General features: G+C 39.4%; 2 pseudogenes across 2 annotated transcripts; both read left to right on the plus strand.

The window, feature by feature from the left end:
- Positions 1–3,862: 3,862 nt before the first annotated feature.
- Positions 3,863–29,823, plus strand: LOC110213597 (glutathione S-transferase A4-like; annotated as a pseudogene). Its single transcript, XR_013487008.1, has 6 exons — positions 3,863–4,049; positions 6,760–6,811; positions 21,255–21,387; positions 24,606–24,747; positions 27,049–27,180; positions 29,337–29,823. The product of XR_013487008.1 is annotated as a glutathione S-transferase A4-like (transcript).
- Positions 29,824–36,920: 7,097 nt separating this feature from the next.
- On the plus strand, positions 36,921–56,609 carry LOC110213598 (glutathione S-transferase-like; annotated as a pseudogene). The gene is made up of 6 exons (XR_013487009.1): positions 36,921–38,670; positions 40,082–40,137; positions 42,791–42,922; positions 49,374–49,515; positions 52,412–52,543; positions 53,869–56,609. The product of XR_013487009.1 is annotated as a glutathione S-transferase-like (transcript).
- The last annotated feature ends 15,480 nt before the right edge of the window (positions 56,610–72,089 follow it).

Raw genomic sequence — 72,089 nt, forward strand, 5'->3', positions numbered from 1 at the left:
TCCCTACTTACAGTCTCTAGTCTAGACAATCTCTAAAATTTCATCCACTTCTAAAGCCTCTGTGGGCTTCCTTGTTCCCTAACTGGGGCCTAAGGAATACTGTTCAATGAAATGAAATAGAGGTCAAGGAAAGGAGAATGGATACTAGAAAGGTTTGAAGTTAGCTGGAGACTTGAAGGGGTTAGTTTCAAATTATTGCTTAAGAAGTATTTACTATGTAAGCAGGACTGGGAAAATAAGATACACAATGACTAGAACAATGTACATAAAAAGAACAATGACCACAAAATAATTCAAAGTAAATGTTGATGGCTAATATGGAAGTGTTTTGTATGACTGCACATGTATAATCTATACCAAATTGTTTGCCTTCAATGAGAGGGGAGGGAAAGAAGGGAAGGAAAGAAGAGAATATGGAACTCAAAATTTAAAGTGTTCAAAATTTTTGTTTACATGTAATTGAGAAAAAAAGAAAAGAAAAAGAAAGTGAATGTTGAGAAATTATAAAGAAAAATTTGGCCCCAAAGAAGAGGTATAAGAAGACATTTTCTCTTGCTCCTTTGCAGAAGTCAAAGAGTAAAGCGTTGCATATGTCAGATTTTTTTGGATGCATTCAACAGTTTTCCTGAAAATTTTTTCCTTCTTTAAAAAAAAAATCCTTTGTTATAAGTTAACTCTCTGGGAGGGGGAGGAGTTGAGGAGAAGATATAGGGGAAATCTAGGTGATAGGGGAAAGAAAAGATAATAAAAATTTGTTTTTTTAAAAAAGCATCTACCCAACTGTGTCCACAATTGGGCTAGGAGGTAAGGGAAATGCAAAACAGGTATAAGAGGTGATCTCTGTCTTCAAGAAACTTAGCATCCTGGAAAAGGTGGTGTGCTGAGGTAGGAGATAGCTTCCATAGTAAAGATCTGAGCACCAAAATTCTTAGGGTGGAATCATTTAGAAATTAATGAGGCATTGTAATAAGAGGACTTTATTAGGTTTTGGATGAGATTATCTCTATGGTACAGTGTAACTCTAAATCTGTAGTCCTAGGAATTTATCATCTTTTTGTAGGGGATGAGAGGAGAAATCAGGGAGGGACAATCCCTATCTGAAAATTGGTAGAGTGCTATGTTTTTGCTTACTTTTTCCTTTACCATCCATCCCAAGTTAAAAAATACATTTTAGGTTATCCCAAGGAAAAGGGCTCTCTCTCAAAGTTAGAAAGGACCTTTCACAGTTTAGGTACAATAAGGGGAAATGAGAAAGAAGGAAAGTTGGCATTTCCCTTAAAAACAGGTTTGACCCAAGATTTAAAAAGTATCTCTTGGATTCTACTTCTGGGAGCCAAGTTGACGGAATAAGCAGTAAATCACTGTAACTCTCCCATGTTCACCTCCAAATAATCATAAAAATAAACATAAGAACAAATCCTGGAACATCGGAGCCAGCAGAAAGCCGGGGTGGAGCTGTCTTTTTGCCCGGGAGACTTGGAAGGTTGGCAAGAAAAGTTCTCATTCAGGTAAAAGAGGAGCCTGGTCCATTGCAGGAAGCGTCCCAACAAGCCAGCAGCGAGCCCCAGCTCAGCAAACCGGCGGGGAGATCCTGAGCCCCAGTGTGGTAGAGCAGGCAAAGCCAACACCAGGACCCGCCACATGCCGTGGCATAGCCAGGGGAAACATTGCGTGCTTCAGTGTAGCCCCGGGCCACACGGCAGACCTCCAGCTTTGTAGAGAAAGTAGCCCAGACTTCCAGGGCAAACAGGCAGGTCTGCACGTGCTTTTCAGTGTAGCCCTGGGCAAACAGGCCGACCTGCAAGTGCTTTTCCCACACTCTCTGTTGTGCACAACTAATTCAGCTCACCACAAGAGGCAGGATCCTATACTAACTTTGAAGGGATAAGACCAGCTTAACCTTCTATGTGGAATGTGCATTATGAGGCGGGAGACAAGATGGAAGCAACTTCGTTTATTTTTAGCAAAGCACTTACTTATATAGTAAAATAACAGGAACTCTTTCTCAAGTTACAATGACGTATAGCCCATGCTGTGCTCAAGGACAGTGCATGCACGTCCTGTGCACTTATCTGACTCCAATCCCAGAATAGACTGCTAATGACCATATAATAACTAGGGGAGTTAAAGATTGTTAAAGATCCATATAATGGAGCACCGAACCAGGTGACCTTTGCTCAGAGATCAGCACCGGAGAGGGGCCTCTGCCAGTCAGTGAGACCTCTTGAACAGCCTGTGGCCCTCTACATCCTTACAGATTCCCAATAGCTCTCCAGCAAACAGACACTCTCCAGCTTTGTAGAGAAAGTAACCCAGACCTCCAAGTGCTTCAGCACAGCCCAGGGCAAACAAGCAGACCAGATCTTGAATAGGCAGACCTCCAGCTTTGTAGAGAAAATACCCCAGACTTCCACGCGCTTTGGCACAGTCAAGGGCAAACAGGCTGACCTGCACGTGCTTTTTCAGACACTCTCCAGCAAACAGACCCTCTCCAGCTTTATAGAGAAAGTAACCCAGACCTCCACGTGTTTCAGTGTAGCCCAGGGCAAACTCGCTCTCCAGCTTGATTGAGAAAGTAGCCTAGATCTCCTTGGGCTTTTCAGCACAGTCCAGAGCAAACAGGCAGACCTCCAAATTCGTCTGCACAGCCCAGAGAAAGCAGGCACACTCCACTTTGTAGAGAAAGTAACCCAGACCTCCACATAGCCTCGGGAAAACGCAGAAAAACCCCACAGGGCCTCAGCACACTCCAGACGTCCCCACTAGGACTTCAGCTCAGCACCGGGTAAATTGCCAGGCTGCTACAGCCTCCAGGAGCGTTAGTCACTCCCTCAACACAACACTAGAGAAGAGGGTCCCCCGTGAGCCTGGGGGGTAACATCAGCGCAACACCAGGTAAACAGCCAGGGCCTGTAGCCAATGGAACAAGAAACCTGAGACACAGCCCCTTCTGCCCTGGAAGCAGAAATCAAATTTAAAAGAAAGGAAGAAGGCAAAAAAAAAAGTATCTCATTAAAGACCTGAGACCTTCTCTTTTTCAGGTAAGGAATGGTAAGGTTAGGTTCTAGAGTAGAGAAATATGACTATAGAAGGCATTGCTTTTCTTTCTTCCTCTCTCACTCTTTCCTTACTCCTTTCAAGCATTCAGTGAAAGGATTTTGGGTGAAGTTTGCTATTCATGGATTTTTGTGCATAAACTCATTCAATTTTCCTATAACGCTATAAAACTTGATTTTTGTGGTTAGAGCATGTGGAGCAGTTAGTTAAAAAAAAATGAATAACTATCGTAACCATCAGGCAGAGTGTGTGAGCAAAGCCAGAAACTCTTCAGCTTTAAATGCAGACAGCTTGCTGGTCATGGCCTCAATAAAGCTGTTGCCTATGCAAAGTTCTCTAATTCTGTCTGTTGGTGAATGGGTGATGTTATCACCCTTCCCTTTGGCAAGCTGCCACTCAAAGGGAAGGGAGGAGGGAGGGGGGAAGCTACTTACTCTTAGAGTATTCTAAAGCTAAAAGTGGATGTTATTTCTAATGTGTGAACTTTCTGTCTTCCAAGAGTGATTTTCTCTCTTTGTCCAGTGTATTGCTTGTACTGATATATACTCTAAAAGGTTATGAAAATGATAGACCCTCCTTTTTCTTGATCTCTCCCAGCTCCTCCATCTTGCACTGAGGGGAAAATGGTCATCTTTCCCTCTAAGAAATGGGATCCTCCTTCTCTCTATCTCTTTGCAAGCTTAGTAACAATTGCAAACAGTTTGGGTTGATGGACATAGCATTGGGTTTATGTAACAACCATTTAAATAGCATAGTCAACAAAATGAACAGGCAGGGAATAGTTCCTAGCAACTCGGTGGTAAATATGAGTGTCTGGGTGAAAAATATCCTCCAACCAATTCCTAATTTGTCTTGAAAATATCTTTCTCTTTATTTTGTTCCCCAGGCAACTGATACCTGAAGTCATGGCAGAGAAATCCAGACTCTACTACTTTAATGGAAGAGGTCGGATGGAGTCCATTCGATGGTTCCTAGCTGCAGCTGGAGTTGAGGTTTGTTCTTTCTAGGGCCAAGTACTGTGCAGGACTTGGACTTTATTTTATTTTGGTGAGGCAATCAGGGTGAAGTGACTTGCCCAGAGTTATACAGCTAGTGTCAAGTGTCTGAGGTAGGATTTGAACTCAGGTCCTCCTGACTCCAAGGCTGGAGCTCTATGCACTGTGCCACCTACCTGCCCCTGTGGACTTTATTTTAAATAACCAGCATTCCATGACAAAGAAGCCCTGCAGGTTCTATGGGTACACCTGCAAGCTGTCTGCTTCTGATGGCGCCTCTTTTGCAAGTGAAGGAATAAAATTCTTATGTAGAGGAAGAGAGAAAGTTAGGATAGGGCTCTTTGGGATATCCATCTGCTCCAGTCAGGCATTTCTATGTCCATCACATGTCCTGAACATTTATGTCCCTAGACATAAGCTCGGGTCTTGCCCTCTGTCTTGTTATCAATTCATCATGGAAAGAGAAGCTGCCAAGTACATAGAGAAATCCTGGAGAAAGGAAGAGATGAGGGCAAAATGGCAGCAGACACAGAATGACAATTTTTAGAGATTTGTTGCTTCGTGTTCCCTGCCATGTGCCTATGTTTTCATCTATGAATGTGTCCGTTTATCCATATGTGTTATCCTTCATTAGTGAGCATACATTGTAGGGAGGTGAAGAGGAAGGCCTGGACAGTATTGTATAGAAGGGGTAACAAAGTGTGATTGTATATGTCAAAACAACTTGGCATGTGGCCTCAAGCAAATAAGCAATTTTATCAAGTCTTCTTATTTGTCACTCATTCCTTAAAGTTGTGGTTTCGATGGAAACCACTAATGAAAGAGCTTATTTTCCTATGTCTTGATTTGAAGTCAAATGGAGCTTTTTTTGGCCAAGCTTCTGTGGATGAAAGTTCATTGTTTCTCAGTGTCTTTTTTTTTTTTAAATCCATATAATGAAATTGTGCCTGAGTACCAAGTCTGGGTGTTAGCTATGCTCCCAGTGAGGTCTCCACCTTCCTGGGATTTTCTGGGTGGTTGACTGTGGCCCTCCTTTTCTTTATCTCCCTTTATTTGTCCTGAAACAGCTTCATAACTTCCTGCCAACATTCATATAGACTGAGGACCATAAACTTACCCATGTGAGTTCACAAAGACGATTCATTCAAATTCCATATCCTGGTTCAATTCAATAACCAATTCTGCTTTTTTTTTTTTTAGGCAATTGGGGTTAAGTGACTTGCCCAGGGTCACACAGGTAGTAAGTGTCAAGCGTTTGATCTGAGGCTGAATTTGAACTCGGGTCCTCCTGACTTCAAGACCAGTGCTCTGTGCCCTGAGCCACCTAGCTGCCCCAATTCTGCATTTAAAAAAAAAACAACAACTTGGTATTCTAATAACAGATGGATATCTAGTAACATAAAATTAGTTTTAGTTTGCTATTACAATTGTTAACAATCTATAGCTGTCTGAGGACAGGAATTCTTTAAACTTTGTCTTTATATACCTGGGACCTAGCACAGTAGCTGGATTATAAGTTTTAAGAAATGCCTAGTGAATGAATAATTATGGAAATGAAATACCAGCTCCATTCAAGGCCCAACTCAACTGTGAGGTACTCTGAGGCCTTTTCTGATCCTTTCCTATCTCCTACCCTCCCCCTTAGAATTTCATCACTTCCCTGAAATTATTTTGAATTTACTTTTTACATATTTTATATTTGCCTATCTTGTGTTTGTGTCATTCCTCTTACTTTGGATGTAATTTAATTTCATTTTGATTCATTTCACATTTATTAAGTGCTTAGGAATAGCCAGGCACTTATGCTACGTATTGGGCATACCAAGTCAAAACCAAAATTTTGATCTCAAAGGTGTTTATATCCTACTGGGGGTGGGGGATGGGGAACAATATGCATGTAGATAAGTCAAATTAAAAATGTATACAAAATATTTTGGAGGGGAGGAAAATGCTAACAACCAGAAGAATTGGGAAAGGGTTTTTGCAGGAGGCGGCCCTTGAGCTGAGCCATGAAGGAAGGCAGGGATTCTAAGAGGTGGATGTAGTATGAGGTAGAAGATAGAATATTGTATATAGAAAATAGCACTAGGCCAGTTTAGCTGCAATGTAGCTTGGTGAGTGTCAGGTGTAAGGTGCCTTTCTTAATGCAATCTGAGATCAAATTGGCTTTCTTTTTTTTGTGGGGGTGAGAGGGGAGGCTGCCATATCACATTGTTGGCTCACATTGACATTTCAGTCCAGCAAACTTTTTTCAGATGAACTATCTAGCCATAACCTCCCAAGGGAGGATAGGTGACTCAGGATTATAGATTTAGAGCAAGAAGAAACCTCCTGAGTCATCTAGCCCAACTCGTATTTTACAAATGAGGAAACTGAGATTCAGGGAAATTTAATGATTTATCCAAGGTCACGTAGGTGGCATAAATTTAACCCAGATCTTTCTGGGGAGTAGAGGCCTCCTCACCACTGGAGGTCATCAACCAGAGGCAATGACCATTTGTAGTGTATGTCATAAAGGTGCCAGTATCATCAGGTATAGGTTGGACTAGTTAACATCTGAAGTCCCTTCCAGCTTAGAGAGTCTGTGTTTCCAAAACTACTTTTAAAATATTGTAATCTACTTTCTCTTCCTTACATTGTAGGAGTGTGTTTTTTTCTAGGACTTTGGAAACAAAATAATTTCTTTTTTTAATCTTTTTTTTTTTAGTTTGAAGAAGTGATTTTGGAAACAAGAGAACAATATTTGAAGTTACAGGAGGGTAAGCCTCAGTTACTTTACTGATATCTTTTGCTTGAAATATAAATTAATTCTTTAGAGAATATTATTATATTTCACTTCACAAACATAAATAATTAAACACAGTAAGCTATGGTGCTGGTTGTAATAGCTAACATTTATGTAGCATTTACTATGGGCCAGGAACTTTATAATTATCTCCTTTGATCCTCACTACAATCCTGGGAGGTAGATGCTTTTTATTATCCCCATTTAACAGTTGAGGAAACCGGCGCAGACTTGGGGTTAAGTGACTTGCCCAGGGTCACACAGCTAATAAGAATCTGAGGTCATATTTGAACTCAGGTCTTTCTGACTCCAGGCCCTGGGAGAAAGCATTGACTCTAAGGTTAGGATGTTCAAGAGTCAGGGATGGGGAAGGATGTAATCACTAACCAGCAACACAGTCCTCTCAGGTTTTGTACTCCTTCAATAAATCTCCTGCCTAGCATCAATGGTTATCTTCTATGAGGCATTCCCATACTCATTCTGAGGTGGGAAGGCACAATGATCCTGAGGGTAAGTCAGCATGGGAATTGGCTGATCCCCCCACTATTTTCTTCAGTATGAGGAAGGAGAGTGTTCCAGGCCTGGAGGTGGAAGATGGAATATTATGAGGGGCAGATAAAATTTTCTTGGAGTATATCCTTTGAATAAACCCTAGGGCGATGAGGCAAAATGATTACTTGGAGGGTTAACTCATGCAGATTTTTTTTTCTATGTTTGGTTGCTGTCTGAGTGCACTGAGAGATACCTGATATACTTGACCTAAATATTATGGAATGGATGATGAGGGCTCTAGGTTTGAGTCACGTGGCACTTACTCACTGTCTTAACTTGCAACTTCACTCGAAACTGGAGAGATTTAACTCTTCTCCCTTTCTCCCTCAGTATTCTGAGATTGACTTACAACTTGCAGGTATGAACTACACTATTACAGTAGACCTTTTCCTTTTTTTTTTTTTTTAGGCAGTTGGGGTTAAGTGACTTGTCCAGGGTCACACAGCTAGTACGTGTCAAGTGTTTGGCCTGAGGCTGGATTTGAACTCAGGTCCTCCTGACTTCAGGGCCAGTGCTCTATTCACTGCCACCTTGCTGCCCCCAGCCTTTTCCTTTTCAAAAGGAAGAAAAAACCCAGAAAATCTTAAATAAACAACAATTCCAATTATGTATGTAAATCTTCAGTCACAGATCCAAGTATGTGCTCTACCTGGGGAGCTCTTTTGCTCCTATTTCTTTCGTTTCCAAATGAAAATTTATCAGAGAGTCTCCTTTCTGTGTCTATCTGTTTCTTTCTCTGCCTTTCCAGCCTTCTGTCTTCCTCTCTCTTTCCCTTTCACTCTACCTCTCCTTTTTTTCCTCCTTTCTGCTGCTCTTCATGTCTCTGTCATATGAATTTTTTTTTAAAGTTTCTAGGCCTGGGTTGAGGTAAATGAGTGGAAAAACATGCATAAACCACGTACTACGCGTCAAATACTCTGCCAAGGGCTGAAAATACAGATAGCTGAGCAAGACAGTCCCTCCTCCCAAGGACTCACATTCCAATTGGGAGAGAGATCACACAGCAGAGTTCATTTGCAAAAGATATGGAAATGCCCAGTGGCCCTGAGGGTGCAGTGGCAATAACAAGGCGAACCTGTTGTTTGGAGAACATTGCCATCAAGATACCAGACTTTGCAGATGACCAAAACTTCTCCCAGAATTCTCTAGTGTGATGGCATATTTTGAACTTTATTTGCTAGGGTTTAAGAGAGGGAGAAACCAAAGGAGCTTGTCTTCATCTTGTTTGCACCTTGTAGGAAACCAGGGTTCTTTCCACTGTACCATACTATCTCCTCGAAGTAGTCTTGGTAGCATTCTGTAGTTCCATGTGTATATTTATCACTATATACACACATTTACATACATATAATATATGTGTGAATATGTATACACATACAAGCAACGTGTTTCATCATCAGATTCTTCCTCAGATCTTCATCAGGTCTATGCTACTTCTGTTTCAGGTCTCCTCAGGGGGGTAGCTGTCTGTCTCTAACGTAGGAAAGGGACCATTGTAGGACCTAATTCCTGGATGCTTTTGTGTACTTAGGCTTCTAATTATTTGTGCATCTGAAAAGCAGTTCCCCAAAAGGCAATGGTATAGCAGGTAGAGCACTGGACTCGGAGTGGGGCAAACCGAGTTCCAATCTTGCCTCTTCAGCTCTCTATGATTGTAGGTATCAATTGCTTGTCCTCTGAGTCTCAATTTCCTCACAATAACAGCACCAACCGTACAGGATTATTGTCAGGATCAAGTGAGATAACATATTAAGATACTTTGAAAACCTTAAAGCTAAATATATTTTTCCTTTCTTTTCCACAAGATGCTCTCTCCCAAATCAGTGGTCCTTTGGCTACACTCAAGAGTTCAGTGTCTAAAACAAGGGATCTTGTGCAAGATGCAAGGCCAGTGGTCACCACCTCCCTTCTCTTTGGCTTTTCCTTGTATTGGTCTCCTTTCCCAGCTTTTCCCTTGGTTATCTAATTGGAGGTGGGGATAAGCAATCAAAGAAAATCTGAAGACAGGACTGCATGGTTATTGAAACTACTCCTTTCTTTCTTCTTGAATGCCTTAATTATTAACTTTTGAAACAATCTCTAGTCTTTGGCCCTTTGATCCTGAGCTCTTTGATAGGGATCTAAGACTATTTTCATCAGTCTTTCCCTTGTTTGATTATCCAGGCTTTGGAGGGAGTTACCTTTGTTTTGGCAATATGCATTCTTCCTGTATTTTATTTACTGCTCCAATATTCTAAGGACTTTGATGCAGAAAGGCAGGAACCACTGCCTCTTCTCCCTATGGTCCTAGTTTTATTTGTAATTCTCTCAACTTGCACTTTGTTCAGCATGGTGGGGGGTGGGGGAGAGACCCAGCCCTAGGAAGTGCCTGTGTCATGTTCTTCCTCCTTGGAGCATCTTATGTTATTGATTACACCTGTGGTTCTCTTTAATTTTTTATTAATTTCTTTTGATTTATCAACAATCACTTCCATAAGCTTTTGAGTTTTAAATTTTTCTCCACCTCCCTCCCCACCAAAGAAAAAATTCTTAACTAAATAATGTATAGAGATAATTAGAGAACATTAAAGCTGAAAAGCTTTTGCATGGAAAAAAAAAATCAATGTAGTAGAATTAAAAGAAAGGAGTTAATTGTAAAAATCTTTGTAGCAAATGCCTCTGATAAAAATTTGATGCCCAAGATACTTAGGGACTACATACACATGAGCCTTGTCAAAGAACATGAGCAGTTTTGAAAAAAGAAGCACAAGCTATTAACAACCACATGAAAGGATGCTCCAGATTACTAATAATAAATGCAAATTGAAGCAACTCTGAGATTTTACTTCATGTCAATCAGATTGCCAAAAGACAAAAATGATAGCTGTTGAGTTGTGAGAAGGCAGGCCCATTAATGCACTGTTGGAGCTATGAAACAGTCCATCTATTCTAGAAAGCAATTTGAAGTCAGACTAAGAAAGTCAAATGTACACAGGCCATTTGATCTAGCAATACCATTAGTCTAAGAAGGTCGAAGAGAGTAAAAAGGTTCCATATATACAAATGTACTTTTAATAGCATGGAACTAGAAGGAAAGTGGCTACTGGACTCCTGGAGAACTGAGTGAACATACTGTGTTGTATGAACATAATGGAACATTTTTGTGTCTTAAGAATGAAGATTCAGTGAAACTGGGTTAGAGCTCTATGAACTAATATTGAAGTAAGCAGAATCAGAAAAGTTTTCAATGACTACGGTAATGTAAAGAAAAATAATGCTAGAAGACTGAAGAAGTCTGAGAAATATGGTGACCAATCCTTACTTCAGGGTTCTGTTCATTGTTAAGGCTGTTTTTGTATTCAATTATGAGTGCAGTTTGGAGAAGAGATCGACATAGAACTCGTGTCCTATTGTAGCAAGCTGATGAAAAGCAAAAGCAGATAGGCAAAGATGGAGATTTTTAAATTCCTAACTCCAAAAGTCAGAGTACATAAAGGCTGTACTTTCTTTTTAAAATATCATTTATTTTATTTTTAATTTATCCAATAAAACAAGCATTTCCATAACACAGTACAATTTAAAAAAAAGCTGATTACATGCCTTTCTGTCAGTAGTAGTTGTCAACTGTAAGGAAATGATGTAAGGAAACTGAGGCAAGCAGAATTAAGCAACTTGCCCAGGGCCATACAACGTAAGTGTCTGAGCCAGATTTGAACTTGGGAAGACGAATCTTTCTGATTCTTATTACAGGATAATAAAAGTTTACTTTTATAAAGCACTTTACCTACATTATCTCATTTAATCTTTGCAACTTTGTGAGGTAGGAAAAAACAATACCTAGCATTTATATAGCACTTTAAGGTTGATGAAGTGTTTTATGTATGTTATTTGTTTCTCACAATAGTCCTATAAGGGAGGTGATATCATCCCCATTTTATAGATCGGAAAACTTCGGCTCAGCAGGATTAGGTGAATTTCCTCAGGGTCACGCAGCTCACAAGTATCTGAGACAGAAATTGCAACCCAGGTTTTCTTGAATCACAGTCAAGCACTCTCATCACTATGTCATGCTGCCTCTCTATTTTCCCCATTTTATAGATAAAGAAATGAGGCTCCAAAGAGGCTAAATAACCTGTACGAGGACACAGAGTTAATAAATGATAGATTCAAACTTTGCTCTTCAGAATCTGTTTAATGTCCTTTGTTTTTAAAAAAAAGTTTTATTATCTTTTGTTTTTTATACCACAAAAATTCTTGATCTCTCCCACCCCCACACTTGTAGAACCCAAAGAAAAAAGTCAAGTGAAACCAGCTAATAGTTACTTCATCTTACTCTGTAGGCAATATTCTGTTCCTATAGTTCCTTACCTTAATTTAGGTCACAGGTATAGGGAACCTGTGGCCTTCTAGGTCTTTGGGTACAGCCTTTTTGACTGAGTGCAAGTTTTACAGAATAAATCCTTTTATTGAGGGGATTTGTTCTGTGAAGTTTGGATTCAGTCAAAGGGCCGCACTTGAGGCCCTAGAGGGCCACGTGTGGCCTCTAGGTTGCAGGTTCCCCACCTGCAATTGGGATAACAGATTTAGAGCCAGAAGTTCCCTTAGAGTTTATCTGATCCAACCCCTCCATTTACAGTTGAGAATGCTGAGGCCCAAAGAGGGTCTGTGATAGCACAGGTAGTGATAGAGACAGTATTCAAACCTAGGTCCTCTGATTCCAGAAACCAATACTCCATTACTACGAAAGAGGGACGTTTCATCATCTGTCCTCTGGAGTCAAGATTGGTCATTGCCATAGAGTTCAGTTGTCTTTTAGCATGCTTTTCTATGATTGTATTCTTGCATATTTTTTAAAAAAAAATTTTATCTCTGCATCAGTTTATACAAGTCTACTCAAATTTCTATGAACTTCTCATATTTACCATTTTCTATTATGTAATAGATCTATTGCATTCATATGCCACAATTTATTCAGGCTTTCATCATTTCATGTTCAGTCTTTTTTCAATTGTGTCCAACTCTTTGTGACCCCATTTGGGGGTTTCTTGGCAGAGATAATGGAGTGCTTTGTCATTGCCTTCACTTGTTCTGTAAGTAAGGAAACTGAGGCAAGTAGGGTTAAGTGACTTGCCCAGGGTCACACAACTTAAGTGTCTGAGCCAGATTTGAACTCAGGAAGATGAATCTTTCTGATTCTAAGCCTGGCACGCTATCTACTGTGCCACCTAGCTGCCCTTACCCAATCTGATAGGTACCTACTTTCTTTTTTTTTTTTTAGGCAATTGGGTTTAAGTGACTTGCCCAAGGTCACACAGCTAGTAAATGTCACGTGTTTGGCCTGAGGCCGCATTTGAACCCAGGTCCTCCTGACTCCAGGGCTAGTGCTCTATCCACTGTGCCACCTAGCTGCCCCTCTTTCCAGTTTCTTGCCAGATTAAGAGTTCTACTATGAATATTAGATTTCCCTTTCTGTCTTTGATTCCTTTGTGAGAGATGCTCAGTAGCTAGCTCACTGGTTCAAAGGTATGAACAGTCTGTTAACTTTTCTCACATATTTCCAAATTACTTTCCAGAATGGCTGGACTGATTCACGGCTCCACCAGTGGTGCATTTATATGCCTGTTCACATTATTTTCATCCTTTATCATCCTTGTCAGATTGGTGGGCATGAGTGAAATTTCAGAGTTGTTTCGATATTCTCTTATTTAGTGATTTGGAAGACTTATTTGTGTGGTTGTTGATGGTCTGTAATCCTTTTAAAATTATTCATACCTATTGATTTATTAGGGATTTTTTCAGTTAAATATTTTTTTAAATTTTATTCATTTATTTTGATTTATCAACAATCACTTCCATATGCTTTTGAGTTGAAAATTTTTCTCCCCCTTCCTCCCCCCAACCCTCCCCAAGACAGCACACAATCTGATATAGGCTTTACATTTACATACCCATGAAACATAATTTCACATTAGTGAAGTTGTAAGTAAAAATGAAAACCAGTAGGAGGAACCATCAGAAAGATGAAACAAAACTCAACAGAAGGTAAAAATAAGCGATTCGACTTCCATAGTTCTTTCTTTGGATGTGGACAGCATTTTCCATCCTGAGGCCTCTGGAGATGTCTTAGATCCTCATAATGCTGAGAAGGGTTCAGTTTAACAATATTAGTCATTGCATAACGTGGCTGTTATTGTGTGCAAAGTCCTCTGGGTTCTGCTCACTTCACTCAGCATCAGTTAAATATTTTTGTCAATCCCTTTTTTTCCACTTCCTTTTTCCTTTTGTATCGTATAGGTAAGAATTTATCTGAAACATTTGATGCAAATATTTTTCCCATTTAATAGTTTCTTTCGTTATAGTTGCACTTATTTTGTTCATGCAAAGTTTGTAAAAATTGGGGCAGCTAGGTGGGGCACTGGATAGAACACTGGCCTGGAATCAGGAGGACCTGAGTTCAAATTTGACCTCAGACACATAACACTCACTAGCTGTGTGACTCTAGGCAAGTCACTTAATCCCAATTGCTCCACTAAAAAATAATAATAATAATAATCCCAAGGGATTAGAGCTGAAATGAGCTAGTATCTAGAATGCAGTAGATGGAGTATTGTTTTATGTGCTCCATTCAGCTGCAAATAGGGTCATCAGAATGTTTTTTTTGATTCCTGTGACACAGGTTCAGTCTTTAGCTTCCCCATTCCTGGCACTGTAGGCTCTCTTTGCATCTTGAATCTTCTATCTGAAAATCCTATGTCACACAAGAAATAATTGATTGTTCATAGGCATTCCCCTGAGCCTAGGTGATCTTGGAGGAGTGGTCAACATAGAAATGATCAGCATAGAAAAGTTCAGGATCACATAGAAGGGAAAAAAAGAAACAAACAGAGAATCCTAGTGGGAAATGACCAATTATTTAAAAAACAAAACAAAACTCAGCAAAGGAGTTAGGAATTCATTGACTCACTTCGTTCATTTATTTGTCCAACAAATGTTTAATGAGTGCCTGCTACATGCAAAGAACTACACTAGGCATGCATTGAACACATACATTGAAAAGATTTACAGTCTATAAGCCTAGATGCAAAACCAGATAATCTTATGACATAGGATTACGTGATAAATGCACGAGACAATTACAAAACAAAATGCTGCGTGAGGTCTGAAGGACAAGGTTGTTGCTGACAGGAGTGCAGGGAAGGTTTCATGGAGGAAGTTATATTTGAGCTGGGCTTTAAATGATTGAGAGGCAAGGCATAATGGACAGAGAGCTAGCTGACCTCAGAGCCAGGTTCAAATCCAACCAAGACCATAAACTGCAGAGAAAGTACTGACCTGCATCAGTAGGAAGAGTTCCTGGGAGTTCTCTAATCCTGTGAAACTACAAGTCTAGTTCCTACTCCCTTTAAAGACTGACAGCTGGAAGGGACCTTAGAGGACATCGGGTCTAACCTCTCATTTTACAGATTAAAAAACTGAGGCCCAATGAGGTTAACTAAGGATGCTAGAGTCACATAGAAGTAAATTTTGGTGGGATCTGAACCCAGGTTTATTTTTCTGGCTTCAAGTCCAGTACCCTATCCACTACACCATTTTGCCTCTCCAGTGTTAGGGAAGTTGTTGATTTGAAGATCAAGTGAGATAACACATATAAAAAAAGTGCTTTTAAAAGTTGAAAAGGGGCAGCCAGGTGGTGCAGTGGATAGAGCACTGGCCCTGGAGTCAGGAGGACCTGAGTTTACATTCAGCCTCAGACACGGCAAGTCACTTAACCCTAATTGCCTAAGCAAAAATAATAATAAAAGTTTAAAAATAACTGTGGTAAGTGTCAAGTGTTATTAGCGGGACACTCCAGGCAGCAGGTTCCTGGAGTGGGAAAGAAGTCTCCAAACTGGAGCCTGGACAGGGCAGTTCTTTCTCCTTTCACCAGATGAGTGATAGCAGTTCTTGTCTGGCTGGTGACTGTTCTCTAGGAAAAGTTTGGCAGTATAGATGATAATTTTTTGTTGTTCTTGAGAATAGTTTAAGAGTTATGTTTCATCATTAGCAGTTGGTATTATTTCTTTGTGAGATATGTTGTTGTTCACTTGTTTTTCATTTGTGTTCAGTCCAATTCATTGTGGCCTCATTTGGGGTTTTCTTGGCAAAGATACTGGAGTGGTTTGCCATTTTCTTCTCCAGCTCATTTTACAGATGAGGAGACTGAGACTAACAGAGTTAAGTGACTTGCCCAGGGTCACACAGCAAGTAAGTGTCTGAGGCTGCATTTGAACTTGGGTCTTCTTAACTTCAGGCCTGGTATTGCCTATCCACTGTGTCACCTAGCTGCCTTCTTCGTGTGATACCTTAAAAAGTGAGTTTCTACTTGATATGTAAGCCCACCATGTAAACAAAGCCTCAGTCTTGTGGGTTCCATCCTGTTCTTGTATCTTGGGGATCTTGATTAGTAGTTTTGCTGGGAGATGGATGGGGATAGTTGGTGGTCTAATTGGCCATAGTCTTTAGCAGTTGTTGAGAAAGAACAGCTACAATAGCTTTGCTTCTTGGAAGGCTTAGTTTTAAAGGAGGTTGGATGATGGTCCTTGCCAGAGGTCATCATTGCCCATCTGTACAGCTAGATGGGAAATACTTGTGAGTTTTTTGTCTAATGTATTTAGTATCTCCTACATGCAAGACATCCTACAAAGTGCTAGGAAGACAAAGATGATGATGATGATGATGATAATGAAAAAAGGAGGATGCCAAAATATTAGAAAATATTTCAGTCCTTACTGTTATTCTCTTCTCCCCCCAAAAAGTGACCAAGAAAATGAGTGACTTGAACCACAGACCTAATTTTTTGGGGAAACTGGACCTATGATGTCATTGATACATGGTGAACTCCTGATGGAGGAACCCCCCTACTAATGCAGATTGGCATCAGTTTTGCAATTCATTGCTTTAATGAATTGCCTAGGGCATAATTTTCAATGAAGACCATGACATCATGGAGGTGATGACATGACATGCAAGTGAATTGGATTTTAGTGAGAGAGGGCTGGACACTGAGAGGTTTAAATGATCTGCCCAGCTCAGGCAGCCAGTGTATGTCAGAGCCAGGACTTGAACCCAGGTCTTCCTCAATTGGAGGCTCTCTATCCACTGTAGCACATTCCCCATTTTTATTTTTTATTAAAAAATTTTTATGGGAATCATCTGTATTGAGAGCATCTTTTATAAAGGTAACAGAAGGTGACAGGTAGTCAGACCACATTGTTACAGTCACATAATTGACTGAAAAGTAAAGGGAAGAAGAGATTCCACTGTGCTCTTTGTTGACTACCAGCATATTTGGGCAAAAGATTGCTGGAGGGAGAACCAGGGAGCTGAGTCCAAATTCCAGCTCTGCCACTTACTACCTGAGCAGCCTTGGGAAAGCATTTAACCTCTCATAGCCTCACTGTTCTTATCTGTGTAATGAGTGGGGGTTGAACGAAATGGCCTTTGAGATCCTTTCCAACTCTGATCTCATTAAACTCTATACACAAAAAGTAATTTAAACCCAAGCTTGACTAAACCCTGCCCTGTCTCCAATTTATTTATCAAAAAATCGTGATCTCAGTTTGTTTCTCACAGACATCAGAAAATAAGCTGAAATTCTACATTGTCTTAGAATTATGTTGCTAGAGTTGCATGGTGACTTGCCCCAGATGGGCAAATCTCATTTGTAAAGAATGCATTCACTAGAATAGATACACCCTGATGTGCCCAGACCATAACTATACCAACAGTATACTCAGATTTCCTTCCATGAATGCGATTAGGTCAACTGTGCCAGGGCTGTAGCAGCATGATTATGGACTGTGGTCTTCCCAGTTTAGGAGATTATTTGAACAAAAGACCCATATGTGCAATGAAGACTTCAGTGCTGAGTTATTTTGAAAGTCCAGTCATTGGGGAGCAGTAGCTGGACCTTGCTATTGCCAGGCTGCTCAGATTACTAGCTTTTAGCAATAGGACATCCCAAACCTGTACAATCAATCAAATCAATGCAGAGCCTCCTGTGCTACAGTTCATTGCACTTATTAAACTCAGTTCTCCCTGACTTGGAAGGATGTGTAACTTCAGATCTGTGGGACTGCAGAGACCTGCTACATGCCAAGCATTTCAAAAATATCTCATTTGCACCTCACAACAACCCTGGGAAGTAAGCAATGTTATAATCTGCATTTTACAGATGAGGAAACTGAGGCAAACAGAGGTTAAGCGACTTGCCTAGGGCCACACCTAGCTGAGGCCAGATAGGAGGGATGTGACTTGTCCAAGGTCATACAGACAATGACTAGCAGAGTCAATGTTGGAACTCAAAGTCTCTGACTAAAATCTAGTGATCTTTGCACTTTTATACAACAAAGGAAGACTCCAGGGAGTGCAAAGAGGAGGGCAGAGGAAGACAGAAACTGGAGAGAGCTAGAAATGCAGTTACTATTTGGGGTTGGCGACAGCCCATATGGCCAGTGGAAATCCGGCTTTGCTTCTGATGGGATGCCAGGTTCCAGTTTGGCATGGTCTTTGGTGCAGCCCATCTCTAGTGGGAGAAGAATGCAAGAGCAGTAGTATTTATAGATCATTTTAAAATTTGCAAAGTGAGTTTTATATATCTATTATCTCATTTGGTCCTTAAAGTAATCTGAGAAAGGTGCTATTATTGCCCCCATTTTCCAGGTAATTTAGGGTCACACAGCTAGTAAATGTTCGAAGCAAGATTTGAACTTGGGTCATCCCGATTCCAATTTCAGTGCTTTATTTATTATGATATAAGACCCTTAGGCTTGATACCTCAGGACCTGAGAGAAGAAGCCAGGTAGTCAGAGGAACTCTAGGTGTATGTAGGAGTCAGTATGGGTAGCAGGGAGGAATTAAGGCCCCCAGGCTATTGGTAACCAAAGCACGACCTTAATTGCTTCATACTGGTTTCTACTCTGCACATGGTATGTTAAGCCCATGTACTCTATACGATAGGGCTGCTAGGTGGCACAGCAAATTGCGCTGGCCCTGGCATCAGCTAGACTTGAGTTCAAATCTGTCCTCAGACACTTACTGGCTGTGTGAACTTGGGCAAGTCACCTAGCCCTGTTTGCCTCAGTTTCCTCATCTGTAAAATGAGCTGGAGAAGGAAGCGGCAAACCAGTCTACTGTCTTTGCCAAGAAAACCCCAAATGAAGTCGTGAAGAGTCAGACACTCTGAACAGCAGCGACGTGATAATATAATGGATCAATTTAGTCAGTCAGTAAAACCAAGAGTCTAGCTAGCTCAAGGGGGGAAGAAAAACTGAATGAATTGCTGAGTCGGTTCTGTTGAAACCGTTGATTTGGAAATTCTACGTATAAAACTTTGTCTTAGGAAAGCATAGAAGATTGGGTTAATGCATGACAGTTGTTTAAACCTCCTGGCCTCCTTCAGGTTGATTTACTTCCAACAAATCAGTATCTGATGTCTTGTGTTGGGCAAGACAGGGTCTGTCCTCATCTGAAACATAATAATTGCTACCTGCTTCACAAGGCTGACTAATCAAAGTGAGATTGTGTATTTGAAGTACATGGTAGGCTGAGGTAGTATTTTTCTACCTCAGATACTGTTCCTTTCTCAGTGTTCTCTTTCTTCAACTGCTTACAGACAGGTTTAAGCCCCTATCTCTGTGATAACACCACCAAAAACCTACGCTTATTTAATGTTTTTAAGATTTGTTTTGTTACTGCTGTTGAGTTGTTTCAGTCCTGTCCAACTCTCTGTGACCCCATTTGGTGTTTTCTTAGCAAAGATCCTGGAGGGGTTTGCCATTTCCTTCTCCAGCTCATTTTACAGATGAGGAACTGAAGCCAACAGTTAGGTGACTTTATCAGGGTCACACAGCTAGCAAGTATGTGAGGCCAGATTTGAACTCATGAAGATGAGTCTTCCTGATTCTATCAATTGTGCTACCTAGCCGCCCTGGGCTCCTTTGCAACCCTATGTATTTAATTAAAAAACATTATTATGAGAAAACATCTATAGGTTTCTCCAGACTGCCAAAGGAGTCCTTGACACAAAAAAACCATTAAGGATTCCTCTTCTAATGGGAGATGCTGAGAGGTCCATGGTCATACAACTAGTATGTATCAGGGGCAGGATTTGCACTCAAGGTTTCCTTCTTGCAAGGTTTGCCCTCTATCCATAAGACAAACTTCCATCTTGTAGGAACTTAATTTATGATTTAAATTCAAAGATACCACCACCTTTTTTCCCCCTCTGACCTCCCTAATGTCTCCATCTCCTTTTCTAGCTCCTCATTTCCCCCCAGTCACTTAGGTTACTTATCTGTACACATGTCATATCCCTCTACTAAGCTGCTGGTAGTCACAGAATGCTTTTTTTCCCCTCTGTTTCCTCATTGCCTGGAAAAGTACCTTGCAAACTTAGGTGCTTAATAGACATTTAAATTACTTACTTCTTTTCAGAGTCTAACATTTGAGATAGGACACATGAGCACGACCACTGTTAAGTGTGTTGATTTTAAAGGTAACATGTTAAATTGAATTATACTAAATATATTAAAAGTAATATGCCCTCCCAAAGGCCTAAGATGGTACTATTGTGTGGAGACACAAGAAGTTGCTAATTTAAACACCTCTTTGTTATGGTAGCATACCAGGTTGAGATCTGGGAGGGACCTCAGAGGCTCTTTCAGTCCTATTATTTTACAGATGAGGAAACTGAGGCCTCAAGTGGTTAAATGACTTTCTCAGGATCACACAGGAAATAAGCATCAGAAGCCAGATTTGAACCCAAATCTTTTGACTGGAGTGCTCTTTCTTCATGCTGCAGATTCATAGATTGATAGGGCCTGAAGCAGTTTTAGAGGTTATCCAAACCAGGGATTCTTGAACAGACTTTGAGAAATAGTGGAGTATGGAAGAGTCTGCTGTGCTATGATCCCTGGGGTCACAATGAGGTGGATGAACTGAGCGAATGAAAAACAACAATAAACCAGGGGTTGTTATCAGGGTTTTTGGGTGTCATGGACCCTTTTGGCAGTCTGGTGAAGCCTATGTACTCCTTCCCAGAATTATGTTTTTAAATGCATAGGATAAAATACCTAGGATTACAAAAGAAGCCAATTATATCAAAACATAATTATTAAAATATTTTAAAAAACAAATTTGTGAACCCCGGATTAAGAATTGTACCCAAGATTGGATGGCCAGTTAATGGCAGAACAGAACTAGGGCCAAGGTCAGCTAACTCCTTATCTGGAGCTCTTTCTGTTTTTTTCTCTTGAGAAATTAATCGTTCATTAAAATTTAGGGAAAAAAGTATCAATACATTGCTTAGGACATAGTGGTGACTTCTGGCTTTTACCCTCGGTCAGGTTGTTATTCTCATTCTAAAGAACATCTAATAATTAACATGAATAGAAACCCGTTTTTGCAACATTTTTTTATTTTTAAAAAGTTTTTTTAAAGAATGTTTATTTTTTCAAAAAAATTAATATTTTATTTTTCCCCAATTACATGTAAAAACAATTCTTCACATTCATTTTTTAAAATTTTGAGTTCCAAATTCTCTTCCACCCTCCCTCCCCTCGCTCCTTATTGAGGAGACAAGCAATTTGATATAGATTATATATGTGCAATCATGCAAAACATGTTTCCACATTAATCACGTACATTTCTTTAACTTCAGTGTTTATTCATCCAGGCACAGGTAATGAAAGGCAATGAAGTAACTGTGTTCCTTAAGAGAGTTACAGCAGATTCTTACTCTAAATATAAAAAGTCCTAACTAGTGATGTTTAGGCCAGGTAAAAAAATGCATAGAGTTCTTACGGCCATGAACAGAGACTGAATGAACCTGTTTTTTCATCCTACAGATGGATTTCTGCTCTTTCAACAAGTGCTTTTGGTCTAAATTGATGGAATGAAACTCACCCAAACCTGAGCCATTCTTAGCTACCTGGCTGCTAAATACGACCTGTATGGGAAGGACCTGAAAGAAACAGCATTGTACAGTATCAACTCTGCCCTTACTTGATTTTGGTACAATATAAGTTCCCCATAATAAAGAACCTATTCTGATGTTACAACCTTTGGAAGAGGCCAACCTCAGGGTAGATTGATTAGAAGAGAATGAGAGTGGGTCAGGTAATGACAGATTAGACTGACCCTAAGGGAATTTTTTATTTAATTTTTTTCATTTGAAAAGCATTTTTTCCCTCACTCCTCCCTCTCCATCCTCCACCCCCAAAGAAAAATAAAACCCTTGTAACAAATATGCATAGTCAAGCAAAACAAATTCCTATAATGGCCATGCCCCAAAATGCGAGTTATTCTGAATATTTAGACTGTCACATCTCTGTCAGGAGGCGGGTATCATTCTTTATGACTGATCTGGAATCATGGTTGCTGCATTAATTAGAATTTGGAAGTCTTTTAAAGTTGTTTTCTTTACAATGTTGTCATTATTGAATAATTGTTCTCCTGGTTCTGCTCACCTCGTTCTGAGTCAGTTCATGTAAGTCTTCTCAGGTTTCTTTGAACCAATTCCTTTCATCTTTACTTACTTCACAAGAGTACTCCATTACATTCATATACCATAATTTGTTTTGCCACTCCCTAACTAATGGGCACTCCCTTAGTTTCCAGATTTTTGTCACCACAAAAAGTACTGATATAAATATAGGTCTTTCTTTGATCTCTTTGGGCATAGGCCTAGTTGTGGTATTGTAGGGTCAGAGGCTGTGTACAACACAGTAACTTCTGGGGCATAGTTCCGAACTTCTTTCTAGAACTACTGAACCAATCACAGCTCTACCAACAATGGATTGCTATGCCTGTTTTTCCCCTAGTTCCTCCAGCATTTGTCCTTGGCCCATCTTGTCGGCTTTGTCAGTCTTGATGGTGGGAACGAAAATCTCAGAGTTGCTTTGATTTGCGTTTCTCAGATCTATTTGTGGTTTGGTACATTTTTTCATATGGTTACTGATAGTTTGGGTTTCTTTCCTTAAAAAACTGCCTGTTCATATCTTTTGGTAATTTCTTAATTGGGAAATCCACCCTAAGGAGAATTAAGGAATCGGCACAGTTTGTCTTTATTGTCACCTCTTCTTTCTGGGTCTTTTCTTTCTTTCTTTCTTTCTTTCTTTCTTTCTTTCTTTCTTTCTTTCTTTCTTTCTTTCTTTCTTTTTTTTTTTTTTTTAGGATAGGCAATGGGGTTAAGTGACTTGCCCACGGTCACACAGCTAGTAAGTGTTATATGTCTGAGGCCGGATTTGAACTCAGGTCCTCCTGAATCCAGGGCTGGTGCTCTATCCACTGCGCCACCTAGCTGCCCCTTTCTGGGTCTTTTCGCTAGCTTTAGTGACACCTCCTTCTCTACTCTACAGGTCCTCATATTCTTACATTCCATCTTATTCTCACAGTCCCTGTTGTAACTGCTATCAAAATCTGTTTCCCAGGGAAGGATCAGATAAACAGGAGAAAACTGAGATGAAGCAATCTAAAGGGGCTTAATATGTTATGTATCCCAGACATATTTTAGGATCAGAGGATTTAAAGCTAGAAGGGATTTGAGATACCATCTACTCCAATTCCTTCATTTTAGAGATAAGGTAACTGAGGCCCGAAGAGAAATGACTTCCCTGAGGTAATAAATACATGCAGTTGGGATGCAGAGCCAGATATGAGCTCAAGTTTTTGATGGCATGTATGGAGCTTGGGTCAGCTGTTCTAGAAGGCATTGGGTGCGAGCATTAGCACTTGTCCTTCTGGAAAGGATAATATTAGGTAAGAAATCTCTCCTCTTTGAGTTTCTGTGGTAGGTCACTGCTGCCAAAATAAATCTACAACACAGAAATTATAGAGGTAACTCCCTAGGTTTTATTATGCTTAAGTACGGGTAAATAATTAGGATTATAAAGAGGTTTTTAGTAGACAAAATTACATCAGAGTGACAGAAAATTCTTTGACATGTTGAAATCTCGTGCATTCTTTTAAACTATAAAAATTGAGGTAGATTTATAACCTCATGCCTTCTTTGATATCATAAAAGTTGAACAAATTTAAACAGAATCATAATCTCATACAAGCCTAGTTAAATAGATTCTATAGGTAAACTAAGTCAAGTTACAGATTACATTTAGAAGGTACACTACGGGCTGGTTGAGAGGGGATATTTACATGTCTACAGAGTCATAATCAGCTGAATGCTTCCTCAAATAAGCCAAGTCAAATTATTTGGGAAGCCTTGATTCACTTTTTGGCTGCTTCTCTGAAGCCTTAAGTAAATTTTCACGTCCCATGGGTTGGGTTTTAGCCAGCTCAATAACCTCCTAGCTAAGAGAAATTCTTTCCCCCACCCCCAACAAAAATTAATAAAATTTTAAAATCCCATAATAATGATGTTAGTAGTAGCCATTTTATCTCACTTTAAGGTTTTCAAAGCCCATTATTTGCATCATCTTACTTGATGGTGACAATTCTGTGAGGCTGGTGCTATTATTTCCATTTTAAAAACGAAACTGAAACTGAGAGGGGTAAAATGACTCACTGAGGTCACAGAGTTAGAAAGTGAGGAAGGTCTGTCTTGACTCTAAGTTGTGTGCTCTCGTCTTTACACCATGATGGTGGTGATCTCTCCAAGGTGAGCCAGCATGCCCAGGTGTACCTAGCCTTTGTTCTATGCACACCTGTATTTCTGATTATCTTAGAGTCAATTATATTTCTACTGTATTACTTAGGAAAGGATAATGTAGAATTACAGGCATCAGCAAGCCAGTTGCAAAAGGTATTTGGTAGACATGGGTCACTCCTCGGCACCCTTAAAATCTCACCACCATTGCCAAAACCCTCTTGTAAGTCTGGCCCAAATCAAACCCAGTTTCATAGCTCCTAAATGCAAGAGATAAAAAAATGATGGCTGGGAAAACATAATTCCTACCAGTGTGTTGTAGTGAATAGTCAAGGCAAGGAGCAGCTACTATGTGCCAGGCATGACTTGGATTTGAATCTTGCTTCAGACAATCCCTATCGGTGACTCTGGGCAGGTCATTTTACTTCCTTGTGTCTCCGTTTTGTAAAATGAAGAGGTTAGACTGAACCCAAGGTCTTTGGCCGCTCTAAATCTATGAGCTTTGACCTGCTAATTAGAGTAAAAAAGAGTAGTATAGAAATTAACTGCTCCAAAAGTATAGTTTTGAGTGAAACTTAAAATGCTCTGCTTTCAGGATTAACATGTATACGGATGGCACCTTGGACCTGATGTTCTTGGTCACGGTAGTTTATTTCAAGTCAGCTGAAGAAAAGGAGAAGGAGATTGAGCTTGTCCTGGAGAGAGCCAAAAGCCGGTATTCCTGTGTCTTTGAAAAGGTAAATCTTTGTGAGCCAAGGATTTCACATGCTCTAACATGTCAAATTCTGGTTCTTTGCCACCACAAAGAGAGCTGTTATAAACATTTTAGAACATATAGGTTCTTTTCCTTTTCCCTTAATCATCTATATTATGGAAATGCTTGTTTTATCCATAAATTTTTTAAAAAATGAAAAATTTCTTTTTCTCTTTTTGGTCTTAAACCTACTCTTTGTTCCAGAGAGACTGGCCTGAGAATTGTTCCCTTTATGCAACATTCTAGTTGCTCATTCCATGCTTTTGCATAGGTCCATTGGGGTCTGGAATGTATTTCCCTCCTCACTTCCACCTTAAAAAATCCCTGGCTTCCATTAAAGCATAATTCAGGAGCTCTTTTCCACAGTAGGCCATTTGTAAACCCTTCCCCATCCTCTTATTGAGGCTCTTTTCCTTTTGAATTTACTTTGCATTTACTTTTCAAACTTATCTCTGTTGATCCCCCCAGGAGAATGTAAACTCCTTGAACACAAGGACTATTTTGTTTCTGTCTTTGTAACTAGCATGAGGCTTTGAATAGAGTGTACACGTAGAACTGTTTGTTGAATTGGATTGGGTTAAATTGAAGGTTGTACAAGAAGAGAATATTTTTATATTGTCTCACAAGGAGGCCATATCGGGCCAGAACATTATGGACTTTGGCCAAAGGCCATTGAAGAGGGTGAAGAATAGTTACGAAATTAAGAAATTTAAGAAATTAAGAAAATTAAGAAAAAAGGATTATAATAACTTTAGACAGAAGTGTTTGAATTTAGGAGTTTGAAAGTATGTAACATTTCAGGGGAAGCTAGGTGTCAAAGTGGATAGAACACCGGGCCTGTAGTAGTGAAGATCTGAGTTCAAGTCTGGTTTCATTCACTTACTAGCTGTGTGACAGTGAGCAAGTTACTTTACCTTGTTTGCCCTCAGTTTCCTCATCTGTAAAATGAGCTGAAGAAATGGCAAACCACTCTAGTATCTTTGCCAAGAAAACTCCAAAATGGGGTCCTGAAGAATCGGACACAACTGAAAAGATTCGACAACAAAAACCTATTCTTGGGGCAGCTAGCTGGCTCGGTGGATAGTGCACCAGCTCTGAAGTCAGGAGGACCTGAGTTCAAATCCGGCCTCAGAACAAACACTTGACACTTACTAGCTGTGTGACCCTGGGCAAGTCACTTCATCCCAATTGCCTAAAAAAAACCCTATTCTCCACCTGCCCCACTTCTCCACCAGCTGTATCCTAGGGTAGCATCTTCTCAGTTCACTTTTCCCAGTCCTTCCCCACCCCTTTTCCATTCCTGAGGTTTGTTGTCCCAAGGTCTCTGCCTCCATTCCGCAGGATAGTATCCTAGAGTTCCTCTCCCTCACCCAACTGAATTTGTCTTAAAAAGTGGATTTGAGTTAGTATTTCATGTTGCTTGCTCTGGATGCCAAGATTACCACACAGATTTGGGCTGAATGAGCTTCCTGGTCAGGAGCATACACTTTGAGGGGCAGCCAGTTAGGACCTCATTATGTGACTAGTGCAGCAGAGGGTGGCTGATTGACCTCAGACCCATAGGTGAGTTAGGGGGATGTCTACCCCAAGGATGTGAAAACTTCCTCTGCTGGAATGGGTGAATGAGAACCGTTTGTTCTAATGGCCCTGAAGGTGGCTGAAGCAGGCACTAGGCAGCACTTAGCACTCGGTCAAACATGGAAGATGACTGCCAGGCCACCTTCAGTTGTCTTGACTTTTGTCCTGTCACTGGACTTGGGGAGAGAGAGGCTTTGTGCAACTCTGCCTCACTTGAATCCAATTCACTAGAGTCAAGACGTCACCCTGTGATATCATTGGTCCTCTTTGAAAACAAAAGACCGAACAACAGCAGTCCTGTGGAAAGCAGCTCCAGCAAAGAGCCCAGGTCTGTTCCCAGTCTGCAAAGACTCATATGCATCATTGTGACTGACTCTTTGTGACCCCATTTGGGGTTTTCCTGGCAAAGAAATTCTGGAATAGTTTTGCCATTTCCTTCTCCACCTCATTTTTACAGATGAGGAAACTGAGGCAAACAGGATTGAGGGACTTGCCCAGGGTCACGTGAATAAGTGTCTGAGTCCACATTGGAACTCGAGAAGATAAGTCTATCTTACTGTGCCATCTGGTGGCCAAGAGCAATGTACACAAAAGACTATAATTCAAGTGAGGAAATGATGGCCTCCTTTAGTGTGTGCTGATCCAAGGTCAGATAGGGCTTACTTTTATCCAACGTCTTTTTGTTGTTGTCTTTTCCCCTCTGCAGGTTTTGAAAAACCACGGACAGGATTATCTGGTTGGCAGCAAATTTAGTTGGGCAGACATACGACTGCTAGAAGCTATTTTAATGGTAGAAGAATTACGTGCTAATGCACTCTCTGAATTTCCTCTGCTACAGGTAGATGGTTAAGCTTGGGGGAAGGAGGGGAAAAGGAGGAAACTCATCTCCCCACATACAACTGAAAGAAATAAGCAGGAACAAAGATTGAAATAGAAGTGATACATGCAAGTTAATCCCTAGGGCTACATGTGGTATCCAAAAGAAATTTAAGCAGACGAGCTGGGTGTTCCTCTTTAGTTTTTGTTTTTTTGCTTGCCTAATGTATCTAATTTGAGACATCTTATGGATACGGAAAGGATTAAATCCTTTGGGCCTCTAATTTGACTGTTTAGCAACTTGCAAGGGTATTATTTTGTTTTGTTTTGATTTTTAATGGAAGCAGGGACTGACCCTACACAAAGCATTTATTTCTACAAAGATTGTCTGCAGTGCTGCTGTTACCAAAGTCATATCACCCATGCCCCTTTCTACATCATGCTATTCTCTGGCTGCCTAAGGTGCCCATCTCATAGCTCCCTTCATAGCAGTGACCTATTCCTCCACACCTTCTATTTATTCTCTAGCTATAATGGTCTACTTGGCAGTACACATTATTCTATTTCCAGACTCTGTGCCTTTATCCTGGCTATCTCTCAGGCCTGAAATACTTTTTTTCCCTCACCCACCGCTATCTCTTGGCTACCCTCTCCCTGGGCTTTCTCCAATACTTGTATCAAATCTGACCTGCTGAAGGTAGCCTTTAGTGGTCTCTTTCAACTCTCCTCCCCTTCCTAGTATGTTTCCTCTGAGACTACCTCCTGTCTACTCTGTGTAAAATAATGGGGTAGCTATGTGGTACAGTGGATTGAGTGCTGACCTGGAGTCAGGAAGACTGAGTTCAGATGGGACCTCAGACACTAGCTGTATGACACCAGGCAAGTCATTTAACCTCTGTTTACCTCCAGTATTCTTATATGTAAAATGGAGATAATACCTCTGTAAAATAGAGATAATATTTTAAAGTGCTTGGCATAGGCCCTATGTTAGTTATTATTATTGGGTAGCTAGGTGGTGCAATGGATAGAGTACCAGGCCTGGAGTCAGGAAGACTCTTCTCTGAATTGAAATCTAACTTCAGACACTTACCAGTTATGTGACCCTCAGCTAGTCACTTAACCTCTGTTTGCCTCCAGTTTCCTTATCTGTAAAATGGAGATAATAATTATACCTACATCATAAGTTGTAGGATGTTGTGAGGATAAAATGAGATTTTATATGTGTGTGTATCTATATCTATCTAGCTATATAATTTTTTTTTTTTTTGGTGAGGCAATTGGGGTTAAGTGACTTGCCCAGGTCACATAGCCGGTGAGTATCATGTGTGTGAGGCCAGATTTGAACTCGAGTCCTCTTGGTTGCAGGGCTGGTACTCCATCCACTGTGCCACCTAGCTGCTCCATGAGATAATATTTTTAAAGCCCTATATAAATGTTAGCTATTATTATTATTATTATTGGGCAGGTAGGTGGTGTGGTGGATAGAATGCCCAGGGCCTAGAGTCAGAAAGACACCTCTTTCTGAGTTCAAATCTAGCCTCAGATACTTACTAGCGGTGGGATCCTGGGCAAGTCACTTAACCCTGTCTGCCTCAGTTTTCCCATCTTTAAAATGAGCAGGAGAAGGAAATGGCAAACCACTCCAGTATCTTTGTGAGAAAACCCTAAATGGGTCACGAAGAGTCAGATATGACGGAACAAAAAAAAATTATTATTATCTTCTATCTTGTATGTACATAGTTATCTACCTATTATCTTCCCTATTAAGATGTAATCTCTTTGAGGGTGGTGCAAGTTTTTTATTTATTTATTTTTGTATCCCTAGTGCTTAGCACAGTGCCTGATGCATAGTAAATACTTACTCAGTGTTTGTTGACTGACTGTGCTCTGACCTTTCCCCAGCTTCAGAACTTAGATCTCCTCTGTTGTACCCACAACCCTATTTTTGGTATCTATGAGTAGTGATTTCTTTGAATCAGACAAACAAATCTCCACTAAGAACCTGGTTTAGCTCCTTATTTTTTCTTCTTACACAATGTCTCAATCCGCATAGATCAAATATTTCTATCAATATCTTGGGTCAGGGAGCCAGCATGAATTTAGGTAGATTTCTGATCTGCCTTGGAAGTAGTATTATTTTGCAATTCACCTCCTAATTGTTTTTTTTTCTTGAATTAGGCATTTAAAAAAAGAATCAGCAACATCCCTACAATTAAGAAATTCCTCCAGCCTGGTAGTCAGAGGAAACCCCAATCAGATGAACACTATTTGGCTACCATGAGGAAGATTCTACAGCCTTAATGACTAAGGGCAGGCCAAGTAAGGCAATAGAAAGAGATTCAACTGATGAATCAGAAGATGTGGATTCAAATCCTGCCTCTGATCCTTATAACTTGCCCGTGGCCCTCAGTTTCCTCATCTGTAAAAAGAGGGGGTTGGACCTGATGGTCCCTTTGAGTTCTATATCTGTGACTCTATGAAGTAGAGAATATAAAGGTTTTAGCCATATTGTTATGAAGAGCATAAAGTCAGAGGTGTAGTGGATAGCTGAAGCCTATCTCTAGGTACTAAAAACAAAATGTTAGACGAGTACAAAACTAATGATGCCACTAAAGGCAAAAGTTGAAATTAAATGTAAAGCTGATTAAATTTAAAGTTATCTTTGTGTGTGTGTGTGTGTGTGTGTTTTTAATCATTGCTATTTTTATATTACCTTTTTTTCCCTAATAAATCCTTTCTCTCTCTCCACCAAGAAAACCACCCCTTAAAATAAAGAGTGAAAAAGAAAGGAAAATAAAGCAGTTCAGGAACACTCACCAGTACATCAGTGAAGTCTGACAATATATGCCGTGTTGGTATATTGTTTTTTCAAGCAGATGTTAATTCAGAATGAAATTCTACAACTTACTTAAAATAAACATTATGGAAGCACTCACACACATAATAAATTTCATCACTTTTCAAGTTCTGGGTCTCCCTGAGACCTCCCTGAGCTACTTCTGCACCCATCATCCCCAAGTGTTCTCTTTTTTCCACGCAAAGACTACTGGGGGTTTGAGATTTCTGCTATTCATATATAGCATCTGTTAGGTTTCTTGCTTCCCAGATATAGAATCTCCTGTGGGTTGGGCACCAGTTGAGAGAGAGAGAGACACACACACACACACACACACACACACACACACACACGCTCACACTCTCCCTCTCCCTTTTCCTCTCCCTCTCTCCTCCTCCTTATCTGCACAGTCTGGGACCTCGACCCCTTAAAGCTTACCCTCACTCCCTAATTCAAAGATTCAGCCCCAGGGACAAACCTAACCCTTCAAGAATAACCACCCCAACATAGCTATAAATTGTTAGGCATGCCATCAGGGCTCGTGCACAAGCTGCTGGGAAGCCATACCTGGACATACCCAGGCACTCTCTTCCATCCAAAGCCTGACTCTGTTAGCTTCCGTAAAATTCCCTCTTTTTTTCTCCCAGACTCCCACTGCTATTCATTCTCTCAGCATCTCCTCACTGCCCTCTGTGGACCCAGGAGCCAGTTTTCTACTGGTCACCAACCTCAGGGGAATGTCCTAATCACTCTTTTGTCACCTAGGAGAACTTCAGACTCTGAAAATGTGAGGCAGATGCTTTGAGGTCACTGGCATAAACAATCCTCTGTGCCAGACTTAGTATTCAATCCACTGGGGGAATAAATGGCAAGCGATATGGGAAGGACATTCACTCCAGCGCCCAGTTTAGACTCTGCGCTCCTACTGGTAAGAAAGTGGCAACTGAGGGATGCTCACCCTGGGAATCAAATGGATTGCCCCTGACTCATAGAGACCTATAGTTGCGAACTAGGGTGATACCATTGAGAAAACTTAAGGTGGCACAGTGGATAGGGCACTGGGTTTGGAATTAGGAAGAGACAAATTCAAGTCTGGCATCAAATGCTTACTAGGTGTGTGACCCTGGGCAAGTCACTTAACCCTGTTTGCCTCAGGTTCCTTATCTGTAAAATGAACAGGAGAAGGAAATGGCAAATCACTCCAGTATCTCTGTTAAGAAAACTCCAAATGAGTGTATGGAGCACTGGCCCTGGAGTCAGGAGGACCTGAGTTCAAATCCAGCCTCAGACATGATATTTACTAGCTGTGTGACCCTAGGCAAGTCACTTAACTCCAACTCCAACCAAAAAAAAAAGAGAGAGAGAGAGAGAAGAAAAGAAAACTCCAAATGGGATTACAAAGAATTGGAAACAACTGAAATGACTGAACAATAACGAGGATGGAGGCCTCTTTTTTGGAGGGAAGGGGGAAGCTGAGGAACTCTCATCGCTATATATGTCAATTCATTCAACAAGTGTTTTATTGACCTGGGTTTGGTGGGTCACACCTATAGACTCTGCTGCTGGGTAGACTGAGGCTGGTGGATCACTGAAGTTCAGAGGTTCTGAGTTCTTGTAGGGCTAAAGTTGACTCAGTGTCATACTAAGTCAGGTACTAAACATGGTGATTCAAGGGCCACAATGAACCACAGGTCAGAAAAAATGAAGCAGGTTGAAACTTCAGTGCCAATCAGTATTGGCATTGGACCCACAAGTGGTTACTATTTTTTCAACCTGGGTGAGTTAGGGAGATGAAGTCTCAAAAAAAAAAAGTCTCAATGAATGACTGCCATGTATAAGATACATGCTAAATACTGAAGGGAATAGAAAGGTGAGAGGAGGTCTTTACAAAGTAGTATTGGCAAGTGACATTTATGTGTAAAGGTTACATTATTAAGCCATCTGTCATAACAACCTTATTAGGTAGGTAATACATGTGTGGTTATTCCCATTTTACAAATGAGGAAACTGAGGCACAAAGGTGAGGTTACATAGCTTGCAAGTGTCAAAGCTGGGACATAAAACCACATCTCTCCAGACTCCAAGTCCGTTATTTTATATTTTTCTTCTACTACTTCATGTCAACCTCATAGAGGTTATAATCCAGTGGAGGAGATAAGATAGAACATGAAAGCCCTATAGTAGAAATACATACAGGAGTTCAGAGGAAGGAGAGATCACTTCTCCGTGAAGAGATTAGGGAAGGTTACTTGGAGGAGGGGGCATTTTGACTAAGCCATGAAAAGCAGGTAGGCACTAATGTGTTGTTGGTGAAGTTGTGAACTGACTGAACCATTCTGGAGAGCAATTTGGAACTATGCCCAAAGGACTATAAAAATATGCATACCCTTTGACCCAGCAATAGCATTTCTAGGGCTATATCCCAAAGAGATCAAAAAAATGGGAAAAGGACCCACATGTACAAAAATATTCATAGCAGCTCTTTTTGTGGTGGCTAAGAATTGGAAATTGAGAGGATGCCCATCAATTGGGGAACGGTTGAACAAGTTATGGTATATGAATGTAATGGAATACTATTGTGCTATAAGAAATGATGAACAGGTTGACTTCAGAAAAACCTGGAAAGACTTATATGAACTGATGCTGAGTGAAATGAGCAGAAACAGGAGAACGCTGTACACAGTAACAGCAACACTGTGGGATTACTAACTTTGATAGACTTATTTCTTCTTAGCAATGCAAGGATCTAAGACAACTCTAAAAGACTTATGATGGAAAATGCTGTCCACGTCCAAAAAAACAACTATGGAATCTGAATGCAGATCGAAGCATACTATTTGCTCTCTCTCTTTTTTTCTTTTTTCTCATGGTTCCTCCCATTGGCTCTAATTCTTTTTTACAACATGACTAATGTGAAAATTAAAAAAGAAAAAAGAAAAAAGGAAAGAAAAGTAGGTAGGGATTGGGCACTAAAATTTAGCAGATGTTGAGAGCCCCCATGTGGTGCATTGAAAGGTATGTATTTGGATTCGGAAAATATGGATTGGAAGCCTGTCTCTGTCATTTACTGTGTGATCTTAGTAACTTAAGCTTTATGAATCCCAGTCCCTCACTGGCATAGTGATGGGGTCTCTAAGATCCCATGTAATTCTAAATCTCTGATTCCTTTAACAGCATGGAAACAACTGGGCTTACACACCCACTTAGCAAGAATAATTAGTAAAAAAAAAAAAAAGGAAGCTACAGGCAGCTAGGTGGTGCAGGAGATAGAATGCCTGGCCCAAAGTCTAGAAGATTAATCTTCCTTTTAGAATAATTTTGATACCCCTATTCAATTTAATCGGTATTTACTTCGTTCATGGTGATCTGTGGGTATCAGTGATTGTTTTTAAGTAAGATAAATGGGATAGAAGTAAGTCTGATTTAGTTAGAATAAGAGTTATGTAAATTAGGATTAATTAATCCACTCTGTATAGATGATTATATTGCTTTTAATTGATTTATAGGATAGATTTATACTGTATTAGTTAGGACTGTTATAAAGATTTGTATTAACTTGTATATTAATCTTGCCCTACCCCATTCCTATGAATGTACTATGAGAGCAGTGTTCCAAAAAAACCAGTTTCCCCATTTCCTCTGTTCTTGGGAGAGAAGAGCCAGAATTTCCAAACCCACAACCATACTGACAAACTTGATACCTTTAGGCAAACTCATAAACCACAAGACTGATTTTATCAAAACAAGGAGAATCTGCCAGATTGCTCTGATCACTATTTCTACTATATGTGGCACAGGCTTACATTTTTAAAGGTTAAAAGGGAAAATGATCTATGCAATAATAGGAGGGAAATAGAAGATATTTAATAAATTCTAGTTGATTGATTACAAGAGACAGTGTCTGAGTTGAGACATGAAGGATGAATAGGAATTGGAACTGGATGGTTAGGGCATTTCAGGAGAAGAGAACTGCAGGAGTAAAGACCTGAAGGAAAAACAGGGCATGTATTCAGAGAAGAGCAAAAAGTCCAGCTTGGCTATAATACACATTAAGTCATTGAAGGGACACAAAAGACCATATGGTTTAGAGCTGGAGGGAACCTTAGCAATCATGTAGTTGACTCCTTCACTTTACTAATGAGGAAACTGAGGCTAGGAAAGTTTAAATGATTTGGACAAAGTTGTATAAGATAGTAAACAACAAAGCCTAGATTTAAAACCAGGACTTCAAACTTGGTCAGCTAATAGTGTAAAATAAGGTGGAAAAGGTAAATTTTTGGTCAGATTTCAAAGAGCTTTGCTCACTGCATTAGGTCCTGTTGTTTGGCTTGAGACTAATACTATTGAAAGTATCTATTGAAAACTTCAACCTTAGGAAGTCAGTTCACTATTTCACCGTGTCCTCAGGTTTTGGTTTGGATGTATCCTCCATCAGGTTACATGAGCGTAAGCCTGCTGATTTGAATTACACAACAATTTTGAATACTGGAATGTTTTTGGAGGTCAGAGTCAAATACAATATTTGACTTTGACTGTTAATATAATGATTTTGCCTGAGATTAGCGTTGAATGCTTTTCACCAAAGGGCTGCTAGATCCCACTGCCTCATCCCCCAATATGCAACTGGAAGAATTATAAATAATCCTCTAGGATAACTTGTCCTAGATTTTGATTCCAGTGTCTGTATGTTTCCACCACTGCCCACTTTTCTTTTTTTAATTGGACTTGAGATTTCAGTGGTGTAGAGTATAGAGAACTCACACTGTGAAACTTGCCCCCTCAAGAACACAAATAGATTGGTGTCTGTAACCACTGGTCATAGAGAATTGCCTAGGCACTGAGAGGCAGAGGGTTCTAATGAGAGGCTATTGAAATGCCTGGTGAGAGTCTTGATGAGGGCTTGACCCTGACCTGTGAGGAGAAAGAAAGGAATGAACATGAGTTAAGATGGGGAGGTAGGAGCAATAAGAATTGGCAACTGATTGGATGGTGGCTGAGACTAGGAAGTGAGGAGTTGAGGATTACTCCAATTTTGTGGGCATGAGTGTTTAGAAGACTGATGGTATCCTCAATAGAAATAGGGAAATAAGAAAATGGGTGGCTTTTAGAGAAAAGTAGCCCATTTCATTTTGGGTGTATTGAGTTTGAGATACCTGTGGGGCACCTAGTTGGAAAATGCTCAATAGACAGGTAGTGATATGGGACTGGAGTTCAGAAGAAAAAGTGGGGAATGAATATATATATATGTATGTGTGTGTGTGTATGTGTGTGTATATATATATATACACACACACACACACATATATATGTATGTGTATATATATACATATATATGTATGTATATATGTATTTATGTATATATATATACACACACGCACATACATATATATGTATATATAAATATGTATGTGTGTATACATATACACACACACACACACACACACACACATATATATATATTTATACACATACATATAATCTCTGGGAGTTGGGAGTTATCTGCCAATAATTGAAACCATGTTAACTGATGAAGGTCATCAAGAGAAAGAGTATAGAAAGAGCAGAAAAGGAGGATAGAGCCTTGGGGTACATGTGAATGGCCAAAATGGATGATAATGCAGCAAAGGATATTGAGGAGTGAAGAGAGAACCAAATAGGAGTAGTGTTATGAAGACCTCAAGAGGTGAGAATATTCCAGTGGAGACAAACTAATCCTAATCAATCATGTGGAGATGGTGAGAAAGTCCTCTTTCTGTCCAAACACTGAACTGTGTTCCCCCAGGCCAGGGCTGGGCTTAAGCAGAATTTTCAACAGATAGTAAATTAGCACAAGACAACATTATTGCCTTCTTAGTACAGACTGGATTTAGCCAAGAATTCAAGGACAGAAATTCAGAATTTAAAAGGCCAAATTGAAAAGTCTCAAGTAAACACCATAAACTCTCTGTTCAGGACACAGCTATGTTCCCTTTTAATTTTCCTACTTAGATTTTCCTGGTGTGATATGGTGGAAAGAACTTTGGACTAGAAGTCACTAAGACCTGGGAGCTAATTTGAACTTTGTCTTGTGGGATTTGGGGAAAGCCCTTTTACTTATCTATACCTATTTTTCTCTATAAAATGAAGGAGTTAGATTAAAGTTCCTTCCAGCTTTAATATCCAATATTCTCTGCCAAACTTGGTTAATTAATTATGGATCACATTAATACAATGCTAAAGTTTACTGAAGTTCTCCTGTGATACCTCCGGGTGGCATAGCCTTATCAGCAGGATTCAAGGTCTGGCAGGTACTACCAAACTAAAAAGACTTTCAAATCAGTATGCATTTATTAAGTACTTACTGTATATCATTCTGTACTAAATGCTAGAAATGCAAATGCAGCCGTGGATATAAATTCTGAGAATCCTTATCCCAACTCACTTGCACTGATAAGTCAGGTCTCCAGAATGTGACTGGCTATGTGTCTCCTGCAAGGTTCTAGAATACTTGAGCAGGGGAGTGCCCAAGCTTTAAGAATATAGATTTGGCAGGTGGGTGGATGATGAATTATTGAGACAGGGAGCCCAACTGGCAAGTTATTATACTCTAGGCAAGAAGTGATGAAGCATGAACTAGGGTGGTAGCTAATGGAGAGAAAGGGATGAAGATAGGTCCAGTAATGAACAATCTGTCATATAAGAACCAATCTTATTGAGTTCAGAGAGATTCATTACCAGGTTAGCCATTCTGTGATAACTTTTTCAGTCATAGCAACACACTAAGGTCTTCCAAATATAGAGATTTAGGTCTGCATTGATGGAGTAAGAAACCACACCAAGAAAACTGTCAATTCTTGCAATATTTTTAAAAGTCCATTTAACAAGCACTTGACATACATCAGCTAGAGTACATATCTCAACTGTGGAGACTGTGTTGTGTGTGTGTGTGTGTGTGTGTGTGTGTGTGTGTGTGTGTGTGTGTATGGAGAAGTGGAATGATGACAGATTGTGATCAGGTAGGGGAACTTCAGAGTTGAGACTAATGTTCAGAATACATATGAGTGACTCTGTCAGGGACAATGTTCTGGGATTCTGATGTTCTGCTTAATCAAATTTTTGACTTATAAATAATTGTCACAAGTGAAGGAAGACAGGGATTTGGATGCAGTGACAGGAATGCAGGGTTGAGGTTGCCACCTCTGCCCTCCCCCTTCCAACGTGGCTAAGTGGCTCCTTGAGGGCTATGAAAGCTTTGATATAATTTTTAAATGGCCTGTATACCATCTGCCAAAGCCATGATACAAATGTATTTTTCCCAATCTAAATATCTAGAAGGCTAGGAGAATTACTTTGAAGGAGGAAGTTGAACATTATTGGGAAAAAACCATCTTGGCAGTAGGTTGAAGATCCCTTTTGTTTACTGGCTGTGGGCCCAAGTAGCCAAAAGATACCTCCAGGCATGTTGGCTGGACAGGCTCACAAAACAGTGCTAATGCTTCCTTTGAAAAAGAAGCCCCAGTCCCAGCCCCAGATGAAACTCCCACAGCCTTAGAAATATGGTAAAGCCTCAGAGAGGCATAGAGAAATGCTGAGAATTGAATTGTTAAAGGTATTCCCAACTAAGATATCACTCTGGGAATTTATAGGTTGTTCAGGGATTATTCTTATTCTCAGCAGCATGGGAATCTATGTAAAATTGTACCTCTTTAGTATGGGGTTATTTCCCTTGTTAATTTGAAATGAACCTTTAGGCCAAGGTAACAACATACATTTTATTGGAATAGATTTCTACACTGGAGAGGAAATGAGGTGTTTTATGTAGATAGACAAGCCACCTCAGCCTCAGGAAGAACTGGTTTCTAATCCTGCCTCTGACATCTTTTGGCTGTATGAGCCTGGGCAAGTTGCTTAACTCTCTGTGTCCCAGGCAACTGTCAGACTAAAAATTCCAGAACTATGGCAGATGTGCTATTGATTAAAGGAATTTCCTTTCCAGGGGGCTGACTAGGTAAATGAAGGCACAGGTCCATATCACTCACTTGTTTGTCCTAACTGAAAGCTTTTCTATTTGATTTATAATTTCTGGGTTTTGATAATGAATTCCCTAGAGGAAGCCTTGAGCTCTATTTGTAACTAGGATCACCCCACAAATAACACCTGGAGTGAAAAAGGGAGTTATATAGGATCTCTGATACCCAGACTTGGATGACCAACTTTTACATAATGATAAAAATTATCCTAGTAGGCATTTCCCTATACAAAGAAAGAAACTCCATCTTTACATTTTAAATATCCTATGTGGACCAGGTTAAGCTGATCAGGCCCTCCTCACCAAAGTCCCAAAAGCATTTCAATCAGTTAAATAGATCCTGGCCTAGCTGCCAGCAGAGTGTCTTTGGCGAAAAATGGGAGGTCTGAATCCTGCTCTTCGTATGATTCTCCTCCCTCTTCTGCTCTCCCCCATCTGCCCCTTGAATCATTGGCCCTCAGAGTTTGGGCTTTCCTCATGTGTCACCAGCGGAGCCAAGACTACAGAAAGGATGGCTTGTCTACCTAGGTGCTGGTCAGGCTGTTCTCTCTTGCTTTTCAGAAAACCAGGAATTGAGAATCATGGCTGGGAAGCCGAAGCTGCATTACTTCAATGGCAGAGCCTGAATGGAATCGGTGCGCTGGCTCCTGGCGGCTGCTGGTGTGGAGGTAGATGCTTCACTCCTTACATTTCTTCTTTTTCTTCAGACTCAGTGAATACTAGCTGTGCACCTTCAGGCAAACCTCCTTGCATCTCTAGGACTCAGTTTCATCATTTGTAAAATACAGTTGGATTAACTTCCTCAGATCCCTTCTACCTTTAACATTCTCTGATCTTGTGATCTTTGCCTGTCCTGTAATGACTCTTAAAAAAAAGAGTTTTCTGTGCTTTAACACAAAGAATGATACTAGTTCTGATTAATTTCAACATTAGACAGTCTATTATTGCTTACTGTTGTTATTAATTTAAATGCCCAACATTTTGGAGAATAGAAAAATATCAAGGTTGTGTTAGTTTCTAAAGATATTTAAACAATCCATTTTTGTGGACTTTTAAAAAAATTTAGTCAGCATTGGGGAAGGTTCAGATTTATTAAATATAAGGTCTTCCTAAAGTGTTTGTGAAGTTTCTAAACTTTTAAACAATAATTTAGACTGATATGCTAGAAAAAAATTCGTAATAATCTTTCAGGTGGTAATGAATGATTTTTCTCCCTTCTCTCTTATATTGGTAAATCACTTCACCTCTCAGAGGTTCAGTTTCCTGTCTTGCCAAATGAGATTAGAGGAGCTAATACCCAATGTCCCTTTCAGCTCTGCCTACTTCATAGGATGTGAGGGACTTCAGTTCTGCTAATCATAGGACCCTACTCTGTCACAGGATGGAAAATACAAGTACTTTGTGGACAGATATGTAATGTGGTTACTATAAACTTGAACAAACTTCTTTTTAAATATTGAAAAGTCCTTTCTGTTGTACCTTCAACCTAGGTTAGGCATAAAAACTCTGCAGGGGTTTTAAGAGGACCCTGGGTGGACACACACATTAGGTTAATATGTAATGGGTATATTATTGTTATTCTAAATGAATTAAAATTTTAAAAATATATTTACAATTACAATATATCAAAATTTAGCTGTTTTTAATGTCTGTGTTGCAAACATCAATAAACAGAACTCACATAAACAGAAGCTCTTTGAGTAGGTCTTCAAAAATATTGCATTAAGAATGTAAAAGGGGATTCTGAGAATAAAAAGTTTGAGAAGTGTTAGATGAATGCATCACAGAATCATAGATGGAGAGCTGGAAGAAACCTAGGAGGTCATTTAGTCCAAGGTCCTCATTTTTGCAGATGAGGAAACTGAAGGCCAGAGAAGTTAAAGGACTTGCCTAGGGTCACCCAGCTAGAAAATAGGTACCTAAGGCAGAATTTGAACTCAGGTCTTTGTGACTCCTAGTCCTATGCTCTACCCATGAAACCACCTAGTTGTGTCAGGTGATCTCTAAGGTCCCCCCGCAGTGCTAACATTTTTATCATGCCATTGCTCTGATACCCTCATGTGTCCTTCTCCTTTCTAGTTTGAAGAAGTGCTTTTCGAAACAGCTGAAGAATTTGGGAATTTAATTAAGGGTGAGTTCAAAGCCTTGCTGTTGTGCTATGCTACTCCATTAAGATCAGATTAATCCCCATTGCTTTGCCTGAAAAGATGCACAAAAAGTCTCTAAGACCCCTCATAGCCCTAAGTAGCCCTACATTCACTGATTCTATAGTTGTGAAAGAGTATGTTATGAATTATATCATGGATGGGGAATTACATGGAACAGTACACATGTGTGCTTCTCTGTACTTCAAAGATAGGGTTTGAATTTCAAAACAACCGCATCAGGGAAGAAAGTAAAGCCTCTTTTCTCCTGAAACAAAGGGCCCTTGGCTTCTATAGAGGAATCCTGGTGAAGTAAAGAGTGATGGGATTTAAAACTGGAAAGGTTAGTTTGGAGTTGGGTCACATGATTCCATGAATTCAAGGAAAGACCAGGCAAATGGGAGTTACTGGAGGATTTTTGGTAGAAATAATTTGATAATTGCTGTGTGTCCTTGCTGTTTCCTGGCTTATAAAGTGGGGATGATATAGTATTTGCATCCTAGAGCTGTGAGGATCAAATGAGATAATATTTTAAAAAACACTTGGAATGGCACCTGGCACACAGTAGGCACTTAATAAATGCTTATTTCCTTCTTTTTTCCTGGTGGGTCCCCCAAACTCCTCTCCCATGGAAAATAAAACTTTTTCTTCTGAAGCAGAGTCCTGGCCCTCTATAAACTGTCTTCACTTAAGACAGTTATTATGCAGTGGGATAGCCTGCTGAACCTGGAATCTGGAAGACCAGAGTTCAAATCTTTCCTTAAACACTTGCTGTGTGATCCTGAACAAGTCACTGAACTTTTGGTCTCAGCTTTCCTCATCACTAAAATGATTGTCGGTTGTTGTAAGGACCAAAAGAGATAATATAAGTTCTTTGCAAACTTTAAAATATAAAGATGCTGGTGATTATTAACTGTGGGAGCCCAGGAGTCAGGAATGTTAGTAAGTAATCTAATTAGAACAAAGTCTCTAGACAAATAAATCTGATTTGTTACTATACTAGCACAGCATTACTCTCTTCTGGTACCAAAAGGACTGTTTTAAATTCAGCAAATAAAGTTTAGCTGAATGAATATCATCCATTGCTACATATCTTACTTATAAAACTTAATAAAATTTACTTATAAAACAAAATAAGCATCCAATGAATCAAAACGTATGGGGAAGTTTGGTTTCATGTGAGCCCCCAAATTATTTTTCAGGTATTTCCTTTTACTTCTTAGTCATTAAGTCCACAGATTTAAACATTAAGTCAGTATAAATACAAAATAAACACAATGTATGTCAGTAAAGCTATAAATGACCACTTAATTATTTATAAAAGGGAGAGAATATAAATGAAAAACTGATTAAAGATTTAATCATTACTACCCAAAGCAGAAATACACTACTCTGTGGTATAACTTTATCTCTGTAAAATCACAAATATAGCTCCTGCCTTCAGGATAGCTACTTATGCAAAAATAAAGAGTCTATGGTGAAATGTTTTTTTTTAATTAATTAATCAATTTATTTTTAGTTTTCACCATTCATTTCCATAAGATTTTGAGTTCCAAATTTTCTCCCCATCTTGATCCTCCCCCACACCCCAAGATGGCATGCATTCTGAATACCTCTTCCCCTAATCTGCCTTCCCTTCTACCAACTCCTGCCCCCCTTCTCTTATCCCCTTCCCCTTTTATTTTCCTGTAGGGCAGGATAGATTTCTATACCCCATTACCTATATATCTTATTTTGATGGCGAAAAGCAGTTTTATTCAACATGCTGAGGTTTGTCTGCTAACTGCTGGAAAACCTGAAGAACTTCCAACATGCAGTCTGGTTATCATTTATCACATTTAAACACAAGAGTATTGATGTATTATACGCAAAAGCTTCATTACAAAGCAAGAGTTATCGGAGTTTTTTGAGCAAAGAAGTAACTTAATAATTGTCATCTTTCCAAAAGACTAGATAGGAAGGACAGATTGGAGAAGAGAGAGATTGGAGGCATGGAGATCAAGGAGAAACATCTTAGAACAATCTAGACGGGAGCTGATGAAAACTAGGGCATGGCAGTGGGAGCTGGAGAGAGGATGGATCAGTCTATTAACAAGCATTTATTAAGCATCTACTGTGTACCAGCTACTATCTGAGGCATGTCAAAGATGAAAAAATGAAAGTCTTTTCCCTCAGGGAGTTATATTCTTTAAAAGGAAGCAATATATATAAATATAATAATTTATATAGCTTCTTAAGGCAGAGCTCTTTATAAATTTAATCCTTACAACAATCCTGTAAACTCAGTGCTATTGTGATCTCTATTTTACAGAAGAGGAAGCTGATGCTAACAGGTTAAGTAATTTGCCCAGGGCCACATAGCTAGCAAGTGTCTGAGACAGGATTTGAAATCTAGTCTTCCTAATTCTAAGTCCAGAACACTATTCACTGTGCCAACTATATAAGTAAACACAGGGGAAGGGAATAAATATGTACTAAACAGGTCTTATAACCTTCTTGGGCCTCAGTTTCTTCCACTATAAAATGAGAGAGTTGAAATAGATGATCTCTAGGGACCCTTCTGGTTCCAGCACTATGATTCCATGACCATACCCCAGTGAAGGGGAGTAAGCTACTGACTTAACTTTTTTTCCCTGTTTTTAAGTGGAAAACTAATGTATGAACAAGTGCCAATGGTTGAAATGGATGGAATGTACATGGTACAAATCAGAGCCATCCTGAGATACATAGCTACAAAATACAACTTGTATGGGAAGGACCTGAAGGAGACAGCAATGTACAGTAATCATTGCATGCTTGTAATAGAACAGAGAAGCTACCTTTTTCATTTTAGGAAATTTCTTCTTCATAATTGAGATTGACAACTGACTTGTCCTGGGTCATATGGCCAGTGGAGTTCAAAGGCAAGAATTTAACCCAGGAAATCTTGAGTCCAAGGCTTGCTGTTTATTCATTACAACTTCTGTCTCCCAATGTAATTGTGTGAATCTTCTTTACCGTGCAATAATGCTCTTATAAGCATGTTATGTATATGTAAAACTTTCTAACTTCCTTTCCACATCTAGGATGCTCTTGGACTGTGGTTGGCCTTGTAGTGGGAATCTCTACCAGGTGGAAGTAGCAAAGTAGTGGGAGATCAAAGAAGAAAAAAAAAAAACAACAAAGTTCTAACTTTGTAGTATATAGCTTACTATAAAGTAATGATACTGGCTTTTGTATACTACTTATCAATCAATTAATCAATAAACATTTATTAAGCATCTACTATGTGCCAGGCATGTGCTAAGCTCAGAGGATACAAAAAGGCAAAAAACAGTCTATGCACTCAAAGAGCTTTTATTCTAATGGATTGTTTATGGAATCTATTCCGACTAATTTCTTAAGGCCCATATACAATGGGCTGGCCCACCCACACATACCTAGATGACTTGCTCAGGAGATAGGAAATAATGGCTTTGGAGCTCAAAAAAAATCCCAATAATAACAATTTAAAAATAATTTTTACTGATTTGAAAAAGCATGAGTAAAAAACAATAAATATCTTCACTACTTATTAATTCAGTGAAAGTGCAGGTGTTTTAAAAGTTAGTGGCTACGTTTATTAGCTCATTATAGAGATACCATGTTGTATAATGGAAAGCAACCCACATTTGGATGAATCATCCACAAGCATTTATTAAGCACCTACTATGTGTTAGATGCTGTTCTAGGCTATGGGGATACAAAACAAAGACTGAAAATATTTTGAAACAGTTTTTATTCTCAAGGAGTTTTTTATGGTCTGGGGTCAGAAAGAACTGGATCCAACCCCAGGTTTGGACACTACCTTTCTGATTCCTGAAAGGTTGCTTAACCTCTCAGTGCCCCCTAAAATGATAAGTGACAGGTGTCTTGTCAATTTGTACCGTTGAGGGAGTAGCCCATGCTGATGAACTCATAGGCATAGACAAAAACACAAAACCAGAACAACTCATACTGAATTCTGCTTTACAATGATAATCATGAGATTGTGAGCTCCTTTAAGGCAAGGACTGTCTTTTGCCTCTTTTTGTATACCCAGCACTGAACACAATCCCTGGTACAAAGTAGACTCTCAATAAATGTTGATTGATTGATTAGTTTGTAGGTTTTCTAAACCAAGTGAAAATATCCTTTAAAACAGAGGGTTTTTTTTTAAAGCTTTGAATCAAGCTTTTTCCCATTCTAAAGAAGATCCTGGCTGCCAATCTGTAGAGGGACCATTTTCTGAATGTGGGCCCTAAATATCTATGTTTGATTAGGCAGAGTTCTTATCCTGTTGTTTGTGACCTTCTTTATTTAAATATTTTGATAACTATATTTCATTTAATTCATTTCCTTTGTAATATTTGTATTTTGTTTTATGTATTTAAAAATATTATTCTAAGAAAGGATACATAGGCTTAAATAAATTGCTAATGAGGTTCATGACACAATAAAAAAAGGTTAAAAATCTCTAGAATAGAGGAAAAGCAGAAAGTGTTCAACATAATAGGATCATAGATGTAGAGCTGAAAGTGACCTTAGAAATCACCTAGTCCAACTGAGATGGAAACTGAGGTTCAAAGGAGTCAATTATCCTGTTCAATTTGAATTGCCAGTGATGACTGCTTTTCAAATGAACAGATCTGTTTTCAGGGAGAGGCAACAATTTTAAATTAATTCCTTTTCTGTAGGTAGGTCTATTCTTCAAGGTAGGGCAAGTTCTCTAAGAGGTCTTTGGGCAAGTCCCTGGTAACACAAATGTTACTATTAATGTGTGACTTAGTATTTCATTGGCAAAAGGAATTCTAGTTAAAAAAAAACCCTTTCTAACAATATAAGTCAGCAACAACTATGACTTAGAGTCTTAGAGAGTTGCTTTCAGTGACTTGTCTAGAGTCATGCAGCCAGTATGTGTCAGAGATGGCACCTGAACAAGTCATCTAATTCCAAGGCTGGCTTCGTAATAGGGGGTTTTTAACCTGGAGTCCATGAACTGTTTTTTTTTTAATTTGATAACTCTACTTCAACATAATTGGTTTCCTTTTTAATTCTATGTGTTGTATTTTATGCATTCAAAACATTCTAAGGAAGGCTCCATAGACTTAATGAGAAAGGGTCCCAAAGTGGCTTATGACACATAAAAGGCTAAGGATCCCTGCTCTTTACTTCTCCATGATGAATCTTAGAGTCTACACTATAATGATGAATTAATAGCTCACGTATGGCATCTTTCATAGGTATGTCCTAATAACATTTTATATTTTTAAAAGTATGTTCATGGACAAGATTTCATTTTATCCTGACATTCATTCTGCAAGGCAGACAGAATTACGATTCTTATTGTATGAGATCACTGAAGACCAGGGAGGAGAAATGGTCAAGAAATGGATCAAAGTCACTGGGCTATTTTGTGCCAACACTGGGATCAGAAATCATGTTTCCAAAGAATCCCAGAATTTTAGATCCAAACTATATCTCAGCAATCATCTAGTCCATCTAGGTTTTCAAAATCTGAGCCAATGTTCTTTTTATAGTTCCATTTGGACTCATCAAAATTAACATGTTTTCTTCTCATTCACTCTGGAGAAGGGGTTATTGGTGTTGGCAAAGGCGAATTGATTAAATATCTTTTGTTCCAACAAAGTGGTCCTGAGACTGAAAAAGGTCAGAAACCATGTGCCTAGGATGTATTTCCTCCTCACTTCCACCTCTTAAGACTCCCAACTTCCTTCAAGGCTCAGTTCATAGGCCACCTCTTGTGGGAAATGTTCCATGATTTCCTTAGTAGGTACTTCTCTCTCCTTCATCAAGTTATCCTTCTATAACCCCCAAGGAGACTTTAGGCTCCTTGAGGGGAGAGACTGTTTCATTTGTGTCTTTATATCCTTAGACTTAACCATAGGACCTTATACACCCTTCACTGAGCTGCCGAAGAAAGAACATTATATTTTGAGTTGGAAGATCTGAGTTCAAATGTCACCTCTGATGCATACTACCTGTGTGACCTTTTGTAATTACCCTGGTTCTCTGTTTCCTTACCTGTAAAATGAGGGAAGGTTGGACTAATTGGCTTTTGAGGTCCCTTCTAAATGTACGTCTATGATCCTATATTGTTGTTGTTCAGTCATTTCAATTGTATCCAGCTTTTTGTGACCCAATTTCAGGTTTCCTTGGCAAAGATACTGGAGTGGTTTGCCATTTCCTTCTCTAGCTCATTTTACAGATGAGGAAACTGAGGCAAACAGACTTAAATGACTTGCCCAGGGTAATACAGCTTTTAAGTATCTGAGGCTGAATTTGAACTCAGGTCTTCCTGACTCCAGGCATGACACTATCCAGTGAGACACCCAGCTGCTCTATGACTTGAGTTCCAATCTCACCTCTGATGCATACTATTTTTGTCACTATTTTTGGTTACTCTGGTCCTCAGTTTCCTTATCTGTAAAATGAGGTGGTTGGATTCCTTAGCTTTTGAGGTCCCTTCCAACTCTATGTCAGTGATCATATGACTTAAGTCCAAAACTCACATCTGAGGCTTAATATTTGCATGACCCTAGACAAATCATTGAACATCCTTGAATCTGAGTTTTCTCATCTGTAAAATGAGGAGCATACTAAGTGGCTTTTGAGGTCCTTCTAGTTCTAAATCTATAATCCTGTATTTTTAGAGCACAGGGATGACCGTATTTTAAAAAAGAATGAAAAAACTTCTGTATGGTGACCAACAAGATCCCAAATAAGGCATTTTCTCTGGTCCCCACTAACTCTCAAAGGCCCTCTCAAAAGAGCAACTGTGTGCCAGAGGTAGAGTAATACAGTTGAATGTACAGGAAAAGAACTTGAGATGCCCAACAAGGTAACAGCTTATGAATGAACACTGGGCAGCACTAATCCTTAAAACGTTCTCTAAGCACCCCTCTATGAGCTATAAGTCATCACAAAGCAATCCATGGGTTTGTGCCTTGGACCTGCCCAAGAACTGTCCTGGTGCAGACACTCTGAGCACACATCCCACCTCCAGCTGCCTACAAGCAGTAGGCATTGATTCTGCCTAGCTATGTGAGAAGGAAGTGGGTTGGGGAAGGGAATCAGGCTTCCTTCTGCCCGGGGCAGTCCTGAAGGAACCTCATTACTACAGAGGCCATATAGAATACCTACTCCACCCTACCCAACACCTCGAAAGTGGTAGAAGCCGATGCAGTCCTATTAGAGGAAGAAAGAACTAGGTTAAAGGGCCAAGGTGTTTCCTTGCACCAGGTCTAAAGGAAAGGGTTGAAATTGAAACAGCTAAGTCCAACCCAGAAGTGATGTAGGCTAGGAACCCAGGCCCCGGCCTGGGAAAAGTATATCCTTCAAAATGAGAAAAGTTTGAGGCAGATTTGCAGTACAGCCCTGGAAATATACCTACCAACCAAGGGAGAGTTTCAAGGAGTGAGTAATAGGGCTTAAAGGGAAAAAAGGCTAAAACTACTGGTAATTTCAAGGTGATGAAATTTAAAACCCTAAAGCATAAGCAGATAAATCAGCAAACAAGATATACAAATTAGGATGAATACTAAAGTCTCCAAAAGATGACCAAGTTCTACAAATACTACAAGACAAAGAAAATTGGACCTGCTCTAAAGTCTCCAGTGGTTCCCTAACTCTAGATAAAATACAAACTTTTCTGTTTTTCATTCATAGCCATTCAAAACTGGAGTGAAGCTCCAGGCTGTGTCTTTCTAGGTTTCTCACATATTACTCACCTTTACACACTGTACCTTCCAGCCTGATTTCTCTTTTTGCTGCTTCAAACATTGTATTAAGGCTCCAGTCTTTGCCTCTGCAAAAGCACCCTGGTCCCCATGTTTGGAATGCACTCCCTCTCTACCCCTGCCTCTTAGAATTCTGAGATCCCTTTAAAGCTCAGCTGAAGGGTCACTGCCTACAAGAGATCTTTTTTGACTTCCTTTATTTCCCATCCCCCCTCCAATTATTTTGTGTTTATTGTATAGAAACTTTTCATTTACCTCTATGTTCAGATCTTATTGCCCACAATAGGATATAAAGTCTTTGAACAGAAAGACTGTTTCTTTCTATCTTTATCTCCCTAGCATAGTACTTGGAACATAGTAGGTAATTAGTAAATGCTTATCGCATATACATAAAAGGGACTCAATTAGTGTTTATTGGCTAGAGTGAATTGGAACCATTGTTCTAAGTGACAAAATTGGTAGTCCTGCAGGGGCCACCTTGAACCTCTTTCCCTATAGGAATTGTCCCTACTTTCAAGGCCACTTCGTTATTGCCACTCAATTCATAGAGTTAATTTTAAACTTTTTTTTGCCCAGTTGACCATTTCCTGGCTCATTCCAATACTGTATATTTCTTGAGCATTAATTATGTTCTCTACATTAAGTGCTGAAATTTACATTTTTGAGGTCTATATTTCCTAACATTCCTTGAGTATAAGAATTTTTTTTCCAGAAAAAGCCCCAACAACTTTGACTTTAGGCAGTGAGACCCTGAGCCACCTGCCTTTTAGGGAGGAATGAAGTGAAGTGTGAAGTAACAGATGACAAGATGAGCGATTTAGAGCAGGAAGAGACCTTAGGAGTCTTCTAGTCCAAACACTACCTTTTACAGATGAGGAAACTGAGGCACAGAAAGTTTAAGTGACTCAGCCAAGATAGTGAGTGACATATCTAGGATATATGTTAGACCTGGACGCAGAGTGGTGAGGTGGTGCAATGGATAGAGTGCTGGCCCTGGAGGCAGGAAGACTCATCCTCCTGAGTTCAAACCTGACCTCAGACACTTATAGCTATGACAAGTCGCTTAACCCTGTTTGCCTCAGTTCCTCATCTGTAAAATAAGCTGGAGAAGGAAATGGCAAACCCACTCCAGTATCTCTCCCAACAAAATCCCAAATGCAGTCGCAGAGTCAGACATGACTGAAATGACTGAACACCAATAGCAGGAAGACCAGGTTCAAACCTTGTCCCTGAGACATACTAGCTGGGTGACCCTGGGCAAGTCATTCTCTGAACCTCAGTTTTCTCAGCTCTAAAATGGGGATAATAATGCCTGTAGAACCTAGCTCACAGTGTTGAGAGGCTCAAATGAAATCATGTGAGTAAAATTTTCAAATTTTAAAGCCTTTTCTATGTAACTTATTATTAAATGCTTTTTCAGCCATTTCCCCTAGTACTCATATTTTTATTTATGTCACTTTTCTTCTCTGGTATTGCCATGTATGTGGAAGGGATGAGGGATCTGAATGACATGATGATATACTTCCCATTTTCTTTGCCTGAACAAAAACAAAAGATTTTCGACTATATCCTGGAGAGAGCCACTCAAAGATTCTTCCCTGTGTATGAGAAGGTATGGAACAACGAGGCAGTGTGTGATCTGCCTCTGTAGAGTCACTGACATCAGAAGCACCTTCTCTACTTCATTCTAAGCAAATGAGTGACAATGCAGAAGCATTGGAGGCCCTACGGTAGAGAAGAAAGCCCACTGGCTCTGTAGACCCATGATCTGAGTTCAGATCCTGCCTCTGACACTTACTACTTGTAGAAATGTGGGCACATCACTTTGTAACCCTGGATTTTAGTTTCCTAAGCTTTACAAAATAAGACAGCAACCTATAGTGAATAAAGTGCTGCACTTGGTATCAGGAAGACCTTGGTTCAAATCCTTGATTTGATAAAGAAAGGCAAAAAAAAAAGGCCCCTCTCTCAAGGATTTTGGTCTAATGGAGGAGACAACACATAAACAACTCATACAAACAAGTTATAGAGTTGTTTACCAGCTGTGTGACCCTGGGCAAGTCACTTGTCCTATTTGGACCTCAATTTCCTCATCTGTAAAATGAAGGAGCTGGACGTAACTCCCCGTAATGTTACTTCTAGCTCATAATCTATGATCCTATGAATACATAAAGAGCTAGAACTGGTAAAAATAAGATAGGCAGCCACCCAGAACTCAACACCAAGAGACGCGATGAAGGGCACTTAATATTTGTTTTTAACACTGAAAAATTATACGGCTAGTCCTGGCACTGATCTCCTTGAGTTCTTATATACCTTTCTAGACATAAATGAAGGAAGGACTGGTGGCAAAGCTCTGTGAGTTCTTTCCATAAAAATGGAATTTTTCTGAACCTATATACAAAGTTGGTACAATCTAGTCCTTTTAGGATGAAGACTTACTAAATCATTTAATACACACACATTAATTACATCAGAAGACCCAATAGCATCAACCTCTTCATGAGCATTTATTAAAGAGCTAACGGCATACCAGAGACTTTGCTCAGCACTGAAGATACAAAGGCAAAATGAAATGGACCCTGCCCTCAAGAAGCTTGCATTCTTTTACCTAAAAACATGTGTTTATGTGTGTGTGTGTGTGTGTGTATGGGTATATGTATGCACACATAAATAAGTACAATGTAATTTGGGGGGAAGATATTACTAATTGGGGGAGGGGCTGTCAGGAAGGTCATCATGTGGGAGGTGGTTTTTGAGATGACCTTTGAAGGAAACTCGGGACTCTATGAAGGCTGAGGTAAAGAGTAAGTGCATTCTAGGCTTCCGGGCCAAACTGGGAAAACTTATGTAATCAGGACTTGGAATGCCTTGTGTGAGGAATAGGAAGGAGGCCAATTTGTCTGGACTTTAGACTGTGTGAATGGGAGTAATGTAAAATCAAGGCTGAAAAGGTAGGCTGGAGTCAGGTTGGGAAAAGCTTCAAATCCTATAATAACAGTATCTTATATTTATCAAATGCTTTATGATTATCAAATAGTTTACAAACATTATTTTACCTGATCCTCACAACAACCCTGTTGGTGAGCAATTCAAGAATCACCTACATTTTATGGATGATGAAATGGAGTCTGAGAAGTACAGTGACTTGCCTAAAGTCACACAGTAAGTGGCAAAGCTAGAAGGAGAACCAAGGTCCTTCTGATTCCAAGTTGAGAATTTCATCTATAAGACATCTCTAGTAAGTCATTAGACTGTGAGTTTATAGATCATAATGTCACTGGAATGTGGAAGGCAACAAAATATAACACTAGATTTGAGATCTGAAATCTATGTTCCAATTCTACCTCTGCTATTTTCTACCTCTATACTTTGGGCAAATCACTTTAACCTCAGTGGGCTCCTTTTCTCCACCTGAAAAAGAAGGGGGTTGGACTAGGTGATCTCCAGGTATCTTGCACAATTTAATCCTATATATAATTCTGAGTGTCAGTGAAGTGCATGTTTTGCACAACTCTTCAATGTGCTTTCAATATATGTATATATTGTGCATTACATTTGTTCATGTATGTTATAGTGTTTTCCTCCTGATATATTATAAGCTCCTTGATGACAGAAATTAAATTATTTTTTGCCTTTTTATCCCTATCACCTTACTCAATGCTATGCATTGTTGTTGTTCGTTAGTTTTCAGTTGTGTCTGACTCTTCATGACCCCATGTGGGACTTTCTTGGCAGAGATACTGGAGTGGTTTTGTCATTTCCTTCTTCAGCTCATTTCAGAGATGAGGAGACTGAGTCAAACAGGTGTAAGTGACATTCCCAGGGTCACATAGCTAGTAAACAGCTGAGGTAGGATTTGAATTCCAGAAGATGAGTCTTCCTCACTCCAGGCCTGACATTCTATCCACTGTGCCACCTAGGTGCCAGGCATGTAGGAAGTATTTAATGAATGTGTTAATGTGTTGAATAATATCTGAAACAGAAAAATCTGTTATATAAGATTTGTTTCACAAATTGCCTACATCTCTGCCACAATGGAGAATAAATTTATCCATGGGTCTCTCAGTTTCAGTGTGTGATGACAGATAATTCTGAGACTCCATCATAGGAGAAAATCTATTTTAAAATAGTTGGCGTTTTGGTACTTGGTGAAAAAAAGGTGTTTGTCTTCGTTCTGAGACAGTTCTGAAATTTTCCTGTCTATAGCTTGTTTGTATGTAGTTGTTTATGTGTTACCTCCTCCATTAGACTGAGATCCTTGAGAGACGAACCTTTTTTTTGCCTTACTTTATATGCTCATTATTTAATACAGACCTTAATATACAGAAGGTGTTTAATAAATGTTTGTTTCCCAAATACCTAACAAGATAGAAATAAAATTCCTCTCTATCTCCTTCTCCCCAATGTTTCCTTCTGCACATTTTGGCTCTTTTCATTAGAATACAAGTAACTCTCCTACATTGCCATGCCTTCCTTCCTTTCTCTCCTTGTCACTGGTCCTACAGGCATTAAAAGACCATGGGAAAAATTAGCTGGTTGGCAATCAGTTGAGCTGGGCAGATGTACAGCTGATTGAAGTCATCCTAATGGTTGAAGAACTCAAGTCTGGCATTCTCTCTGCATTCCCTAAGCTTCAGGTAATTCCATCAAAAGTGGTCACCACTTATTTTGTACATTGCTTTACATGTTGTCTTGCCCTTTAGATGTAAGCTCCATGAGGGCAGAGATGATTTTTGTTTTCTTTTTTCTCCAGAGTTTAGTGTAGTGCCTAGAACACAGTGAATGATTAATGCATGCTTGCTAATTATTTGACTGAAAAGATCTGAGATTTCCCTTGAGTGGGTCCTTTATCTACTGACCCTAACTCTATCTCCCAAAGCTTCCTTCATAGATGGCCTTCCAGGGCTGCTGTGGCCCAAAACAGTCATCAGTGTTGAGCCCCCTTCTGCTGATGATTCTTATGAATTTGGCTGAAAGTGTTTTCAGATGATGGGCAAACAGCCCAGGGCCAGGCCCAAAGCTCAAAGTCTTTCCAGGTTGGTGGGACCACCTAAGACTTTCATTTGACTAGTATAGCTTTTGAGAATTATGGGTCTCCTCCACACCATTTTGAGCAAACAGAGGAGGATTTTAATGGAAGCCATGCTAGGACATGGCCCCAAATTGGATAAATTCATCAATTTGTTCACTAATAAATCAATAGTTAGCAGCACAAAATGTACTAGTTTATTGTACAAAATGTACTGTACTAGTCTCTGGGAGTAGAGGTAGGGAAATATAAAAATGAATGTCATGATCTTTGCCCTCCAGGGGCTTACAATCTATCAAATTTTGCGAAAGCTTTCCTTTTTGATTTCCTATGTAGCTGTTTTTATTGTGGGCAGGGGTGCTCTCAGGCTACCATTCACTAGTGTAGGGAAATCCTGTTGGGTAAACTCAACCCATCAATGAAATTCAACACTCACTCTATAGCTTATAGTCATAGAAGACTGTCTGGGAGTAATAAGAGGTTATGTGACTTGCTCTGAGTCACAGAGCCAGTATGTGTTAGAGGCAGGACATGAACCCATGTCTTCTTTGATTATGGAGGCTAATTGATACTCCATCCACTGCTTTAAGTTGCCACTTCCAATTTGGCTTTTAACAAATCTATGTAAACAATTAAGGAGAAAAAAATCCATGTGGTATATACATTTTGAAAAGAGAAGGCTGTTTCTTCATATATTACGTTATATAACTGAAAAGTGGGCCTTACACATTTGCAGAGCTGAGAGTTCCTGAGAATTTTCAAATGTCACTGCCCACAGGATGAAAATGTTTGCCACAGCTTTCCCCCAGGATGAAATAGTTTCCAAAGAGTCTTGGCAAGAGCAACTCTGGGCCCCTGCTCCAATGTGCAAGGCTAATTGCTTCATTTATGAGTGATGTCATGTTGTTTTGTGTATTTTTTTTTTCATTTTAGGAGTTCAAAGCTAGAGTCAGCAAGCTCCCCAATATTTAGAAATTCCTTCAGCCTGGTAGTCAAAGAAAGCCACCAATGGATGATGCAGGTCTTGAAGCTGTAAAGAAGATATCAAGATTGATAACAACTTGTTTCTTCAACACTTGTGAATATTCAGCTCAAGAGTTCTCACAATTAATGTTTTAGTTTCCATCTGTAGTCATGCCCATAGAATACTAGGATGTACTCCTGTGACATTTTTAGGTTCATTAACTAGCAAATATGATTCCTCCCTATAGAGCTTATTATAAATCAGAAAACCTAATCTTGACATTGCTTATTATAAAACTTCATTTGAGGACAACCTCACCTTACTCAGGATTGTAGAATCGTAGATTATATTCTCTTTTTTATTCCAAATTTAATAAATAGCTAAATTTAGAGCCAGAAGGGACCCTAGAGGTTGTTGAGTGTCACCCCCCCCATCCCCACCCCAGTGCTTTTCACTTGAACAATCATTGAAGTCCAGAGGAGTTACGTGATGCATTCCAAGGTCACACAAATGGTCAGAGGTAGAACAGGGATTCAAGCTCAGGTCAACTATAAAATATGGATAATAATAGCACTTACCTCTCAGAATTGTTGTGAGGATCATATGAGATAGTATTTGTAAAGTTCTTAGCATAATACCTGGCATATAGTAGGTGCTCAAGAAATGCCTGTTCCCTTCCCTGACACCCCCCATTCCAAATTCAACACTATTTCCACTATTATGCTCTGTCCCCTTCAATTAATCCAAAATTTTCTGCATTTTACTTTTGAGAGAAAGTTATAAATAATGAGTAAATGAGATAATAATAAAGTTTATTTTTAAAAATTACTAGATGATACTTTAGGTTCAGGATAGATTTGAACCTTTTACACCTATCCTGGTGCTCTTAAGGATTCTCAACAAAAGAAGAAATATTCAGTTTTATTCACCCCACAAGATTTAGGCAAGAAAGTAGTCTGATAATATCTTAGAGAGATTTTCAATTTTTAAAAATGGTTGTTTGACTCTCAGTTAATTAGAAATTTCAGTTAAAGAAAATGCCCTTTCTCTCTGTGTCATATTGCTTTGTCATTGTTTTACTTGTATAAAAAAAATACTTTTAATACTATCAAGGAAAACAACTGAAGATTAACTTTGAAAATTTCTCCTTTTGAAATAGCCATTGACTTCTAAACTCAAGAGAGTTTCAGGAGAGAACCAGTGGTTTCATTTTTCCAAGCAGATAATTTATCTGTGCCCCATTTTGTTAGTATTTATTGTAAAGCCAGCTAAGAAGAAACTTACCAACACTTCCAGATAGGGTTAAGGGAAGTCTTAAGTTTTCATTTGGGTTACCTAATTGGTTTTTGGTTTTTGTTTTGTTTTCGTGTGAGGCAATTGGGATTAAGTGACTTGTCCAGAGTCACACAGGTAGTATGTGTTATGTGTCTGAGGCCAAATTTGAACTCGGGTCCTCCTGACTCCAGGGCTCAAGCTCTATACACTGCACCACCTAGCTGCCTGGGTTACCCAATTTTTGTGTGTCTCTTATATCCTTTCAGCATTACTTATTAAAGTTCAATTTTGTAAGCCCAAAGTAAGTGTAACAGTGGTGGGGTGGGGTGGTAAACAGTTGTTGAGTTAATCTTATTTAATCTTTCTACCTCACTTTACTGATAACATAATGACTGGAGAAGGATGGTTCTCAACATAAAAATTCCCTGTCAGCTCTGGAAGTTGTGCCCAGGTCTGAGATGGATTGAATAGGCTGACCCTACTGGAGCCGGAGAGGTGTCTGGCTCGAAAGCCCTCTAAGGCTTCCTAAGTGCCTGGAGAGCGACCTTCAACTACAAAGTGAAAAGAAAGAGAGGAGGCTTACTTACCTTCCTATTTTGACTGGAGGAGGGCTTGAGAATCAGGCAGGTCCCCAGACCAGGCCACCAATATGAAGAGAATCAATATGAAGAGATTGGGGGTGATAAAAATCCCGAGAATGCCAGGGCAGTGTTGCCTGGAATGAATTGATGCACTCAAGCCTTCTCTTAGTCAAGTGGCAAAGTTTATTTTAACACTTTAGGAAAGCGGGTGAAGTTCCTAGGGAACCTGAAAGCTAGTGAGAATGGTGCTGGGGCTTATATGGTAAAGGGACAAGGGAAAGGGATGCCAAGGATGCTAATTAGGTAATCTAGGGACTTCAAAGGAATATGCAAGGGGTCCAGGTGTCTTTGGGAGGAGTAGGCAGTAGGCAGTGATCTCTGGATGGGAAAATACAGGGAGCCTGCAGAGATAACTTTGTTGATACCAGACACTGAGGGAGAAAAGACAGTTTTTGTTTAGCTGCCAGAGGCATGGACCTTGGGGATCTGGTGTCAAAGAGAGTCCTTGGGTCAGAATCTCTGTATTAATTCTGATAAGGGAATTACAGAGTCAGGCCTGCATGCATTCTGCAACAAGGGAACATTTCCTTACAGGCAGGGGCCTACTGGATTGTATTCAGAGATATATTCTTAGGGCTTTTGGAGGTTCAGCTCTCATCACCCCATCAAACAGAACATAAAAAACCTTTTATGCTCCCTAAGAAAATAAGTCTGAAGACCAGAATTTCACAAACTAGAAATTAATGAAAGTTATCCCACTGACTTGAGGAAGGAAATGGAATCATGGATTCTTAAGTATTTAGCCAATTCACCTGAAACCTGAGGGGAGGAGTTGAGCAAGCCAATAAAGTAGAACTAGTTAGAAAAAAATTATTTTCATTTTTCTCTTTGAGTTTCAAATCCATGAACATGCAAACAATCTGTGATTTCTTCTGTATGGTGATTCCCTCCAACATTGCAGTTCTCATTTAATCTATTACTTAGTCTAAAAAAAAAGAAGCCCTCCAAATGAATTCATTTTATCTATTTCTATAAAGTCTCTCCTTTGGTAGATTGATTGGTATAATCTCTAATCTATAAATTAATTTAGGGAGTATTGTCATTTTCACTTTATTGGTTTGATTCAACCACAAACAGTGACTATCCTTCCAATTATTTAATTTTCCCTTTATTTATGTAAAGAATGTTTTGTAGAAGAGGCCATCTTGATGACATACGATGAATTTGAGCTGAAATGGGCTAATACTTAGGACACATGGGATGGATTTTTTTTTTAAAGATTTAGCTCCAGGCAGGTCATCAGAATGTTCACTTTGGTTTCTTATAATTAGTCATTGTCTTTAACATCTATTGAGAAAGAACAGCTGCAGGAAATTTGCTTCCTGAAATGAGTAGCTTCAGAGGAGGTTGGATTGCATTCAGTTATGAACTCCCTTGCCTTCACTGTCCACCTGTACAGAGAGATGGGAAATATTTCTGAGCTTTTAGCTAATGTATTTAGTGACTTCTACCTGCAAGGCACCTTACAAAGTGCTAGGGAGCAAAGGTGGTAGTTGTAATAATTAAGAAAGGAAGAATGCTGAAATCTTAGAAAGTAATTCAGTCCTAACAGTTATTCTTCCCTCCGCCCCCCTTTCCCCAAAAAAGTGACCAAGAAAATATCAGTAACTCGAGTCCTAGACCAATTTTTTTTTTGTTCTTGACCTGTGATTTCTTTAGTATACAGGGGACTCCTGACGGAGGAAGCCCTCTGCTAATGCAGATTTGCACCTATTTTGCAATTCATAGCTTTAGTGATTGCCTAGGGGCAATTTAACTGAAGTTAAATGATTTGCCCAGCTCAGCTGGACTTGTGTCAAAGGCAGAACCTGAACTCGGGTCTTACAAGTTGACGTCACCTCTCTTTCCACTACACCACATTGCTTAGTTTAATAGCATTATACTATTTTTTATGGAAATAATTTATATTGAGAGCATCTTTTATAAAGGTAACAGAAGGTGACAGGTTAGCAAACCATAGTGTTACAGTCACATAATTGACTGAAAAATAGAGCTAAGAAGAGATCTTGCTGTGCATTCTACTTGTCAACTACCAGTGTGTGCAATGGAAAGAGCCCTAGGAGGGGAAGCAGGGGACCCGGGTTCAAATCCCAGCTCTGCCACTTACTACCTTTGTGACCTCAGTGCCGGGAGCGCCTGCATCCCCAGCTGTGGTCTGATGCCGGCACAGTGTGAAGAGAGAAAGAATCACGGGCCAGGTGAGAGCAGTGAAGAACAAACTCTGTTTATTGATCTGAGGGCTCAGGCTTATATAGTACTGGATCAAGCAATAGTAACATTGTTATTCATGAAAAGTACAAATCTAATTAAGTGATTTCCTTTCTTCCTTGTACCTTGTCTGTTACATTCTTTCCTGCGTCCTGTCCTGTACCCCATCCGTTTCCTCCCTTCCTGCATCCTGTTCTCAAGTGACGGAACAGGGGGGTAGTGAGCCGACATCCTGAGTTTCACAGCTGTGGGGCCTAGTACAAACTACAGGTAAGACCCAGGCTGGCCTAAGCCCTCTAACTCCCCAAAGCTGGCCCTCTACACCTCAGGAAAGCCTTTTAACTTCTCTTGGCCTCAGTTTCTTGATATAATAAGGGGATTGAACTAAACTGCCTTTGAGATACTTTCCAACTCTGTGATCCCATTAAACTCTATGCAAAAAGTAATTGTAAAGCCAAATTTGACTGGACCCTGGCTCCAATCTGTTTATCATTAAAATCATGATACTGGTTTGTTTCTCAAAGACATCCAAAAATAAGTTGAAATTCTACTTTGTCTTATAATTATGCTGCTAGACTTGCTAGAGTGACATGCTCCAGGTGGGCAAACCCCATTTGTAAGGACTGCATTCACCAGAATAGATACACCCTGACGCACCCAGACCATAACTATACCAACATCACACTCAGATTTCCTTCCATGAATGTGATTGGGTCAACTGTGCCAGGGCCATAGCAACATGCCAAAGATTAGGGTAAAAAGATTATGCATAGTCTTCCCAGTTTAGGAGATTATTTGAACAAAATACACATCTGTACAATGAGGACTTCAATGCTGGGTCACTTTGAAAGTCTAGCCATTGCGGAGTAATAATTGGACCTTACTATTGCCAGGCCACTCAGATCACCAGGTTTTAACTAAAGGACACCCCAAACCAGCATGTCCAATCCAATCAAAATGGAGACAGGATGCCTTGCATTTCATTGTTCTCATTAACTACTTTCCCTGACTTGAAAGGATGTGTAACTTCAGATCTGTGGGACTGCATGGACCCAGGCTTTTAGAAACACAAACATATCACTGTATCAGTCCAGATCACGATGTTCCACTAACCAGTCCATGGGCTTGACTATATGTATGTGCCACTGTTGTGTTCGATTTAATATATACTTTTTGAAAAATATTGTATAAGTTCATATTTTCTTATATAATCCTATTTTTTATTCTTCAAATACTGAAATATTCATATTTGATGTTGGTTGTTAAGTTAGTAGTAGAAAATACTTTTTTTTTTAAAAGCACAAAATAATAGGGTAGTGGCAGGCTGTATTTAACTTGAGGACCTGGGTTTGAATTCTAGCTCTGACGTTGTCCAAGTAAGTTTCCTAGGTGCTGCCAGGGTTCTATCATTTCTATTCTCCCTTAGAGCTTAGAAAGCACTTAGAGCTTTGTCAGGCATTGAAGATGCCAACGTCATCCATTGCCTCCCAGGCCTTTTCCAATCTTCCTGACTTTTGTCTTGCTACTGGACTTCAGTGACTCTGAAAGAAAGAGTGAAGCTGATGACTGTGTGCAACTCTGCCTCACTTAAATCCAGTTCATACACAAATCAAAACATCATGTCATGGTGTCATTGATCCTCTTAGAAAACAAAGGATGAACAACAACAAATCCTTAAAATGAATGGTCAGTGTCTCATCAAGGTATTCATGTTCCCCAGTGTTTGGTTTGGTGAAATACAACAATTACTGTAGGATTCACTTTCTGGAAATCCTTTGTAGATTGTTGCTTTCCTCAAATCTAAGGGGACATCTGCCATGTAGTATTCCAGCAGTCCCTGATTCTCAGCGGCATTTTCTGTGTTACAGTTCAGGTAACGTTCTACCACATGGTTCCCATATAAGAATAACTGCCCTGTCCCAGGTTTCACCTATACCTCCTGCCTTGGAAATCAAAGAAAGTGATCTGTAATCTGAACTTCTGGGTCTTAAAGCACTTCATCAGTTCTGCTCAGGAAAAAGCCCCATTTGAGTAGCTACAGCAGTAGCAGCAAGAGGACTGGATATTTCAACTGTGAAACATGTCATCAACTTTGATTTGTCAAGTGATATGGAAGAGTGTGCACATTGAATTAATGGTACAGGTTGTGTTGGGAACCTCAGTCTTGTCACTTCAGTCTTCAGTGAGAAGAATGTCAAGATTCCCAAGGATTTGGTGGATTTTCTTGTTCAAGCTAAACATCCCAGCTAGAAAGCATGGCTGACAAACATCACTATAAGGGTAGCAGTCATGGACGTTCTAAGAGTACTAGACTCAGTGGAGGGTTTGGTGCGAGAGATTATTGACAAAGCAGTGATGCCAGCAGTTCTAGTTTCAGTGGTGGTCAAGCAAGCAGTGGTCACAGTGATGGTGGAGGTGGTGGTCATGGCAGCAGCAGAGGATTTGGTGGAGGTGAATATGGAGGCTTCTACAACAGTGATGGATGTGGAAGAAATTATAACTCCCAAGGGGTTGACTGGTGGGGTAATTGTATCTGCTCACAGCAGGTCACCCTACCTAATAGACTGTACCTTATCTCATTTTAAGGACTTGCAGTACATTGCCAAATGTGATTCTTCACTGAAATATTTATTTTAGGAAGCTCAAAGTCACAAGAAGTAATGAAAGAAACAATCAGCAACTCTATCCAGAAGGTGGTTTCAAGACTTCATTGCTGTAGTTTGGATTAATTCCCTTTCCCACCAGCCCTCACTCAAACAGCATTTTTAGGATCATGTTTATTAATTCATTGTGCCTTTAACTTTAGACAACTTTTATTTTCATGTCCTCTTCTTGGCTTAAGTGATGCTCAAGATATAGATTGTTTGGACAAAATAAATTTTCTGAACTAGGGCTAAAATGAAACCTTGGCACAGAGGTCTGATACAACTTAAACAAGAATCATTGATGCATCTAAAAATATTACAAGGGAGAACTTATGCAGTAGCTGGCATTAGGGCTTTTCATACTTACAGACTTAGAAAAACAAAACCAAAAATAGACATCTTGAAGCTTACCAATGGAATTAGTTTCTAATGTGGCAAACTGTATTAAGTTAAAGTTCTGATTTGCTCACTCCCTTCTGGATAGATACTTAGAATTTGGCAGTCATTAATAAGCCATTCTAGTCATGATGGGGCAGCTAGGTGGTGGAAGTCACTTCACCCTATTTGCCTCAGTCTCCTCATCCATAAAATGAGCTGGAGAAGGAAATGGCAAACCACTCCAGTATCTCTGCTAAGAAAACCCCAATAGGGTCACAAAGTGTCTGAAAAGACTGAACAACAACCAGTGGGGTGACGTATGAATATATGCATACATTAAAAGCATTGTTTTTGAAGTTAAAGCAAGTAAATACAATTCCTCTTTCGGTTTTTAGGCCTATAATTAATGTGAGCTAGCTAAATGTGGGCAGAATATTACAGGGAAAGTTTAAAGATATAATAACTTGAAATCACTTTTAGGAGAATTCATCTATTTAGATTTTTTAAATGCCTGCCATAAATGAAAATTGAATAGTAGAATGGCTGACTACAGCAGTGACTAGGCTTCTTTAAGGGTCTGGCTGATTTGGGTCTAATAACACATGCTAGAGTTAAAAAAGTAAGTTATATGATAACTTTGGTATATCTTTAAAAGGAATAGCAAGTGGTACCTAATAGATTTGCAGTTCCATATACAATCATCCTTTTTTCTCTTCTATTATGCTATGGAAATGCTTGTTTTATTTCTTAGGTTTATTTATTTTTTTTAAGAGAGTATGAACAGGAGGATTATACAGCAAGCTTTATTTTAATGCAGATTCACGTTACTCTGTTCAAGCTGCCCTGAGATGTTGGACTGGCTTACTGTAGACTTTGGAACATGGCTTTAGAAGAGCAATAAACTGAAATCTTTGAGATCACGGAGGTGGGAAATATGTACATAACTGCATAGGGTATCACTATTTGTGTAACTTTGGTTGCATAGGTTCCACTGTATTTACAGTCAATTTTTGCTAAATCTGGGCCAAAGATGAATGTTGTCCACCACTAAAATGCCTCTGTCCTTTGAAATTTCTGTGCTAATTTTGTGGCTAGAGTACTTTGATCAACTCTCAATCTTTTTTTTTGTTTGTTTGTGAGGTAATTGGGGCTAAGTGACTTGCCCAGGGTCACACAGCTAGTAAATGTCAAGTGTCTGATCTGAGACCAGATTTGAACTCAGGTCCTTCTGACTCCAGGGCTTGTGCTCTATCCACAGCACCACTTAGCTGCCCCTTCGATCTTTTTTCAATGCACAGAAAGGTATTAAAAATCTCCTAATTGCAATAGATTTTCAAGTGTATCATGCCTTGTTCTAAAAATTTATTAATTAGGTGCACTTGACAATATTGAAGTCATTTGTTATGGTGGCATTTCAATTAGTCTAGATTTAGTCCCTTGTACATTTTGCTCATCAACTAGGTGGTGCTGTGGATTGAATATCAGGTCTGGAGTCAGGAAGACTCATCTTCCTGAGTTCAAATCGGACCTCAGACACTTCCTAGCTGTGTGACCCTGGGCAAGTCACTTAACCCTAAGATGAGCTGGAGAAGGAAATGGCAAGCCATTCTAGTTTCTTTGCCAGGAAAACCCCAAATGGGGTCACAAATATTTGGAAATGACTGAACAACAAAAAAACATTTTGCCCATAACTTTTTACAAAAATGCTCCTTTTATTGTACATTCAGAGAATTATCTATATGTATGCACATCCATCCATCCATATCCATATCTATGTCCACACACGTCTTGTGTGCACGTCCCTAAACTGCCAATCTTATTTTGCCTATTGCAGATTTTTGACTGCAACAAGGGGCTAGATTCTAAAATTTATTTGGGACCATGGGAATGATAGTTGAGAAGAAAACTATTTTCTAGATACTTTTTGCTACTAGTTTTGTGTAATATTTATGGAGCCTTTTTAACAAATATTTATTTTTGTAAGCCTAAAAGTGATTCTTTGACAGTTTAGAGAAACTTGACCAAAAGACAGTACAAAAACACTGGCACTTAAATGTTGAATGTCACTGTGTACGCGAAATGTGAATTTTGCTTAGTTATGTTTTTCCCCCCTATGAATGTCTAATACATTGTAATCCTCAAACAAGTGGTTATCTTTGTTCGATTGGCATAATCAGTGACTTGTGCATTTAGTGGTAATATCTTAGCAAGTTTTATCAGCCAACAATATTGTCAGTTCATAATTAAGGATTCAAAGGTCATATGTAAGTATGGATTTAAACTTGCTAAACGTAAAGACTGACCTTCAAGTCACTGTAGGTTGATAGTGCTTACTGGGTCAGTTATACACATGCTGTGCATATTCTGATGTTATTAAAATAAAAAGTTGAACTGTAATATATATATATGATTATTATTGCTAGTATTTTTCCATAAATAGCATATAAGCTGCAACCTCTATTAAGGGGAGACTGTCATGGTGGTCTCAAGACCACCAGGCCTAATTTTATGACACTAGCCTTTAAGAACCTTCATAGTCAAGTCAAGTCAAGAAACATTTATTCATTGCTCACTGTGCTCCAGGAGCAGTTAGATAACACTGTGGATACAGCACTGGGCTTAGAGTCCAGAAGACTCATCATCATGGGTCAAATCCAGTCTCAGACCCTTCCTAGCTATGTGACCCTGGGCTAATCACTTAAGCCTGTTTGCCTCAGTTTCCTCATCTGTCAAATGAGCTGGAAAAGGAAATGGCAAACCAGCCCAGTATCTTTGCAAAGAAAACCTCAAATGGGGTCATGAAGAGGATGTGACTGAACAACAACAAATATTCCAGGCACTGTGCTAAATGCTAGGAATAAAAATACAGGCAGAAAAAATAGTTCCTACTCTCAAAGAGCTTATATTTCAATATGGGAAATCAACTTATAAAAAGAGCTGCAAGGGGGAGAGAGGTAGGAAAAAGACCTGTGGTGATGAGTCAGTAGTACATCCTAGAAAGGAATGAAGGAATGAATGGCCAGGACCTCTTCCTTAATTTGGAGGTTCTGTGAGGAATCTGCCATTCAAAGAGAGAGAGAGACAGAGACAGAGACCCTAGGGTTGGGAGTGGGGTACTTCCATTATGAGAAGTCCTGAGGTGGTTTCCAGAGGAAGAGGTTTTAATAAAAACAAAGTCAAATGCTGAAGGAGAGGGGATTAAAATGAAAGAAGAAATAGTAAAAACCTTGGGGAAAGGTTGGAATAAGGAGAAGAGAATTGCAACAGAGAGAAAATGGGCTGTTTCACTTATAAGATCACAAGAAGGAAGCTCCCTCTCTTCTATCATTTTGTTATTTGTAAAGAGGAAGGTGAAAGTAAAGAGAGAAAAGTACAAGAGAATTGGAAAGAGAGAAACTCACCCTTAATAATAACTAAGAATGTGAATGGGCTGAATTAACCAACAAAATGGAAGAACATAGCAGCATGGATTAGAAAGAGGAATTTGACAAAATGTGATTTAAAAGAAACATACTGGAAACATAAAGATTTACAGAGAGTTAAAATGAGGGGCTGGAATAAAGTCTATTATGTTCTAAACACCATGTTACAATTAACACAAATTATGTCCAGGTCTGTGGTTCTGTAGTTCACAGTTTTTCAATATGTGTTCTGCACTGCTTCAGTTCTTTTTAAATACTGAAATAGATTTTTCAAGGACCCAAGGTCACCTCCACAAAAACCTTCTTCTACTCCCTCAGTGAGGTGTGAAGTTGATCTTGGGTCCTCCATGGCAGTGATAGAGGACCTCAACTTCTGGCAGCTTGGTGGTGGCCTGACACCTGAGTAGGGCAAGTTTGAAGGACCCTCTGCTGTCCCTGGATGCCAGCCCCAGTTGTGCTGACCAGACACGGTCCCAGGTTGTGGCTATCGGCCAGGAGGTGAGAGCTCATGGAGGAATGATCTTTGGACTGCAAAGAACACAAGAAATAATAGGTCGTTTCCAAGGAGGAAGTTTCAGGATTTGATGTACTGGTCACTGAGGATGGCTACAGCTGGGGGAAATCAAAGCCGATGACTAAGACAACGACAGACCCTACGTAAGTCCTCTCAGACCCGTAGATTTCTGATGTCCAGAATTATGCTTGGGCGTGAATTCGGACACCGACTCCCGAGGCCAAGAGAAACGTGTACCCAGATATGGAACTACCCACGAAGGTCTCCTTCCTTCACCAAAGACAGGAGAGCGGCGGCGCAGAGCATCATGGGACTTGTGGTCACCTCCCTCGGGTCTGCTCTTTGGTGGGGCCTGTGCTCTCGCCTCTAGAGAACTACGCTTCCCATAAGGCAGCGGGCCAAGAAGGCTCACTTTCAATGAACTTTATTTGCACACTGTCCAGCGGATATCTGGGAAGGAGCCGGGGGACCCCGGCGGGGGGGGGGGGGGCCGCGAGCGCCTGCGCGATTTCTGCCACTGCTGCCGGGGCGGGGCCGGCAAGGTGGGATGGATTTGGCAGCCAGTAGAGAATGCGATCATGAAGAGCCTACCCAGAGGTGTCTAGCATTAATCGGGAGGCGCTCGTGTTCACGGCCGAGGCCACGCATGGAGGAGTTGAGCTGCGAGCAAGAAGTCGGGGTAACTTTACAACGCAATGGCTTCATTTTCTGGTTTGCTGGGGTGCGAATTGCAAGAACTTCAGATATACCCATATTCATATAGGAGGAACTCTGTTCAGTCCCTAGCCACCTATTCCTATGAACTTGGCAGTGAGAAAGGGAAGAACAGGATGATTTACAATGACTTATCAAATACTGCAGAGGAGGCGCAAACCATTCAGTTTCTTGCAGCTACAGTACCAAAGAAGATTTTAGCCAGCAAATACCTGAAAATGCTTAAAGAAGGGGGAAGAAGAGGAGGAAGATGAAGATAATGAGAGTGACGATGAAGAAGCTGAATCTTGAAACATATAATAAAACTCTTTATAATTAACCTAATTTGTGCTACCAACCCTACTTCTGCATTTGGTCCCCTTTCTCCTAAACTAAATAGAGAGCTATTAAATTTTCTACCCATAACTTTTCTATGACTCCCAATAGATCATATTATTTTTAGGATAGAATTTTATGTGCAATCCACCTATCCACTTGTGCCTGAGGAGTGAGTAAAACAAAAACCTCTAATTTACATTTGAAGGTATCACTTAGCTTAATATTTATTCTAATGTCTTGTTTGTCTTATTTGACATTGAACTTCTACATTCTTAAGGGAAACAAACATGAAATGCTTTTCTTTTTCACTGACCATTATAGATTTAAGTTCTAGTGATCATAAATGTAAATTAATATTGGGTATATTATGAAGTTATTTTACTTGTGGACCATACTCATTTTCAGTTGAGTATGTAGTTTATTTTCATTTAAATATGTAGTACATAGCATACTACATATTAATTTTTGTATACCAAGAAATTTGTACTATTTGATAAGAGTGCTATATTTTTTACTGTAAAAGATTTTTTTGATTCTGTATTTTTAAAAAATTGTACAGAATTCACCCCCAAATAAAATGGTCAATAAATCAGAACAGCCCTGGACTATTGTTTAAAAAAAAAAAGTTCTAGCAGGTCCTATCAAGTGAGAAAGGCTTCAGATATTGTTCCAGGGATGATCTGCATGCCAAGAGTCCAAGGATAAGCCTAGCTATACTTAGAGAGGCTAATCCTAGATTGGCTGCATGGTAATGATTTTTTTCAGCTACATCAAATCAATTTACAAATACTGTCTATTTGAGTTATAGTAGGAGTTGTGATTCATGTTGAGTGTGCACAGATGCATGAGATGACAGCTCCTTCATGTACTGAAGGATGGATTCTTGTAAGAATAATAGTTTTTGAAATTCGTTTAATGCCTCTGGACTTTTCTCCTTCAAATAACTGCAGAATAAATAAGAGTTAAAGGATCCCTTAAAAAATAAGGATTCCTGGATTCTGATATAGGCTCACAAAATCTGAACATTTTAAAAGAGAAAGGTCAAGTCTGTTAAGCACAATAAATATTTGTGCATGTCATTTTCCATGTTTGTATCTGTAACAGCTACCTTATGTGTTGCATATGATACAATGTAAACCATGACAGTTCTTTGTATAACACTCTAAGTCACCGGTGTCAAATGTGAAACACATCGCTGACGTTAAAATATTCTGGTAGAAAACCACAAATTAACATTATCTGTGTTGTACTGCATTTTTATTTATTTAGTTAAACATTTCCCAATCACATTTTAAGTTATGGCTGTACTCTGCTCTCAGTCATGTCCCCATTCTGTAACTAAACCAATGTCAGCTACAGTAACCCATTAGGAAATGGGTTGTGATCTAACCCCATGATCCAGACATACAGATTTTTTTTCCTTACCCCTCTCTTTAGCATTTGGGCAGCAGACCAAGACTGGAACTAGTAGCACCAATCAATGGAGCTTAAACACACTCTGCTCCTCTGGAAATTCCATGAACCTCCATTGCTCTCTGTCCAGAGTCTCCCAACTACCACATAAGTTGTTAAGTTTGGTATTTTCTGTACACTGTTGGTGGCTTGTTTAGTGACTGTGGACTTATTTTACATTTAGATGTAAAGGTCAAAATGTGGTATAAGTTTGACCAGACAGAAAAGCTTGGGAAACTTCTGCAAAAGGTAGAGCAGAGCTACTATCAAAGTTGTGGAACAGCAGTTCCACAATTCAAAATTTATTCAAAAATAACACATGTTGCTATTATACAATACTATACATATATTTTATGCATTTCTGAGTTCCTAAACTTTTTCTGTGTAGTCTGTTGGCCTTTGTGTGTCCTCTTCGGCTTCTGCAAAACTCCCCACAGAATTCCCATTTAATTTCTTATGCAGACTGGCGATATATCGAAACCTCAATCAGGAAAGTTGTGATATGGAAGGGATAACTGTACTCATAGAGCTGGAAGGGACCTTGGAGATGGTTGGACTGCTTTGGGGTTGGGGTTTTTTTGGCTTTTTTTTTTTGGCTAGGCAATGGGGTTAAGTGACTTGCCCAGGTGTCACATCCACAGCTGTGTTTAATTGCCGGTCGAGTATGAAAAGAGAAAGACACATGGGCCAGGTGGGAGACAAGTAAAGGACCAGCTCTGTTTATTAATCTAAGGACTAGGGTTTTTATACCTCATTCGTGGGGACAGAACCCGAAATAGCAAAGGCAAAGTATCAACAATTATTTTTCTCATGGGAACAGTAACTAGGGGGAGTCCCCCCTTGAACTGTTCCTCACCTCCTGTAATCTTCAAGGTCCTTCTGTTCTCAAGAGAGACAGAGCAAGGGGGGTTGCAGAGCCCGTGTTTCTGACTTAGGCAGCCATCAGACACAGGAAATCAAAAGGTAAAACCTGGACTGACCTGAATCCTCTGACTTGTCAGTACTGGCCCCGGACAATCTCCCCCTTTCTTTTTATTTTGCTAACTTGAGATAATGAAGGGATGCATGAATCTCACCTAAGATGTGGTGAGTGCATCTTTAAAAAATAGGGAAGGAGGAAACATAAAACCAACACAAAACATAGCCAAGGTAGAAAATGCAATAGCAAACAATACATTTTTAAAAGGATTAAATTGATATATCCAATTTGACAATTTGTTTGCAATATCTTGAAGGTCAATACCATCAATATGAGAATCAGCAAGTTCATGTTGTATTTTGGATAATTGGCTAATTTTCCATGTAATATTTTCAGAGTGCCATGCACCCTGGAGCTTCTTTAGTATTTGTTCAATGGTTACATTAACATTAGTGAAATTTGAATACTCATATGGAGTTACACAAATAAAAGAATAGTGATAATCACATTTCAAATTGAAGTGCATTGTTAATTGTTCTATTTGTCTTCCTAAAGCTATCACTGACTGCTTCAAAACAACCAATTCTTGTTGCATCATAGTATCTACTTAAATTTGATGTTGTAAAATCACAGACCAATTGTTAGCATACTGAGCAGTTCAAAGTTGGCAGTAATATCATGAAGGGTATTAATATTAAGGGTAACATTAGAATCGTGCCATGCCCCCAGTAGGCGGGCACGTCTCTTGTCTCATAAGATATTAGAATCTGAAGCATCATCAGGTAACAGGGTAGTGTAAATATATGAATATCTATAATCACATTGCAATAGCAACCTTGTTTTCAAGGGTTCTAACTCATCTCCTAAATACAATACTGATTACTTTAATAAACTGATTTTATACAACATATCAATAGATTCTTGTGCTTTAGATGCTAAGCTTATATTTTTACTAAATCATATACAAATTATGCCGTTGAAATTTCAGATTGTAGCGGAAGAGATGAAACAGTAGTAGATACAATAAGAGAAGCAGCAACGACTAAACCAGTAATAAGGAGACCAATAAATTGTTTTGACTGACTTAAGGAGGAAGTAATAATTTTAGGAGCATGTTCACCAGAGTTCTGGAACTAATCATGTGAGATGTTAGTAGGGAAAATAGCAAATGATGATTGTTCTACTAAAAGTACAATATAGTCATTATTATCAATACATTGTTTGAGAGTACAATTGACACAAGTAACATTCTATTCAAAAATAGTATTATATTGAATAAAATTTACATATCCATTAGACAAACTGGTATTAAAAAATGAAGTAACAAGAAAAAGACAGGATTCAATATTGTTGCTAAATTTTGAAAAACATATAGGTGTCCTGGATGCTAGAGATCTGAGGGTAATTGTAACATTGGCTCTGTCCTGGAGAAAAGGATATTCTTGTCTTTCGATTTTACAGGTGTTATTAGTATCTATATAGTCCCAATTTGTCCATATATGTAAGGGGTTGCAACCAGGGTGGAAAAGGAAAATAAGTCCAGTGCTGAGCACTCTGTACATTACACACTTAAGCAGAAAGTAAAGCTACTATTGCTAAAAACACAAGTTCAGGAGTCTTCTATTGCTCAATGAGAGGGAGCTTTCACTAGACCCCATGTGGCAAGGCAACTCCTCACTGTAGATTGGCTTCTTCTGCACTTTCCCCGACTCCTCATGCTCTGCATTCAAGCTGTGAGTTGTGGTATACGCTCTGACATTTTCCTCCGGTATCCAGACAGGTTTATCAAAGTTTTCTGAAAAAATATAAGCATACCCTTGTCCCCTCATTAGTAATGGATCTGGGCCTCTGGATGTTTATTTTTCTCCAGATGTTTTTCGGCTGGAGTGTACTCATCTTTGTTAATACTTAGAAAATTAAAAGCCAATTTAAAAAACTAGTAGCCAATTGTCTATGAGGGGTAATAGCCCAGATTCCCCCTTTTTTGCTTAAGAAGAATAGTTTTAATATTTTTGTTTTTAATTACATAGAATGTTTGGAGAAATGTTATAAAAAGTATAAAAGGAAGAAAATGTTTTGCTAATGTAAGCTCCTCAGGAGCATTATCTGTTTTAATGTGTTTGAGTACACTCATAACTGTGAAGGCTTGTACAATATGATTGATTACATGTTTAATTGTTCCACTTCTTTGTAAAGTGGCAAAAAATGAAAGAAGAAAAGTATCAATTATAACATGAATATAAGAAAGCTTTTCAAAAGAAGGCATATAAGTTACATCCAATTGCCAAATATATTTGGGAGAAAAGCCTCTTGATACATTTGAAACAGGCTGTTAATTAAAAAAAATCATTATTTTTTATACTATGTTCTTAATACTGTAGGAGTTTATTTATTCAAAAATAGTCACAAAATGTTTTCTTCTCTACAGTTAAGGTGGTTGTATTGACAGAATATAGTTAATAAAAGGCTCAATAAAAGCTTAATAAAATGTTAAATGGCAGTATTTTGGTGAAACTGGTAATGAGAAATAATAACTTGTTTTATGGTAGGATTAAAAGTGCTGGGATTGGTGTCAGGAAAACCTGATTTCAAATCCAGCCTCAGATACTTCCTAGCTGTGTGACCCTGGGAAAGTCACTTAACCCTGTTCGCCTTAGTTTCCTCATCTGTCAAATGAGCTGAAGAAGGAAATAGCAAACCACTCCAGTACCTTTGCCAAGCAGACTCCAAATGGGGTCATGAAGCTATTACACATTCAGGTGGATATGACTGAAATAACATTATTTGCTGCAAGTGAACCATCCAGTCCTCCAAGACCTGCTCTTCTTGTGGGAAGTTCTTGGGTCCAATAGACATTAATTAATGGGGTTATCTACTCCTGTAGCCTCATTTTTCAGATGAAGGAATTGAGAACCCACAAGGTTAAATGACTTGCCTCATGCCACACAGGTGGCAAAGGCAAGGTTTGAACCAGGTCCTCTGGCTCCAGATTCAGCCTTCTTTCCCCCCTGAACCATGCTACCATGTCAGTGAGGCAAAGCCCCTGATACCGATTGTGATGGCCATGCATTGTTCACCTTGGGCAACTTGCTGAATCATGTCACTATACTGTCTGTTTGGAGAAGAGAAACCCGTGTGAACATGAGAGCTATCTCCACGTTTTTGAAGATCCATCACAGGGGAGAAGAACAAAATTTCTGTGTAGCTCTATGGGGCAAGCCCAGTACCATATCTGAAAGTTATTTGGGGGTGATTTTGAGTCAATGTAAGAAAGAACATTCTAGCAATTTTACATGTCCCAAACTGGATTAGGCTGTTTTCTAAGACAGGAACTTACCCACCACTGGAAGTTTTCAAACAAAGGTTGAATGACCTTTTGTCAGTGAGGCTACAAGGGTATTCCATACTGGGTGGAATGTTGAAATTCAAAGTACAACACATTCAGTGTATAATACAATTCCAGAATTCCTTTTCTTTTACTTCCTTAGAGCTATTGTTTGATTGGTCAGTCTAATGTATATGTACCATAAACTCAGCCTTCTTTCTTCAGAAAATTTGGATGTCAGTAAATGGGCAATTCCATTTGAAGAATATTGGTTGAAAAAAGCTCTTTTGCACAAATGAAAGTTATCTGAGTTCTGTGGTTCTCCAAGGTCCCTTACGCAGGCTTGTTTCTATCTCAAGATTTGCTTAAACTGGCTGCT

The sequence above is a fragment of the Phascolarctos cinereus genome, unplaced genomic scaffold (assembly GCF_003287225.1).
Source record: "Phascolarctos cinereus isolate Bilbo 61053 unplaced genomic scaffold, phaCin_HiC Scaffold_5;HRSCAF=322, whole genome shotgun sequence".
In the NCBI taxonomy this organism is placed as follows: Eukaryota; Metazoa; Chordata; class Mammalia; order Diprotodontia; family Phascolarctidae; genus Phascolarctos; species Phascolarctos cinereus.